Raw genomic sequence first — 62,589 nt, forward strand, 5'->3', positions numbered from 1 at the left:
CAAGACCTGCCTTTTGATGCTTTTAAAAATTGCTATTGCATGTAGCACGGGATGTTATATGTAAATAATGAATCTTGGGATACGACATTAAAAACTAATGATGTAATGTATAGTGACTGACATAACATAATAAAAAAGATAAAGAAAAAATTGCTAATTATAATATGGTCTTTAATGCTGTTTTTTAAATTTATTTTCAGCATAACAGTATTCAGTATTTTTGCACCACACCCACTGCTCCATGCAATCCATGCCCTCCCTAATACCCATCACCTGGTACCCCAACCTCCCACCCCCCGCCCCTTCAAAACCCTCAGACTGTTTTTCAGAGTCCATAGTCTCTCATGGTTCACCTCCCCCTCCAATTTCCCCCAACTCCCTTCTCCTCTCTAACTCCCCATGTCCTACATTTTTTAAAGATTTTATCTGTTTATTTGTCAAAGAGAGAGCACCAGCAGGGAGAGCAGCAGGTAGAGGGAGAAGCAGGCTCCCCCCACCCCGAGCAGGGAGCTCGATGCAGGACAGGATCCCAGGATCCTGGGATCACGACCTGAGCCAAAGGCAGACACTTAACCAACCAAGCCCCCCAGATATCCCAAAACACACTTTTATTAACCCAGTAAGAAGCACTTGCATAAAGGTGAACTTCATGTCTCATCAGAACAAGAATTAACAAGAGCACCAGCGTCCTAAACTTTAGAAAGCATATATGTATATATAATTGTATATATAAGAAGTGTGATATTTGTCATTATTTCTAGGAATCCAGACATAATGGCACTCTGCTCTTTTGCTTTGGAAACGAGCTTAGGATGAGTTCAACTAGTTCCCACTCTACCCGACCTGGGTTAGAACATAGTCACTGTCAAGGTTAACGTGTCCAAATCCCATCTCTGACACCCACAGGCTATGAGAATGTGAGCTATTTGTGTTGACTTCTGTAAGCCCCATTTCCTCATCTATAAAGTGGGGCCACAATCATCTACCCCAGATGGTTGCTTGCATGAGCCAATGAGAGTTAAAAAAAATGCTTAACATCACAGCTCCTGGCATCCTGTAAAAGCCCAACGCACAGTGGTGTTACTCGTAGTCGTCATTGTGATTGTTATTAGGGCATCATTATAATTATTTAACACCCTCCTCCAGTGGTAGCCAAGCCCTTAGAAGCCAGGGTTTGAGAATGCAGTCCTTATTGTAAATCTGAGTAAGGCTGGTCCTTTCTGTCTGCACCCCCCGAAAACTTTTGTGAAAATCTTCAGGTTTCAAGCAAACCTTTACTTCTTTGGGGTCAACACCATGGTTTTGACTGAGTTTCACTCTGATACTTGGGTTCAGCCAAAGGTAGAATTCAAAGTGAAATGTAAAGAGGAAAGGCTCTTTTATGCAAATGTAACTGAAAAAAAATTCTGCAAAATGGAAAGTGCTGAGGTTTACACAAACCTTGGGTCAGTTGGCTTTCCTACGCTAGACAATTCTGTTGTCTACACCGCAAGAGCCGTATGGCTAAGAGAGAGAACTAGCTGGGGGAAGAGAAGAGGCCCTCTTCCCTACCCAGGAGTTCTCTTGGTGAGGGGGTGACAGACAGATGCTGGTGAGAACCGTACAAACAAGATCCTGTCCGGTGACTCAGTGTTTGCTGATGTATCCAGGCACTTTTAGCTGGTTCTTGTTCACCGCTCTCAGTCAGAGGCAACTTTGATGAGGCCATAGTGGGTGGGCGTCAGAGCAAATGCCTCCTCTCCCACTTCTCAGATGGGAAGTAACTATGGAAACACAGCGGCGCTCTCGAAAGCACATGACACCTGCTCTGTGAAGTATGAAACACAAATCAACAGTGTTATTAATTTCAGGAAAACAAATCACTCTTGCAATAGACTGAGTGCGTATCCCCCAAATTTATATGTTGAAACCTGCCCCCCAAAAGGTGATGGTATTACGAAAGGAAGCCTTTGAGAGATGATGAGGTCATGAGGGGGCGTGTTCATGGATGGGGTCAGTTGGCTTCTGAAAGGGACCCTGGAGGGCTCCGTTGCCTCTCCCACCACGTGACCACCCAGCAATGCAACACCATCTATCAACCAGGAAAAGGGCTCTCACCAGACGCTGAATCTGCTGGAGCCTTGATTTTGGACTCGCCAGTCTCCAAAATCATGAGAAATACATTTCTGTGCTGCGGTGTAAGGTGTTCTGTTAATACAACTTGGATAAACTAAGATAGTTGCTGGGGAAGCCAAAGAAGTACAATTTTAAAACCCAATAATGTTCCGTTTAAAGCATCTGCACTCCCAACAGCCTTTGGGTCCTGTCATTCCCATGGCTAAGGCCATCCCTTCACCAGTGAAAACTCCTTTCTGGGCTGCCGGCTGGGTATAGCACTGTCGATGCACAGATCTGAAATGCCATACTGGACGGCATTCTGTCACGAATAGCCAAGAAATACTGTCCTGGGTGAAATGAAAGATCTGGGAGCGTAACCGAGCATTCTGGTTGGAGGATCCTGCAAGAATAAAATAGATTTGGAGAAATAAAATCTTTTTTTTTTTTTTTAGATTTTATTTATTGGGGCACCTGGGTGGCTCAGTTGTTAAGCGTCTGTCCTCAGCTCAAGTCATGATCCCAGAGTCCTGGAATAGAGCCCCGCATCAGGCTCCCTGCTCAGTGGGAAGCCTGCTTCTCCCTTTCCCACTCCCCCCGCTTGTGTTCCCTCCCTTGCTGTCTCTCTCTCTCTTTCTCTCTGTCAAATAAATAAATAAAATCTTTTATTTATCTTTTTTAAAAAGATTTATTTATTTATTTATCAGTGAGAGAGAGTGACACAGAGAGAGAGAGAACACAAGCAAAGGGAGCAGCAGGCAGAGGGAGAAGCAGGCTCCCTGTTAAGCAAGGAACCAGATTCAGAACTCTATCCCAGGACCCCTGGGGTCACGACGCCAAGGTCCTGGGATAGAACCCCTTCTCCCTCACCCTCTTTCCCTCCCCCCATTCGTGCTCTTGCTCTCTCTCTCTCTCTCTGTCAAATAAATAAATAAAATCTTAAAATAAATAAAATAGATCTGGAAGATTATTTTTCTACATTGTTTCTGAGTTTTAATTTTCCAGTTTTCATGCTGATTTTGGACTAGATGTGCCACCTTTATCCCAGCTAAAAGCAAACTCCTCTCCTAAGTGTCTCCAAATACCACTTTTTTTTTAAGTTGGAGTGCAGTCACCATGTAATATTATGTTGGTTTCAGGTGTTCACCATAATGATGCAACATGTATATACATTATGAAGTGATAAATGTCACTTCTTTAGGGAATCTTTCTCTCTTTTTTTTTTTAAAAAAGGATTTTATTTGTGTATTTGACAGAGAAAGACACAGAAAGAGAGAGAACACAGGCAGGGGGAGTAGCAGAGGGAGAGGGAGAAGCAGGCTTCCAGCTCAGCAGGGAACCCCATGAGGGGCTGATCCCAGGACCCTGGGACCATGACCTGAGCTGAAGGCAGATGCTTAACGACTGAGCCACCCAGGTGGCCCTAGGTGGCTTTTTTTGACCCTTCCTCCAGTCACACTATGTTAGGATCTTACAGGATCTCAATCTCTGGTTCCTTTCCCTCAGAGGGCACATCATGCTTACGGTTCCACTGCAAAGTGTGCAATGGTGGGTCTGGTGTGTGGTTTTTTGTTTTTTTTTTCTTCTAGACAATGCACTTTCTGAGGACAGGGGCTGGGTCCACTCCAGTCACTGCTTATCAGGGACTCCTGGCGCAGAACCCGGCACACAGTGGGTTTCTTTCCAAGAGTGTAACACGGCGGGGCGAGCATTTCACGTCCGGGTGCTTGGATAACTTGATCTGCCTCCTGTCAGCAGGGACGCAAATGGTTACACCACTCTTTGCCTCGCCTCCATTCGAGTTTCATTTTTAGGTTGCTAATCTGACCTTTAGTTGTTGTTTTTTTTTTTAAGGCCCCAAATGCAAAGAGAGAGTAGGTATTTTCCCCAAGTGTTATTATCAAAGTGAGACAACATCATTTCTTAGATTCTCTGTAGGTAAGGACAAGCTCCCAGTTCAAAGGGCCTGATCTGCACGAGTATGCCAGAATGTTCCTGGAGCCAGTTCTTCTGGGATAAATTAAGCCTTGGTGCTTATAAGAATGCATAGTATTGGGAAGACAATGGTGTGGTCTATGCATTGCCCATGATATGCAAACACCAGACCTCTGAATATAGAATTTAGTAATTACTCCCCCAAACAAGGGATTTGGTCCCATTTAGGTCAGAATCGAACAAATGTGCCCACTTTCTCCACTGCCACCGCCACCACGCCCATATTCATGCAGAAGTCGGAAGCCCTTGGTCAGGGCTGATTTAAAGCAAAGCCCCACATCGCGTGGGAGGATAATTATTACTCTTTTATGAAAAATATACTGGGTAACGTATTTTAATATGTAAGAAGACATTACTTTTCTACCTCTGTTTCCAAGAGAGATGGCCTCTCCTAATTATCTTTTGATCTCAGCTTACGTTACCATATCCTGGAGGTAGCTGGCTGGGCTCAGTCATAAGAGCATGTGCCTTTTTTTTTTCCGAAAATTTTATTTTTCAGTCATGTCTACACCCGATGTGGACCTCAAACTTACAACTCCAAGAACAGGAGTTACATGTTCTGCAGCGGGAGCCAGCCGGGTGCCCCAGATATGCAATCCCCGCCCCAGGGTTGTGAGCTGGAGCCTGAACTTGGGTGTAGAGAGTCCATAAATAAATAAATACATACATACATAAACAAGCTTTACAAAATAGTTCAGCAAGAATTAAAGAAATCATTAAAAAATATATCACGTCACCTCCTCCAGGAAGCCTTCCTTTCCCCCCACTAGGGGTGTCCTCCTCTGTGCTTCCAGAGCATCCAGCCTCCCCTACCCACAGTCCCCAGCAGGGCACCTGACCCTGCATTTCCTTACACCTGTTTCTTCATCAGTCTCTCTCACTGCACAGAGATGTCCCAAGGGCAAGGAACACATCATTTCTGCCCAGTCTTGCTTCTGGGCCTTGGCTCCTAAGGATCCTTCAGGGGCTTGCTTAAGCAATGGTTTCTCTCTGGAGCCTTAGGGGACACTTCCTCACACTCCCCCACAGCCTACACTGAAATCACATAGCTGTGGGGCCCGTCGGATTTACCGTAATCACCTAAGTGCTAGTCTGTCTCTGGTGCGGCTCTGGTGAATGTTTAATAACCAGTTTTCTGGAAGAAAAAAAGATCCTACATTCTAACAATGGCTGATTTCCACAATGTAAGTACTCCTGCCGTGGCCCATCTTAGGCGACCAATGTGAGGTCCCTCAACACTGAGCTGGGAAGAAATGTCAGCTGCACAACATTATAGGAGATCATATTTTTATATTCTATACCATATACATATTATTATATTCTATACTGCACATATTATTTGCACTATAGAGATCCAAGAGCCATAGATTACCTCAAGAGCATAGAGAATAATAAAAGCAGGGGGAAAAAAAGGTTAGGAAGTGATAAGCCTTGAGCCCTTGTTACCTTTGTTTTAATTCTATTTTATTTAATGGTAAGTTTATATAATTCAATTTATGACGCTGGTGTGTTTCACAGTTGGTCTGCAATATTCCCGAACACTTAACCCTCCTGAGCCAGTAGGGGCTGGCGGCAGCTTGTCACCGTCTGTGTCCCCACCTAGACCGTGAATCTCAGGAGGTCTTCAGCTGGGACCCTCCAGCCCTCGGCACCGAGGACACACACGACCATTCACTGCAGCCAGCCGGCGAATCCATTTTGTCATCCCTCTGAAAATGTTAAGAGAGAGCTCAGTGTACTGCGGAACCACAAAGGCCACTTGGCAAAGGCTCTAGAGGAAGCGAACCTGACCTCAGCTAAGAACAAGGTCAAAGCTCTGTTATATATAGCACTTCAAGACCGACTTCCTGCGCACAGCGCTAATATGCCACTCCCTGTTGACAGACAGCACAAGGCTTAGCCTTTCCTTAAGGGGTGCCCCCCAGCTTGTTTCCTTAACATCCAGTTATTTCAAGACCCGTTACAGTTTGCCGAATTCCAGCCCACTAAGAGAACTGAGACATTTCCCTGAGGGTTCTTGTCATGGTTTTGACTAGGCCAGCACACCAGGCCGGCCACCAGCAGGAGAGAACTTCGGGAACTGTCACCATGGGTCTGAGGCCAAGTCAGCCATTAGTGGCACCCTATGGAAATAAACATCTATTAATCAGAGCAATAGCTGACGTGCCATGGGGGCGTCCTACCTTGGTGCCAAGCCCCATAAGAGGATAGCCTCACAGACTCATTAATGAAGTGTCCGATGATGTCCTCCACCAGGCACATCCTCATGAAGACTGTCCCCCTCCTGGAGCTGTCGCCCATCCAGTAAGATCGGAGGGCGGTTAGGACCAACAGGCTCTGCTCTGTTATCTCAATGACTCTTTTCTTTTTGGCCAAAGATGCCATGGGGCTTCCTCAGTAAGTGCGTTTGAGTCACCTTGAAGCACTCCACTGAGAAGCATGACAGGAAGAGGTCCCACAGACTCACTTTTGCCCCTCGCTGACATCCGTTCAGAGTTGAAATCCGTTGGCTTTTCAGGGCACTGGATGACACTACCCACGGTCCCCTCCAGATCTCAATAGGTTGACATTTTACATCATTTGAATAAATCAAAGTGACAGGGGCGCACGAAGTTGCTGAGCTGGGGAGATGATCACAGAGAAGTGAAAAAGACATTTTCATGTTCTCGCTGATGAGCGAAATAAGTCAATTGTGAGAGGCGCCTTCTCGGGGACAGAGCAGCAATGCCACCTCTGTGTTGGCCGGTAATAAACAGGTGGGGAAACGCTTCAACTCCATCCATTGGGTGCCCCCCAAAAACCCACCATGTAGAATCCACACTCTCCCAGAAAAAAAGACAGCCCTGATTTGGTAGAGTCCTGCCCTTGGAATACAAACTCAGTGTCACTTGGAAAACAGAATCTCATTTCCCTCAACTGAAGCTTCAACTTTGGACGCCATGGCTCTTGATCTCGGTCTTTTCCTCCAAAAGGAAAAAGCAGTTTTTCTACCCTTGGTGGAAACGCGAACTTGAACTTGGGCGCTCTTCTGTATGTGCGCTGAAACGGGCTAACTGCTTTCAAGCTGCATTGTTCCGAATGTGCTTCAAGGATTTGGCAAGTGAAAAGAAAAAGCCAGCAAGCGAGCAAGCAAACAACAACCCTAAATTGTCTGGCAATTTGGGTCAGAAGTTGAAAAACCCAATTGTGAGGACTCATTCAGGAAGGAAGATCTTTTTCATGCTAATCAACTACTAATTATAAAATAGGTGATAGCTGCCGAGTGAGGAACTACAAAGGAGGGGGTGCGGCGGTGCTAGTTCATAATTTAGTCACCCTTGATTGGAAAGTGGGCGTTGTAAGATTTTTGGCACCAGACCCCAGCGAGTCACTCCGCAGTGTGGGTTTCTCTCACTTTGGGCTTTCAGTTTGGACACAGGAAAGAACCAGCCAAAAAGTAAAGCCAGAGGGAGGATTTTAAGAGGCGAAGCTGCAAAGAAGAGTGGCTTTGGGGGGCTTTTTTGCACATCGAGGTGGACTAATGGGAATAAACTCTTATTAAAGGCCCAAGGGGAAGGAAACCCATGGAGGTGGCCCCCTATTGGGTCCAAATAATGCCCTTGGAGTAGCCTCTACATAGATCCCGGGCTTAAGAGGAAGTCCTGGGCCAGGGGCCTAAAGCCATTCTAGGACCGAGTCAGAGTCACGACAGTGGCAACGTCAGCTAGCTGGAGCTTTCTGTGTGAGGCCCGGAGGAGGGGTAAGAGATACAGATGAAGAGGGGGTTAGGAGTCGGGGGTAAAGAATTTGGATGCTATCCTATGAGCAACAGGGAGCCACAAAGGAACGTTTCTCCTATTTGGCTACATATTGGAATCACTCAGAGAGCTTGATGCCTGGATTCCCAACCCCCGAGATTATGATTTCCTCAGCCTCGGGTGTAACTCGGGCGTCAGGATATTAGAAATCTGTCCAGGTGGGGCGCCTGGGTGGCTCAGTGGTTTAAGCATCTGCCTTCAGCTCAGGGTCCGGGGATCCACCCGAGTCAGGCTCCCGGCTTCTCCCTCCCCCTCTGCCTTTCCCCCTCCTTATGCTTTCTCTCTCTCTGTGTGTCAAATAAATAAAATCTTAAAAAAAGAAATATGTCCAGGTGACTCTGATACAGCTAGAGTTAAGAGGCACTGCAGGGTTTCAAGCACTTACTGGGTTTCAAGCACAAGTAGGGCAAGGATGCAGTCAAGTGCCTGTCTTTTCCTCTGTTTTTTTTTTTATTTTGTTTTATTTATTTATTTGACAGAGAGAGGGAGAGAGAGAAGCAGGCTCCCTGCTGAGCAGACAGCCCGATGCGGGACTCGATCCCAAGACTCTGGGATCATGACCTGAGCCAAGGCAGTCATTTAACCCACTGAGCCACCCAGGCACCCCAAAAGTGCCTGTTTTAAAGAGCCCATTGTGACAGCGAGTGGAGGACAGAAGGCAGAGTCAAGAACCAGTCTGGAGACAATTGCAATGGTCCAGGTGAGAGATAATCCGGGAAGCAGTAGTAGCAAGACCGGAGCAGAAGGCACGGTTTGGAGACATGTTGGATGTGTTCAACTGGCAGGACTTGGGTGATTAATTAGCTGCATGTGAACTCAGGGAGAGGGAAAAATCAAGATTGACTTTCCAAGAAATCTGACCCTTATACAAGGCTGGTGGGCGTACCACAGTGCATTCATTTTGGAAAATGATTTAGCAGTTTCTCAAAAACCTAAACATAGATTACCGCATGATCCAGAAATTCCATTTCTAGGCATGCACCCAAGAGAACTGAAAATATTGTTTTTGCAAAAATTTGTAGATGGATGTTCACAGTGGCCAAAGTTTGGAAACAGTCCAAAGGGCCCTCAGCTGATGAATGGATAAATAAACTGTGGTATATCCATACAATGGAATTGTGTTCATCCATCAACCAGAATGAAATTCTGATCCTTGCAAAAACATTACACTAAGTGAGGGAAGCCAGTCACAAAAGACCACACACTGTAGGATCCCATTTATATGAAAAACCCAGAATAGGCAAAATCCAAAGAGACAGAAAATAGTCTCATTGTTTTCAAGGGTAGGAGGAGCGGGAAATGGGTAAACACTGCTAGTGGTAAGTGGGATCTTTTGGGGGGGGTGTTGAAGAAATGTTCTAAAACTAGATTGTGGGGCCAGTTGCACAGCTGTGAATTTTCTAAAAAGTACTGAATTGAACCCTGTAAATGGGTGACTATGCAGATTACATCTCAGTTTTTTAAAGAGAATGACTTCCAAGTTCTTAACCTTGACTGGCTAGGTTAAGGATGGCTTCACTAAATGATGCAGAGAAAACAGGTGAGGGAACACATTTGGGAGGGGTTGGTATCTGTGGGACTTCTGGGTACCAGTGTCCAGAAGACAGGTGGGTGATGAGTCTGGAGCTCCCGGGAGAAGTCTTGGCAGGAGATAGGGATTCTGGAGCAATCTTCTCGGTCATCTATGGTCACTGATGTTATGGGAAATGATGCGCTTAGGAAGAGGGATTGTCATGGCTTCCAGACATGAGCTACTGTAGAATTAAGTCCTTGCCCACATTTCCAGGACCAACCCCTACTGACCTTGTTTTGCAGATATGGGTAAGATGCATTTTGTCCGATGATAAATTCTCTGTAGTTTAAAAAATTCTCTTGAGAATTTTCTCAAATTTTTTAAAATTCTTTTTTCCCTTCCCTTTAGCTACAAAATGCATTTACCTCCAGCCAGATAAAATCCTCCAACTGCGTATGTGTGGACGTATTATAAGGACCTTCTTTGACACATGGGCTGTTAATCAGAGCCAATTCTAATTATTAAAATTATACCAGGCATTTTTGTCTCTTAAAATAGAATTGAAGGAGACTGCTAACATGTAAGCCCTAAGTCTGGTCATTGACATAATGTCAGGCAGTTCTTCACCAATGAGTCTGGAGCGACAGGTTTCCCCATCCCGGGTTCAGATCTCTTATAAGTCCTGATCCCTCTGGCAGTTTCCCCCTGCCCCCGGAGTGGCCAAGGTCACCTCTCTAGGGCAGAATTAGTTCCTCCAGCCTCTGTAGCTCTGTAGCAGGAACTCTTGGAGACAAGAGGAAAAGGTGTGATCCCCCAAAGACTGAAAACTGAGCTGTTTTTCTTCGCATTGAAAAGACGGGGGGGGGGGGGGGGGAAGCGGCAAAGAGAAGTAGTTCCCCAGGCTACACAGCTAGAGAGCGGTAGGACTCCAGAGCACTTGGCCTTCACCGTTACCCCTTGGGAGCTGTCAGTAAGCAGCATAAAGCTGTGTGCTGCGGCGAAGGAGTGGGTTCGAAGTCACAGGCAAGGGCAAGCTCTGTAACCCGACAGCTGCCCGCGTTCCACCTGGCAACACGCGCCACCTGTCTGAGCCTCACTTGCCTAATCTATATAATGGGGCTACTCATATTTGCTCCGCAGCCCTCACTGCTTTGTCGTGATGCTCCAAGGAGATGTGTACTCAGAGGACGGCTACAACAGTAAAACGCCGTGCACGGACTCTCACTCGGAGGCTGACACAGAGCAGAGGATCAGTACCGCGGCTCGAAAGAGCACAGAGATCCTGTTCCACAAGAAACGCACTTGATTCTAATTCTCTGTTTGGGAAGCTGTCTTCCCCACGGGGCTGAGTCTGCCAAGGACAAAGACCAGAACTTGCCATCTCTGCCTCCACGGCACCTCGCGCCGTACCTGGCATCGAGAGAGCACCTGCAAACCCGCAGAGCTGGAGGGAGTGGGAGTGCTCGCGGCCCAGCCGGGGCCGCCCCAGCGGGAGCATCGGGCCCCAGTACCGGCCGCGGCGCCGACAGCACCCGCCTGCGGCCAGCAGAGAGCAGCAGAGACCCCCGAGTCCGGCCCCCTCCGCCCACAAGCCCCCGCACCCCCCACGCCGCGTGCATCCGGACCGGGCCTCCTTCCATCTCTAACCTTGCGCCGCACTTGGCCTCTCTCCAAAGGGGTGGAAATCGGGCCCGGTTTGACTAAAATGTTTCCCCGAACCTAAGCAGTTTGCAAATTTCGGCCTGAAACTAGGGCAACGGGAGCAGTTTTAGTCAGCAAGGCCATTCCCAGTGTTGAACTTAGACGCGGCATCCTTGAGGTCTGAAACTGCGGGGCAGGACAGCTTCCCACTTCAATGCATTTGACAAAAGGTCTTGCAGAATCTGGAAAGAACTCCCGGCTTTAGAAGATTGGAAACTGGAAAGTTCTGCTTTTTTGTTGTTGTTAAATAGCGCTTTCAAAGGTCCCTTCGAGAGGGCTGCCTATCTACATATAATTTGATGTTCTACAGTGAAGTAGAGAGCCAGATGAAAGCCGCCCAGGCCCAGGTTGGGAGTCATTAAAGTGGCTGAATGAACGGTAATTATTTTAGCTGGCGGTGGGAAGAAGGGCCCAGCACACTGCTAAAGTGCATTGCCCGCTTCTGCTAACTGATGAGTCGACCTTATTATCTTTCTCGTTTGACACCGAAAGGCCGCTGGAACTAATGGCCTTTCAAGGGAAAGCAAAAGCTTTCTATTTATTTACTTTATTCTCTGGCTTTTACAGGGTTCCATTTTAATGCTCCTTAATTATGCTACAGCAGTTGAGTGTAGGGGTTAAGAGTATGGGCTTTGGAGTCAGACAAAACCGGGACCCCCATCCCACCTCCGCAGCTTCCCAGCTGCGTGGGCCGGGTCCCTCGCTTGAGCACTCCGAGTTTCATTTTCTTTTATCTGCAAAAGAGTGACTCTAATTCATGACTCATAGGCTTATTGTGATGATTCAATGAGCTGATGCGTCTAAGGCACTTAGGCCGGAGCCCGTGCATGGTAAGTATGCAGGAAATCGGAGCCCTTACTACTCAAATAGTTGAACAATTGTGCACACATGCACACTCCCACACACTTGACGCATTCACCTGGAGAGTGGGCTGTGGCAGCGGTGATAAGATGTGCTGACAAAGAAACAAGGCTCCAAAGAATGAAGTCCGTGGCCAAAGCTGGTCATAAAGCCCTGGAGACGGACCTCAACCCCTGTGTGTGTGAAGCCGATGGCTAGAACGAAATCTCCCTCATCAACTTTGTTCTAGAATCTCTCAGAGCCCGGGTGTCAGGGAATGGCCTGTGCCCCCTCAGGGGGTCAGCTGCAGGTAGGGGCGCAGGTGGGGGTCCAAGAAGGATCTGTAAAGTTCATTTGTTGTCCTCATTGGCCAAGAGTAATAGCATTTTCATTCATTTACTTATTGGACAAAAATTTACTGAACGAGGTCCCTATGGCAGGCACCGTGCTAGGCATGCTAAAACAGAAATGACTCAGACATGAGGACTGCCCTTCTGAAAGCTGGTTCTTTTCTTTAGGAAGTAGGAGCAGTGATGCTTTTCAGTTTATTCAGAATGATCAAATCGATCATTCTGGTAACATAACATAAGAACTAAGACGGAAGTTGCCATGGTTGGGTTTCTGCCTGGCTTTAACATCCATTGATTATTTGTTCTTTCTACATCACAAAACACATTGGTTTGCAAGTAGGAAAGTGTACCTGAATTTCCAGAATCTGCCGGCATGGTTGTACCTTATGGTATTAGCTAATGAAGTCTTGAAGACCGACCTTCAGCTTTTGAGGTCAAGCCATGTTAACACCGAGGTTTGTCTTTTTGTTTGTTTGTTTCATTTTTCAATTCTAGACTTACGCCTTTTAGAACCTTGACATTTTACACCATAAGTTTGTTCTGCCTGGCTTTTTTAAAAAAAATATTTTATTTATTTATTTGACAGAGATCACAAGTAGGCAGAGAGGCAGGCAGAGGGAGAGGAGGAAGCAGGCTCCCTGCCGAGCAGAGAGCCCAATGCAGGGGCTCAATCCCCGAACCCTGAGATCATGACCTGAGCCGAAAGCAGAGGCTTAACCCACTGAGCCACCCAGGTGCCCCTGGCTTTTGTTTTTAAATTGTGTATAATTTCATAATTACAATAATTCTAGAAGCTCCTGGGGATAAGCCAGTCGAATGGACATCTCACCATCGCAATTAGGATTGGACACACAAAACCCCAGCCAAAGAGTTGGAAAATTTTGAAAATGGATCCCAACCACTTTCCCCCAAAGTGCTTTTTGTCATTAGCTAGAGGAAAGCAAGCTAACAGAGAATGGGTTTAGAGTACCTCCAACCACATACGCTGCTGTTGCCTTCACAACATGAGCAAATCATTACCAGAAATCTGGGTTTTTTGTACCATCTAGTGGTACATCCCAATACAACGGATACGTAAATGCTTTTTGAAGTTCACGGTTCTTTAAGAGAGTCACTCTCTGAGGGCTCGGGTCAGGAGGCTGTTTCATATAGAGGTTGTTGGGGGCCAGGAGACGGTCAGCTTCTTCTCCCCGCTGTTATTCTGACTTTGTGGCTGGATTCCTCACCTGTCGTGAGCAGGAGAGCTTCAGGTGTACAATGTAACAGATCCCAGGTATGCACTAACCACAAGAGTAAGGACAAGGGGCACACGTACGCGGTGAGAGCAAAGAACAAAACGCGTTCACCACCACCTCGCTTTTCTTCCCTGGACGTTGTTTAAGGGCTCCCAGAACTAAGGGGTTTTTAAAACAATTTTTTTAAAAATGTAGCCCAAAGCATATAACATAAAATTGACTGTCTTAGCCATTTCTCAGTGCACAGTTCAGTAGTATCAAGTACATGCACCAGTGCGGTGCAACAGACCTCTAGAACTATTCATCTCGCAAAATGGAAACTCTTTCTGGGGAACCACAGCTCCCGATTTCCCCTCCTCCCCAACCGCGTTTACCAATGGATCACTTGCAGGCAGATATTCCTCTAAGGGCCGGTGTTTTTGCCGTGCTTATTAAATTACAATACAGAAATATGTGAATAATGGATAATTGTCATGAAAAAACAGTCATTATCACAAAAACAAATGGCTCTCCCCGCCCCCCCCCAGGGGCCACTACCTCGGGAACAAAAGGATGATTTTGGCAGTCGTGATGCCTTATCTTTTGTTAACCAAATTTCTGAGCTGAGTTCCTGTTTGCCAAGTGCCCTTGCTCCCGACGCCTAGGAGCAGGAGTTTGTAGATCTTTAGACGCAGGTATCTGTGAAAAGAAAAAGTTAAAATTATTATTTTTTAATTGCAGGATTATATCAAAGGAATTCCAGGCTCACCAGGGAAAAGGTGATCCTGGGGGCTAATGGAGGGAAAGTTTCTCTCTGGGTACCTGCTATAGGCTGCGGGTTTTGTCCACCTCTCCCCTCCCCCACCCAGGTCCAGCCAACTTCTAGGTTTTAACCTAATCCCCGAGTATTTCGTGATGGTATTTGGAGGTGGGACCTTTGGGAGTTGGTTAGGTCCTGAAGGTGGAGGCTTCACGAATGGGAACTGTGCCCTTATGTAAGGGACCCAGAGCAACCTTGCCCCTCCCTCCTCCCCCCCAGTGAGGACACAGCAAAAAGGTGACCATCTATGAGAGAAGAAGAGGGCTCTCACAAGCCTGTGCAGACTTGGACTTGCAGCCTCCAGAACTGTGAGAAATAAATTTCTGTGGTTCATAAGCCACCCAGTCTGTGCTAATTCATTATGGCAACTCTAATGGAGAGACACAGGGGCCTTGAGGGAAATTATTGAACCGCTGACAGCCTCGATTTCCTCATCTGTTGGATGGGAATAACAACACCTACCTGTCATAAAGATAAAATGAAGTAAATTATATACTGTAACCAGCACATAGGAGGTGATCATTAAACACTCATTCCCTTCCTTCTCCCATTTATGGCAATATGTATACATACCTCCCAGAGCGTCAGTTTCCTTGTCTGTCAATTGCGTGAGTCACTGTGAGGTTCAAAATGCAGCAATGCATGTGAAAGTTACTTCGTAACAGACAATAGATTTTTTTTTTAACAAATTCATTTTTATGGGGGCGCCTGGGTGGCTCAGTGGGTTCAAGTCTCTGCCTTCAGCTCAGGTCATGATCCCAAGGTCCTGGGATCGAGCCCCGCATTGGGCTTTCTGCGCGGCGGGAAGCCTGCTTCCTCCTCTCTCTCTGCCTGCCTCTCTGCCTCCTTGTGATCTCTGTCTGTCAAATAAATAAATAAAATCTTTTTTAAAAAATTCATTTTTATGTCTATAGAGTTGTAACTTATCAAGAAAGAAAATAATCATTGAATACAGGTAATTAGTATTTCCCAAAGAAGGTTATTAATATTGTCCTAATAAGCAAAGATTTGTCTTGAATCACTTAGATAATGTATGTGTCTGAAGGCAGGGCCCTGGCCTGGCCTGGGTCATCTCTGGAGGAGTGTATCACTCTCTTCCAGTCTCACAAAAAGAACAGGACTCAAAAAGAGAATGGCTCTGGGTTATCAGGGAAGCTTTGGAAGAACAGAACAGATTTTGCTGCTTCACCCAATGATCACACCACTCAGGGAGAGCCACTGTTGATTTTCTAAGAATTTTCTGCATAAAACACGTATGAAAATTGTTTTCTCATGAAAATAACACATGCTTGTAAAAAGTGCCAGCGGGGGCGCCTGGGTGGCTCAGTTGTTAAGCTTCTGCCTCCGGCTCGGGTCATGATCCCGGGGTCCTGGGATCAAGCACCACATGGGGCTCGGTGCTCACAGGGGAGCCTGCTTCTCTCTTTCAGCTCTGCCATTCCCTCCACATGTGCTATCTGGCTCTGTCTATCTCTCTGTCAAATAAATAAAATCTTTTTAAAAAATCTGAATTCTTAAAAAAAAAAAGCCCCAACAGCACAAAAGGGTATAACGTGAAAAGTAAAATGTCCCTGACCAACACCACCACACACAAATACACACTACACACACATCAGCTCCCCAAACCCACTCCACAAAGGAATTCACTGGTGACAGATTCTCTGAGATTCTCCCAGTAAATACCCACGCATGTTCTTCCCATATACAAACACACATATACTGGCTACACATATACATACACACATACACATGCTTGCATATGTTTTTCAGAGTCTTAGTCATATAAAAGATCATGATAAGGGCACCTGGGTGGCTCAGTCGGTTAAGCGTCTGCCTTCCGACTTGGGTCATGATTCCAGAGTCCTGGGATGGAGCCCCACATGGGGCTCCTTGCTCAGGGGGAAGCCTGCTTCTCTCTCTGCCTGCAGATCCCCCAGCTTGTGTGCTCTCACTCTCCCTCAAATAAATAAAATCTTAAATCTCAAAAAAAAAAAAAAAAGATCATGATAAGGGGCATCTGGGCGGCTTGTCATTAAGCGTCTGCCTTCGGCTCAGGTCAAGATCCCAGCATCCTGGAATCAAACCCATCATCAAACCCATCATCGTTATCCGGCTCCCTGCTCAATGGGAAGCCTGCTTCTTTCTCTTCTACTCCCTCTGCTTGTATTCCTTCCCTCCTGCCTCTCTCACTGTGTCTCTGTCAAATAAATAAATAAAACCCTGTTTTAAAACAAAGAAGATCATGATAAATGTGAATGATACCCATGAAATTGTGTTAACACTGTGCAAAGCAACAACTTCCGCCTGCCCTGTACACACACACTAACATCTCCTTTCCCAAAAACACACAAAGGGATAACACCAAACTGCCATTTTGTAGCTTGCGTTTCTCAATTAATGATAATTGCTTTCCATTTCGGTGTAAAGAAATCCACCTCTCTGTACCTACTCCCCCGTGTTTGACTGTATAGATGTATTATTTATTTAGCTGATTTGTTTTTGTCAGAAACTGGGGCCACTTCCAGGTTTCTTGCTACTATTAATACTGTAATAAATAATTACACCACTTCGAATCATATACATACATTTTACAATGAGCCTTAAGCCCCTGTGTGTGTCCAGTGCATGTATGGACAGTTTGTGTACTTAATAATACGCATTTTCATGACTAAAGATCTGTAGCATCATTTTTTGGAAAGATTTTATTTATTTATTTGACAGAGAGAGAGAGATCACAAGTAGGTAGAGAGAGAGGGGGAAGCAGGCTCCCCACTGAGCAGAGAGCCCAATGCGGGGCTCGATCCCAGGACCCTGAGATCATGACCAGAGCCAAAGGCAGAGGCGTAACCCACTGAGCCACCCAGGCGCCCCAGCAGCGTCATTTTTTAAAGGTAGGTTGGTTGGGGTGCCTGGGGGCTCAGTGGGTTAAGCCTCTGCCTTTCACTCAGGTCATGATCTCAGGGTCCTGGGATGGAGCCCTGCATCCGGCTCTCAGGGAGCCTGCTTCCCCCCACCCCTGCCTGCCTCTCTGCCTACTTGTCATTTCTGTCTGTCAAATAAATAAATAAAATCTTTAAAAAAATAAAGGTAGGTTTGTTTATTTACTTATTTATGTCATCCCTTCACTCCATATGGGGCTCTAACTCACAACCCCGAGATGAAGGGTGTCATACTCCACTCACTGAGCCCGCCAGCCGTCCCTATAGCATCATTTTTAAAGGCTGTACATTATATGTATTGGATGGATGAAAAATAATCTCTTCAGCAAATGCCCTGCAGTTGGGGGTTTATGCTATGCCTGATTTTTGATGATTATGAACAATGCAGCGTTGAACACCTATATACTGCGATCTTGGTGCTTTCATCAAATTCTTTTCCTCGGATACATTCCTAGAGGTGAGGTTGTCAGGCCGAGGGGTATGCCTATGTGGAAGAGCCGTCACTTCATTTCAGGTGGTGGTCCCCGGGGCCTGGGATCGAGCCCCACTAGATTCGACTAGACTCGGGCTCCCTGCTCAGTGGGAAGTCTGCTTCTCCCTCTCCCACTCCCCCTGCTTGTGTTCCTGCTCTGCCAGTCTCTCCCTCTGTCAGATAAAGAAATAAAATCCAAGAAAGAAAGAAAAGGGAAAAAAGAAAGAAAGGAAGAAAACAAAAGAAAGGAAGAAAAAAGAAAGAAAGAAAGAAAGAAAAGGGAGAAAAAGAAGAAAAGAAAGAAAGGAAGAAAAAGAAACAAAGAAAAACGTCCAATTCTGTCCTGAGGATGTGCTACACAGAGTCCTCTCATAGGACAGCCTGGGCAGGGGCTTGGGGTTCTTAATATCAGATAGGTAGGCAGTTTCCAGCTCTCCTGTGGCTGGGAAGGTTAATAGCCCCAGGGAGTTCCAAGATCTAACCCCAGGACTCTGTGACTATCTTCAGCAACACGGCCAAGGGGAACTAAGGGTGCAGATGGCATTAAGGTTGCCAATCAGGCTCACTTAAAACAGGGGGATTATCCTGATTATCCCGGAGCCCAAGGGAATCACAAGGATCCCTGACAGTGGAAGAGGAAGCAGGCACTAGAGTTAGGGGTGCGAGCTTCTGGGGGGCTTCAACCTGTGAAAGGCATAAGCAGGAAGGAAGCAGAAAGGAACAGAGAGAGACTGGGGGACCAGGCACTCAGCGAACCGCGCTTCCCGCACCAGCATGGCACATCTGCCCCCTCCCCCCACCCCCACTCCTGTTCTTCCTTCGGCTCCTCCCTTGTTCCGACCCTGGCCTCTTCTTCGAGCCCGAGCCGGGGTATGGCAACTGTTGCTAAGCCTGGTTGTAAATACATTTGTTTCAAAACGTAGCCGTCAGCAACGGAAATGACTTTAGGGATCATCTCATTTTCCACATAGAGAAACAGAGACCTGGCAGGGTGGGGGCTTCAATCAAGAGGACAGCGAGCGAGCTGCAGAGTCCGGACTGGAACGCAGGGGTGGGGGTGGGGGGGCGCGGGAGGGGGTGGGTCCTCGCTGGGGTTTGCAGCAGCCTTAGGAGAAGGCTGCTTGCGGGGGCGGGGGGCTGAGTGGCTCAGAGCCTTACGGGTCTGACTCTTGGTTTCCACTAGGGTCAGGATCTCAGAATCTTCCCTCTTAGGAAACGGAAACCCTTGTTCCCTAGTCCGGCTCCTTGCTCAGCGGGGAGTCTGCTTTCCCTCTCCTTCAGCCCCTCCCCACGCCCCCCCACGCCCCCCCCCCGCGCGCACACACACACTCTCTCTCTCTCTCTCTCCCTAAAATAAATACATTTTTAAAAGATTTTATTTATTTGACAGAGAAAGACAGCGAAGAGAGGGAACACAAGCAGGGGGCCTGGGAGAGAGAAGCAGGCTCCCCGCTGAGCAGCGAGCCTTAAGTGGGGCTTGATCCCAGCACTCTGGGATCATGACCTGAGCAGAAGTCCGACGTTTAACGACTGAGACACCCAGGAACCCCAAAATATTAAAAAAAAAAAGAGGGGCCCCTGCGTGACTCAGTCGGTTTAAGTGTCTGACTTCAGCTCAGGTCATGATCTCAGGGTCCTGGAACTGGGCCCCATGTCAGACTCCCTGCTCAGCAGGGAGCCTGCTTCTCCCTCTCCCCCTGCACCTCCCCCACGAGTGCTCGCCCTCCCTCCCTCTCTCTCTAATAAATAAAATCTTAGCCCCCCCCCGCCCCCAAAAGTCTGCTCATTTGGAACGATTAGTGGTCGGTCACCGTTTTCACCAAAAAAGTAACCATCACTGCTATAAATAGACTCGACTTGCGTCAAAGCCTAATCATTAAAAGGGGAAAAAAACACAACAAAAAAACAAAACCAGACTGCTCTTTGAGGCTTAACTTAATCTTAATTAAATTTATTTAAAAATAACGATAAAACCGTAAGCCTTATAAAAATGCGAGAGCCCACTTCATTCCCACTAAAGTGTAAAAATTCACAGCGACATACAGTTTTAGTCTTACACAGTAAAGGCACTGAGATGGGCCACTGCATTATTAACTGCACATGTGGAAGATACAAATGGTTTACTAAATTGTTTTCAATTCATTATATCAAGCTAGGGAAACCATTATGGAAAGGGCAGAAATCGTGTTTGTAGGGAAGAGAGAATGATATTCTAGTTAGCATTTATTTGTGGAGATGACTTTATTTCCAGTACTACCCACGATGCTCATTTGTACACCACTCTCAACTGAATATGCAAACATTCTTACTTGGAACTCTTTTTTTTTTAAAGACTTTATTATTTTTTTTAAGTAATCTTTACACCCAACATGGGGCTCCAACTCACAACCTTGAGATGAAGAGTCACAGGCTTTCTGACTGAGCAGCCATGTACCTCTCTTACTTGGAATCCTTAAGATGGTCTTTGCTACTAGAAAAAGGAAGTTGTCACCTTTTTCTTGTTTGGGGCAGCAGCTGAAGAGTCAGTCAACCATGTCACTTGCCCATTCCCCAAAATTGTAGAGAAAGAACCCATCTGCTAATTCTACACCCCTCATCCCCAAACTAGCATCTCACAAGATTATCAACGAGGAGTGTAGATGAACCCCCCAGACAACACACAGGGCCAGCCACCCCAACTTTGCATGCTAATTTTTAATTCCAGGAGTAAAATGCCAAAAGTGAGTCAAAGAAATGCTTTGCGAGTCAACCTTTTGGAAGTGAGGTGGGAAAGGAAACAAAGGATGTGTAGACAAAGCCAGAAGTCTAAGTCCAGGCTTAAGCAGGAGTTGATCTGGGTGGGGAGTGACTGGTATATGCTGGCAGGGAAGGGGTCTCTTAGAGGCAGGAGACCTTGCTTCCCTCTTTATTACTGTGGGGAAATCAATTACAGCTTTCAGCTTCATCCAAGAGAGCTTCGGAATCTGCAAGGAAGTGTTATCAGATTTTACCAGGCTGCGGAAGATGCCAACCTTCTTGGAATCATTTCTTCTTTTTCCCCAAATAGCATATTAAGAGTTCAATCCTGATGGTACATATTATCTTTGAGCGCAGATGAATCTTTCCAGCGGCAGCCAAGAGAAGCGCACACTTGTATAATTACACATCACAAGCACTGGGCCCAGCCCCCACCCTGAATTTCTCCAACTATCACCTAAAAAAGAACATGGCTTTTGAAGGTAAATAACTCTGAAAGAAACTGTATTAGCCAACTATCTTTTCTCTCACTAAATCTAGGAAACATATGTACCACATCGGGAAAAAATGTAGTCTCGAGACAGTTACTGTATTACACTGCCAAGGTCACACATTCACTCATGCAAGATCTGTGGTCTTTATTTACACAGCAGATGGGAGGAAAAAGATCCAAGAGTCACATTGGCGTTAACCCTCAATAAGTAGTATGATAGGGAGACCTTGTCACTGACACTGAAAGAGCTAAGGGGAAGGTTTCATTGTTTGTGCAAGTCAGGTGGGCTGCTGGGGCTGGCTGGAAGAGGTCACCAGGGTCCAACTTAACACCTGCGGTGGGGGGGGGGCGATGCCAGAGTCCCCAGCCTCAAAGTGAGGGCAGAAAGAAACTCAGGGAACCGCAACTAAGAAATGCTCTTGGCACGGAACTTAGTCTAGGCCCAGTCTGGAACGGGACAGTCTGCTAACTAATTTCCAATACATTCATTCTCAGGTTTCTCAACAACTTCATTTGGAATTACTTTTTTTTTTTTTTTTAGAACGGAGGTATCAAAAATTCCAAGCAAAAGAACTTCATTCACCAGAGCCTTCCCGAACCTTCTCAGCTTCCTTCTAGACTCTCTGAGGATGTAGGCAATGCCCAGCCTCAACTTCCTCAATGGGTCTTGCCCACCCCGTTTTCATTCTGCCTTTGGCAGAGGCAGGAGTGCGGCTGGCCAGCGTCTGGATTAAGGCTAGAAAGCTGCCTGCTCCTGGTATCTCCTCTGTTCACTGGGCAAATTGGGACCACACCCCACAGGACACCCCAGGGTCAGCCTTGGTTTGAAAAACCCTGCTGGTAGAGGGTAAGGGGACTGATTTCTAAGTAGGAGGGGAGCAGGTACAGGGAAAGTGGGAGAGGCAGGCAGGGGGACCGCTACGGTTCTCATCCCTGAACCGCTCTTTTCACGGTTCCCTGTGTTGGTGAGTCACTAGGTGTGAAAACTCCCACCACAGGACGTAGGTGCCAAAGAAGAGAAGATCGGATTTTAAGGGGAACAGCAACGTTCTTGGCTCGATGCTCTTTAGTGATGGAAAGAAAAAAGGACGCTGCCATCTCTAGACTCTGGATTCACAGTAGAAAATCATGAGCAGGTTTGGGAAAAGGAGTTCTCTTCTCCGGACTGAGGTTCAATAGAAGAACACATTTCTTCGCTCTGGCGACTGGCTTTCTGGAAAACAGGATAAGCACGATGAGGAAGAAGCCATCCGAATCCCGACCCCACCGCTGCCTCGTTGTGTGACCTTAGGCGAGTTCCCTAGTCTCTCTGAGCCCCACATTCTCACCTGTTAAACAAGGCCGCTAATACACCTCCCAAGATTCTGGGAAGGCGCAAATGAATTAAACACACGGAAAGCCCTTCAAACAGGGCCTGGCACATATATGCTCAACCAATGTTAGCTACTATTTTATTAAAGAGGCAGGGTCTTCAGGGCGCCTAGGTGGCTCAGTCGGTTAAGCCTCCCACACTTGGTTTCGGCTCAGGTCCTGATTTTGGGGTTGGGAGAGGAAGCCCAGTGCTCATAGGGAGCCTGCTTGAGATTCTCTCTCTCCCTCTCCTGCTGCCCCTTCCCTCAACATGTACACGGGCTCTCTCTTTCTCTCTCTCAAATAAATAAAATCTTTATATAGACTTTAAAAAGAGGCACTGTCATTTTATGTAGTAGAGCAGAATTGGCATCGTAGGGAAGACCAAGGACTTGGAGGTCAGAGAAAGTGGACTCTGGTACTCACTGACCTTGACGTTGGGCTAACTATTTAACCTCCCTAAACCTCAATTTTCCTGTCTTGTGAATGAGGATAAAAATAGTACCTACCTCATAGGTAGCTACTGGTTCTTCTTTTGCTTCACTTCAGTGAATCTTACCGTTCTCATCTCGAATGACCTTTTACTTCCTTCTACCCCAGCCAGCCATTCCTACGGCAGGACGCTAGACTCTGTCATTGCCCAAACACGTGGCACCCTTGCCATTTCACTTTCAAACATCTACTCTCCACCTACCATCTCCCATGTCATTGGCATATATAGTCTTAGCGCTACCTGTTTCCATAACCTAATCCTCCAGTCCTACAACCTCCACTACCCCTTTGGCTCAGGTCACGATCCCAGGCTCCTGGGATCGAGCCCCACGTCAGGCTCCCTGCTTGGCGGGGAAGCGTGCTTCTCCCTTTCCTGTTTCCCTGCTGGTGTTCCGCGTCTCACGGTCTCTGCCTCTCTTTATTTATAAATAAATAAATAAAATCTTTAATTTAGAAAAGGGGGCTCTAATATTTGCCTTCTATCTGTATGATAATGGGAATGATCAAACAAAGATGAAGAGATCAAATGATGACGGGCGAGGATGAGGATAGCCTCGTGGGGAAGGTCACCGAGACCAGAGAAGGGCCACGTGGCGGCACAGACATTGTCTAGGAGGGAACACGGTAACATTGAATGGGTCTAAAAGGAGAATGAGGACACAGGTGCACGTCGATTGGCAGGTGTGTTTGTGGGGAGTCAGAAGAGTCCTAATCAGATGACCTCTGTTTTCTCCATCAACTCTGCGGCAAGAGCATCAGCTGAGGGTGCGAATCTGGGGTTGAAAAGTGGGCAAGTATGGCAGTCATCAGTTTCCTGAGGGCCCAGCTGAAGTCTGAGGTCAGGAGTCCAAGTGCGAACAGCTGGGTGGGGTGATCTTCCCAAGGGCTGTTTGGTTGACATGAAGCACAGAAGGGAGCCAGTGAGGTTCATGCGGGATGGAGGCTTTGGCAGGTGAAGGCAGTGGTTGCGGGGGGGGGGGGCGGGGGGGGGAGGCGTGGAGAAACGTTGCTGAGGGCGGTTTAGGGAGGTTAAGTAACTTGCCTCGGCTAGCAGGAGGGGACTGAGCCCATATCGAGGGGGACGAGGAGACTCGACCCTCCTTCCTTTGACCAATCTCTCAGATGACCTCTGGTGCCTCACACAGGAGATCTTTCAGAACTACTGATTCCTACTGAAAGTCATCCGGTTCACTCTGGATCCAGTTCACTGGTTATCCAGTTCACTGATAAAGACTCATAAAAAATATACAAAGAATCGAACGTCTAGAGGAAATGGAGCTCTGTGCCAAATCTACCAGAAGTGAGAACACGGAATCTGTGCCTTTCCCAAGCTCTCCCGTGGTGCTCACCATCAGCCAAGATCTGGGAACTTGAAGAGTAGGGGCTTTGCTGGGGTGCCCAGAAGTGGCCCCCTTCCCTGTGCCCTGCTGCCTCCCTCTGCCCAGAGCCACAGGGGCCAGACAGCTGACTTGGGACGGTTGGCATAACCAAGTACCCACTCCCCATCTCCCCTCAACTGCTCTCTGCTCTGGAAGTCCATCCCCTTGACCTTCGCCCAAGGTACTGTTGTTCATGTGCCCGCTTTCCCAGCATTCCCTCCCCTTATTCTAGGACAGTGTCCCAGCCACAGATAGTCAAGTGAAAACAGTCGCAGTGAAACAATCTTACCAGTTGCCAACTCTCACTGCGGTACACTTGACTGAACTTGGAATTGTTTTTCAGGATTTATGTGAAACATAAACACCCTAACCCTGCTGCTGTGTGATCTTAGGGCAAGTCCTGTCACCTGTTTGAAACTCTGTCTTCTCATCAACAAAATGAGAATATCCATTCAATCCTTATTCCCCGAAGACCTGTTGTGTAAGACACCAAAGATAGGCACATACACAATTCACCAGGGCACTGTGGGCACGGAGCAGGACGGCGGGTGTGGGGTCTGGCCCACAGGCCACACCCATACGTGTTGTTGCCGCTATTTTTGGCCTAGAAACAATTTTAGGCATCAAGTTTTCAGTAATTCTAAGGCTTAACATTTAAAAACGTACAACCTATTCACAAGCACTTAGAGGGGACTTTATAATCCTGACTTTCATTAATCTGAAGGCTAGCGGAACTCGCCCTCTCAGGAAGAGACTGGTGTGAAGCGTGACTCAGTCACTCTAAAGCTCTTGAACCAGCCGTACCTCCGACTCTTCTCTGGGCCATGGCCAATTAATCACCGACGGGGACTTATGGCTTGTCCGTTGGTCTGTCTTACACAAGGGCTTCAAACAAAAATATCTGTACCGTGTCAAAGATGTATTTCTACTCTTTCCTTCTTCAACGTTCTGTCGTTTCCAGAACTCTCTCACTCATCCCTTCAGCAAATACGTATTCCCCTCTGAGCCGGGCTCTGTGGCAGATGCTGGGATGTGGGTACACACCTCTCAGTGCCCTGGCTCTTAAGAAGCGAACATTCTAGTGAGATCTACTACTGCCCTCCCCCAACCTTCACACTAGAAGGTAAAGCATTTGAGATGGCAGCCAAGGCGCTGCTCTTGCCTTCCTCACGCCCATAGCCCAGAGCAGCCTGAGGCATACAAGATAGCCTCCTCCCCAATGTCACTTTTTTTTATTTGACAGACAGAGATCACAAGTAGGCAGAGAGGCAGGCAGAGAGAGAGGGAGGAAGCAGGATCCCTGCCGAGCAGAGAGCCCGATGCCGGGCTTGATCCCAGGACCCTGAGACCATGACCTGAGCCGAAGGCAGAGGCTTAACCCACTGAGCCACCCAGGCGCCCCTCCAATGTCACTTTTTGATGGCTTACTGCGTGCCAGTCTTACTCTGTGTTCTTGGTGGCTTACTTTTAATGGCACACTGTGGCTAATTAACACTGGAATATAGATCCTAAGCATTTACACGGGGGCACACTATCTTAATCCTCATTTTACAAATGAGCCAGCCAAGGAACGGAGAGGTTAAAGAAACGTGCCCAAGTTTCTGAGACTAGTACATCATGAACCCAGATTAGAACCACATTCCCATTTGGAAGTTCCTACTAACACCACTTTCAAATTGAATGTGGAGCCCAGAGTCCTGGCTTTTAGCCTCAAGATGGCATTTTCCTGGGCTGCAGAGTTCCGGGGTGGCCCTCTGTGCTGGGCTGAAAACTCAACATCTGGGGCAAGCAAACTAATCTGCATGAATTCGTTCATTTCGCTGAGTCATCTAGGTTAAATCCTGCCCAGGTAAAAACTCCATAGAGCTGCTCAGATCGCAAATGAGAAAATGGTAAAGAAAAAAAAAAAGGTCAAGACATTTTGCAAGGCACCAAGTACATGGGCTCTTTGAGACTAAGATGAAACAAACTGCAACTATGAAAATACTAAGTAATTGAAATCGGGGTCTTACCAGTTGAAGAGCCTGGTTTTCACACTATGAGCTTCTCCTCAAGTTGTGTTCCCAAGCTATAGGGACAAAGTATCAAAGGTAGAACCCCACACCCACTTGCACTTGCAAAGCTGGCATTGCCGGGTCCACCATCTGGGGGAAAATAGGTTTTCTTTTCTTTTTTTTTTTTCTTTTTTTTTTTTTTAAAGATTTTATTTATTTATTTGACAGAGAGAGATTACAAGTAGGCAGAGAGGCAGGCAGAGAGAGAGGAGGAAGCAGGCTCCCCGCTGAGCAGAGAGCCCGATGCGGGACTCGATCCCAGGACCCTGAGATCATGACCTGAGCCGAAGGCAGCGGCTTAACCCACTGAGCCACCCAGGCGCCCGTAGGTTTTCTTTTCTAGAAAGGAGGAACACGATTAGAAATCTCCAGGGACTCCAAATGCCTGACCTTCAATTTATTTCTAAAGATTATTTATTTCTTTATTTGAGAGAAAGAGAGAGCGTGAATATGAGCAGGGGCAGGGGTAGAGAGGGAGAAGCAGACTCCCCGCTGAGCAAGGAGGCCGATGCGGGACTCGATCTCAGGACCCTGGATTGACTGAGCCACCACCCAGGTGCCCCCCACCCCTCAGCTGATAGACACGGGGCATATTTCCTCTCATCAGATGTTATAAAAACAGAGAAGTTTCTGTTTTTAAGGTACCTTGGGGTCTCGTTCCCAGGCAGCATTCCTGACTTCCCCAACAGATCCTAGACCATCCAGCCCATGAATACAACTAACGTCAGTGTTAGTAGGAGAGCGTGAAGTTCTCGGTAGTCAGACTTGGTGATAAACATTTCAGAATGTGTCTAGAAGTTTCAGAAATAGGATCACGCCTGCTTCATAATTTTGCCATAATGTGCCTGGCATATAGTAGATGTTCACTAAATATTTGCCGCATCGGGTTTGAACTGTATAGTCATTATGTTTGGGAGGTGAGGATTTGAGCCATCTGTGTTCTAACCAACTGCTGAAACAGGGCTCTGCTGTGTGTATGCACAGACATATATGGAAACACGGCTGGCCTAAGTTTTCCTCTGAATCCAGTAGGAACAGATTTTTGAGAAAGAGTACAGGGGTGGGAATTGTCATGGGTTTCCCAAGCATGACATTTTTATGATTTACTCTTGAAGTCCATTCCGAATCAAACTCTGGAAATGACAAGAGTGGTATTTTAATGGGGAGTTTGTTTTTGACATTAGGCTGGAACACGGTGCCTGACTTTGGTAGGCTACGCTGAACAGGCCCTTTGTGTACTATATATTTAGTTCCGCATAAAGGCAACTTCTAGCAATTTCTTTCAGACAGGGAACACTACAACTACAGACACGTGTGAAAATTCGTCCACAGTTCGGAATGCCAGAGGATGAGGACTTGGCCCCGTGAAACCATCAAATATATATTATTACAAATATTTCATAGGAAAGGCAAATTTTGTAGATTGGGTTGTTTTGTTGGTGAAAGTGTACTTCAGGCCAGTTGTCCCCCAGCCTTCTACGAAGAAGGGAGTCTTGTTTTTTGGGTAGGCGTTTGGCATCTAGTAAGCAATGATTAAATATTGGTTGGGTAAGTGAGTGAATGAAGAAGTGAATGAGCCTTAAGGGGGTGGGGGTTAGTTCAGCAGGAGGGGTGGTGCCAGGGCGCCCGAGGGAGACCGAGCAGGAGGGGCCCAGGGCACAGGCATGAGCCACAGCCAGCCAGGCATGGTGGCGTCTCCAGGCACCCATGGGACCGCCTCTACGGTGGCTTTGAATTTTAATGCTTGGAGCAGATGGCTGGTATAGATTGCCCTTGTTTCTGCCCAGGAAACAGTCATCACGGCCAGTTGCCAACCTGTCTAGAGGATAGAGTTTGAGCCTGTAGGTATGTCAGAGAACTCTGTTTCCCAAGCAGATTATTTGGTGGCTGATGGCGAGGTGGAGGCAGGATCCTGGGATTTTAGGCAATAGCCTAAATCCTTTTTCTAGACTAAGTTCAAGTCCACAGACTGGGGTGACTATTCGGGGCCAACTAACCCTGAATCATTAGTCTACGGAACACTGCAGCAGAACATTCCATCCCTCCGAAGCCCCATGTCTGAAGAGGGAGCGATTAGCCTTGGCACCCCACCTCGTGGCCAACTCGCTCTTGACGACAGCCAATCGGAGGCGGTCCTCCGAGGATCTGGAGGCAATTTCCTTACCGTGGGCTGAGCTGGGAGGCAAGTCGCAGAGCGATCCGAGGCCTCCGGCTACCTGGGCAGAGCTGTAGTCCTCCCACACGGCGGATTCCTGAGGATGGGCGAGGTGTTGGTCTTGCTGGAGGAGACTTAGAAAGGGCTCATATTTCCCATCGGGCTGGGGTTCTAGAACCATGTGCTCACTGGAGTAGGCGTGAGAGTAGCCAGGCTCTGAGCAGCTGGGGCTGCCCAGGAAGGGGTACTGCCACGGCTCGTCAGACGGATCAGAGGGGCTCCCCGCCAGGGGCACTGGGTACTGATCCGGCATCGGGACACTGGGCCCATTCAAGCTGCAGTTGGTGGCACCATAAGCAAAAGATGCTTCTGACTCTGGCTTTGTCCACTGGGAAGAGAAACGCCACTGATTTGGAGGCATGTCACTATCTGGGAAGGAAAGATTTAGAAGACATGTTAGGGGCTTATTGTTTTCAAAATGGAAATAGCAGCATTTTTTCTGGTTACTACAGACTCTTTTTTAATGTGAAGAAAATGTAGAAAAAGTAAAAAAAAGAGAGAGAGAGAGAGAGAGAGAAAGACCCCCCTCAAAACAAAAAAGAAAACAAGCCCCTCTCTTGACTGCAATACCCAGAGACCACCATTGTCTCCCTTTAGGCATACTTCTCTCTGGGATTTGCTTCTATTTAGGTCCACATGGTTTTCACATCACATAGGATTTTTAAGGCTGCTTTGGCGTCATTAAAATATCACAAATATCCGCCCACGGCAACAAGTAGAGCCCGCAGCAGCACAGTGTTTAGTTAAATTAACAACACTGTGATGAACATCTTTGCACCCATGTCCAACAAGCCCCTCAAGGAAACTTCTAGAAGTAAAATCGCTTGATTAAAAAGGTGATTTGGGGGACGCCTGGGTGGCTCAGTTGGTTGGGCAGCTGCTTTCGGCTCAGGTCATGATCCCAGCGTTCTGGGATCGAGTCCCGCATTGGGCTCCTTGCTCGGCAGGGAGCCTGCTTCTCCCTCTGCTTCTGCCTCTGCCTGCCTCTCTGTCTGCCTGTGCTCGCGCTCTCTCTCCCTCTCTCTCTCTGATAAATAAATAAAAAATCTTTAAAAAAATGTGATTTGGAAAGGAAGGAAGGAAGGAAGGGAGGGAAAGAAAAGGAAAGGTATTTGTGTTTGGTTGTTGCTGGTTGGTTTGATTTTATAGCTCGTGGTTTGAATACACCAACTAGAACTTTATAAAGGGTTTAACACTTGCCCATGTATAACTCACTCATACAAGTCTAGGGGTCAAAACCCCATTTTCTAGAGGGACCAGGAGCACGGACCAAATTAGCAAAGCAGATTAGTCAGGGTAAGGAAGTGAGTGCTTGGACCTCTTCCTGCAAAAGCAAAATGCTCGAGGTCAAAGTAGTGACTCAGTTTCTTCTTGCAAGGTTCTTGCGCACTAGCAAGGGGGCATGGAGTCTCTTCTGGTCTCAGAGATACTATTCTCATTGTGCCTAGGGTAGCAGCTGAAACCGAGTCTTCAAAAAGTCCAGGGCAGCTCGTGACATGGATGGATGTTTTCCCCATTCGCAACACCCACTCAGGCAAGAAGGGAGGAGGGAGGGAGCTCTGGCAGATGGTGCTTAAAGCCTAGAGCCTCTCATCTATGGAAGATAATGAAGGGGGGCGTGGGTGTGGAGACAAAGGAAGACTGGAGGGCTGGAGAGACTGTCTGGTTCCCTTCCCCCCACCCTCCACCCCACGTGTGCCTCTCCCAGCTCCCCGAGTGTTCCACTTCCCTTGATTTCATACAAGATAAACGCATCTTGAGTGATCTGCAGGGACACTGAAGCACCTCCCCCACACACACACCTGCCCTCCCATCATAGCTTTCCGCGTAATCCAGATGAGAGCAAAAGAAGTCCTAACCTACGTGACATGGACATTCTACCCAGAGTTTCACATCACTCGCAATGAGTAAGGAGCGGCCTCTCATCAAGGCCTCTCTTGATGAAACCAAGGGCAAAGAAACATCTTAAGATTTGTTCTTTGGTGATGAATGCTACTTTTGAAAATTGGCATCTGCAGAGCGGTAGCCATGCAGGCCACTGTGCAGCACAAAATGAGCGGTTAAGCTGACTTAGTATAATCACTAGGCATGCTTCACGTTGAGTAAGAGTACTCTGCTTGTTCTGAGCACAAGTTAGAAACAATGTGTAGCCCCCCAAGCGGGCAGTTGCCATCCAAACTGGCCTTACAGATCTCAGATATACGACCTAGAGGCCGAATGCTTGAAATGGACAAGGCAGGGTGCCAGTGGCTTTTGAATATTTAACTGCTTCCTTTCCAGAATTTTCTTTTTTATTTTCTTTTTTTTAAGCCTTCCAGAATTTTCCGATCAAAACGTTCAGGGGAGTGGGTGGTGTGCCACTGTCCAAGGTTCCACAGGTCACTGCGTGCACCAGAGCACAGCTGGGATGGGGACATGAAGGAGGCAGCGTCTCACATCCCAAATTCACAGCAACCCCATGGTGGGCCTTGGATGACTTGAGGAAAGTCATTTTTCCAGAGGAGACTTGGATGTTGGTGCCTCATGGAGTGGAGACCCTGAATTTTGAGGGGGGGCACTCTTCTCGGCAGCCGTGCTCCCCTACCCTGTGAAGCGTGAAAGCATTCTAAGCCACAGCCCTGACTGGCTCAAGATGGCTGCAGCCGCTGCTAGAAGTGACCTTGGAGACACTTTCTTACCCAAGGTCCCCCACTCTTAGTTACCTCCAGAGAAAAGAGGGAGGGAGCCCCAGGGAAGACGGCTGCTTTATCAAACCCCAAACTACATGAATGAATGGAGACCAGTCCAGGAACATTTTAGTTCTGGGACTCTCAGAGCAGCCTGGATTTTCCTTTCACGTGGAATAAAAAAGGCTTCCATCCCAAACGCTCCCAGCTCTGAGCATCTAGACCATGACTCCCAGTCCAATCCTAGCCTCGAGTGAGTGCTGGGGAGGGGCGCCGGGGTGGCTCAGTGGGTTCAAGCCTCTGCTTTCGGCTCAGGTCACGATCTCAGGGTCTTGGGAGAGGGAGCCTCCTTCCCCCTCTCTCTCTGCTGGCCTCTCTGTCTACTTGTGATCTCTCTCACTGTCAAACAAATAAAATCTTAAAAAGAGAGAGAGAGAGAGAGCTGGGGAAGGGGAGAGTCCAGGGCTGTGCGCAAGAGCCCACAGTCACAGCAGCCCTTGAAGGCTGATAATGGAGGGTAGATGGCATGGAAGAGAATTTTCAGAAGCCACTGCTCCGTGCGTGTCCATTTCCAGGAAATGATACACCAGAGGTGGGTAAGAGCGATTGCAAATCCACAAGAGTTTTGTTTACTGGGCACTTATCTTGGGCCAGGCGCCTGGCTTAGTGCTCTGCCCACCTGAGCTCACGTGATCCTCACAGCGACCCAGCTGACAAAATAAAGACTTGGAGTGGCTAAGGTGACTTGCCCAAGGCCACGCAACGTAGCCAGCAAATGCTCTGGCTGCCTGATTCCAAAACTCATGCCCTTCGCAGCTCTGTCTCCCCAGTAGCGCAAAGAAGTGCTCTCACACACTCGTGCGTCTGGACTGTTTCTGGAGGCAACTGGTATGCACCCTTTGATCCAATCATTTCCCTTACAACGATTTAGGGATGTAATCAAGGATGTGTGCAAAAATGTAGCTATGAGGATATTCAAAAGGATATTTGTAATATAGTGAAAAAGTGGTAATAATCTGATGTCCAAAAATTATAATAGATTTAGTACATCTATAAAAAGGATACACTGGAGCCATTAAAATGATGTTGTAGAGGTGCCTGGGGGGACTCAGTCAGTCCAGCAGCTGCCTTCGGCTCAGATCATGATCTCCGTGTCCTGGGATATTTACATGTATATATACAAGTGTGTATATGTATATATATATACACACACACACACACACACACACACGACTTATGTACAAAATGATGTCATGGTATAAAACTTAGCATGTATGCATAAGCACCCGTGCTTCTGTCCTGAATGCTTATCTTTGTTTTCTAATTTTCAAAAAAATAACAGTACTTTTGTGATTAAAACATTTTTTTAAATAAAAACTGAGGAAGCCCCTGGACTCATTAGATCAGAGTCACGGTTGTAAAAGACCAATCCGTAACGGCCAGCTTTCATTCCACCCATCCTTCCTTCTCGTCCTCCTCCCCTTCCTCTTTCTCTGCCTTTAATACAAATCCTGCTTTATGATGAAGGGAAAACCTAGCACCCTGAGAACACTCACTTCTTGCACCATGACAGTCCAACCTTCGGCTCGTCTGATCTGTACGCACTGACTCTCCCTTCTCTGCCTTCTTGGCTAGTGGCACCGGCCTCTTATTCATTCACCCCAGAAACAAAGAGGATATTGTTTGTATTAGCTGAGGTTGAAACAACACCAGGGACAGAAGGACAGCTTACAGGACACGGTCCTGTGCCGGGGTGCTAGGGCGCCCTGCTGGGTCCCATTCCCTCCTTTATATCGCCTTCCCGGGGTACCCAGTCGTTTGCTGATTATCCAGAGCCTTTTCCTGGGTGGATATGAAGATGAAACACAGAACACGGGCAGTTTTTGAGAGTGGCTGAGTGCTCAGGATCGGAGTCAAACTGGCTAGCCTCAGTTTTCTTCCCAAGATAATGGACACAATGGAAGTTAAGCAATAGCTGGTGTGAGGATTCAATGAGCGCATCCATGTGGGAGCCCCCAGCAAAGCGCCCCGCCCACAAGACGTGCTCCATAATTGTTACTCTTAGTGAAAGTCCTTCTAGCTGCTTAGGAACACACTCACCCACCTTCTCACAGCAGCCCTTTCCTGAGGCCGGAAGACCCTATCCTCCGCCTTCCGAAGCTTCTCTGGTTACCTACTCTGAAATCCTCCATGTCCTTTGCAAAGGCAGATAATTCAAAAATGCCTTCAGCCTGTGTTTTCCAAAGTCCAGCCAGTGTGAAATATACATAAGTAAATAAAAAAATAATTTGGATTTGGGGAAAACAGCCAGGAAATTCGATGGCATTTCCTAGCCACATGGGCCTCTGTATTTGGGCTCCACATATTTGGCTTGACAGAGCGCCCTTAGAAAGTGGCCGAGTCGTAACGGGAGCCTGTGAATGGGGGCCTGTTCTGTTGGGCACACGGTTCAGCCAGGGCTTGGCGGCCTGGGGCTGGCCCGCAGGGACTGAGAGGCTGCTAACGGTCAGTAATGAAAGGCCACTTCATGGATTTCCCACCATTTCCGAAGCTGTGGGGCTCTCACAGAACCCGTCTTGTGGGAACCGCTGGGGGACGGGCCTTCTTTCACGGGGCCTCCCGTGAGGCAACAGAACTTAGGAGAGATGGACTCTTAACCGTGCTGAGAGGCCTCGAGGAAGACAGGCCTTCCTCTACCCAGTCAGCTGGACCAAACTTTGCCCCACCTGCCCCGCACTCCGTGAGCAGGACATCTTCACAGTCAAGGGAGCCGGGAGACTTTCACAGGGTGAATGCAACCCGGAGAGTAAGTGGAGAAGATGGCTGCTTGTCTGTTCGGCCTGGGAAGGTTGGCTTGGGCAAGAAGCACGGCCACGTCCAAGTTCCCTTCACGCACGGGAACGTCACAGAAGAGAATGAAATCAGAAGGCATAGGAAACCATATGGCCGCCACATGGCAGAAGCCCCTAGAAAATGCGTAGGTGTCCAGGAGGGGCCTGTTGCTCTGCGATCTTAGTGCTTTGAATGCAGGCCCCCCCTATCGCTCTGGCCACTCAAAAACACATCAAGATTTCCTACGACCGCACAACCAGAACGAACACCTACATAGCACTATGTGCCAGTGGACATGCACGATCTCACGGACTCCTCCTATAGTTAAATAATACTCCGCTGTAGAGAGCAGGCAGTGGAGGTATGGACAGAGGAAGGGGTGTGCCCTGAGATCACGTCGTTAATTAATGGTGGAGCTGGTTCTAAAGCCACACGCCCCACTCTCCTCAGTGACTCCATCTACAGCAGACATCTGAATCACGATCTCATTCATTCAGACGATATTTACCGCGCACCTTCCATGTGTCTTGGGAAGTAGCAATTAACGCAGAGGCCCTGCAGGTGATTCAGAGTTTAGACGATGGGAGGAGACAAGAAAGAAAACACGTAAATGTATAATATACTGAAATAAAATAAAAATAGCGTAAGAAGACAGAGGGTGACGGGGGGAGGGTGCTTCTATTTTTTGAACAGATTGTGCAGAGAGGGCCTGGCTGGAGAGGGGACATTCTGATGGAGAGCTGAATGGAGAAAAGGGGAAAGTCATGCAGTTATCTGGGGAAAGAGCATTTCAGGGAAAGGGATGGGGAGCTCCAAAGGTCCTGCGGCAGGACTGTACTTGGCATGTTCTACAAATAGTAGGACGCTAGATTGGATGAAATGAGGAGGGGGTGGCCGGATATGAAAACAGGGCCCCATGCAAGACTTTGGATTTGATTCCTGGTGAGGCAGGAAGCTACTGGAAGGTTCTGAACAGAAGAGATACAGGATGAGACTTTCCTTTTAGTGATACCATTCTGACTATCTTGAGAACAGACAGAAGGGGAGGAAAGATGCAAGCAAGGAGACCCGTCAGGAAGCTACTATAAAAATCCAGGGGTGAGGGCGCCTGGGTGGCTCAGAGGGTTAAAGCTGCTGCCTTCGGCTCAGGTCATGATCCCAGGGTCCTGGGATCGAGCCCCGAGTTGGGAATCTCTGCTCAGCAGGGAGGCTGCTTCCCCCTCTTTCTCTCTGCCTGCCTCTCTGCCTACTTGTGATCTCTGTCTGTCAAATAAATTAATAAAATCTTTTAAAAATATCCAGGGGTGAGATGGCAGCTTCCTGGACCAACATGATAGCAGCAGAGGGGGCAGGCATGGTCAGAGCATGGGTATATTTTGAAGGTAAAACTGACAGAATTTTTCAAAGGACTGAGCATGGCGTAGGGGACGAAGAGAGGAGTTAACCATGACTCCCAGTTAACCGGAAGGATGCAGCTGCCGTGTATTGAGATGGGGAGACAGTGGACAGAACAGGTCAAGGAGTATAAGAGCTCAATCTGAGCCTCACTGTTGGTGATTCCTAGAAGACGTGTGAAGGGATCAAATACGCAGCTGGATAGACAGGACTGAAATGCAGTCTGGGCTGAAGGTAATGCATTTGGAATGGATACAGATGGTACTTAAGACCAAGAGAGAGAAGAGATCCCTTAGGGAGTGAGTGTGGATAGAGAAATTGTCTGCGACCCGAACACTGGGGTCTCCAAACATTTAGAAGCTGAAGAGAAGAGGGCATCCAGTAAAGAAGACTTAAGAGTAGTAACCTGGAGGGAAGGAGGAAAACCAAGAGAATGTGATGTTACGGGATCCAAGTGAAGGAAGCATTTCTTTTTTTTTTTTCTTTTAAGATTTTATTTATTTATTTGAGAGACAAAGCAAGAGAGAGCATGAGACAGTAGAAGGTCAGAGGGAGAAGCTGACTCCCTACAGAGCTGGGAGCCCGATGCAGGACTCGATCCCAGGACTCCGGGATCATGATCCGAGCTGAAGGCAGCCGCTTAACCCACTGAGCCATGCAGGTGCCCAAGGGAGGCATTTCTAAGAGGGAGGAGCCACTCACTGCAGCCAATGTTGCTGACGATCAAAAAACAAGATGGAGACAGGGAAAGACCATTGATTTGGCAACTGGAGGTCACTGGCTAACCTCAATGATAGTGGTTAAAAAGAGTCATAAGGACGAAAGCCTGAGTGGAGTGAGTTCCAAAGACCAAGAGAGGAAGAGGACACAGTGCGCGTGGGTGCCATTTTTGAGTCTCACTACCAAATGGGGCAAGAGGTCAAGAGTTGGTTTTATTTTGGGCTGGGGTTTATCAGGCAAGCGGGACAGAGGACGTGAGGGACTATAGGTAGATTGCACTTACAAGGGAGCGATCATAATGAATCCAAGCCAGTGTGCTCAGAACTCAGTGAAAGCCACATAACCAAAGTCCATGCCTGTGAAGAGCTTGGGATTCTGAATCTTCCAAGGAGCGGATTAGATCCTCTGAAACCCACTTATCCCGTTTATCAGCTGTTACTACACGTTAATTCCCCCAAATGACTCAGTCAGTCGTTGATGCTCCTGCTCTGAAGTACTCACTACCCTCTTGGACATCACCTCCCCCCCTCCAGCCACCCCCATTGTGCCCGTTGCAACTGCAAACTCTACATCATTTCCTTTAGTGGCCGCTGCTACCACGCCACCTTCCACGTGTTTGCTCAACTCACAAGAGTCTCAGAAAATGTCACCTAACGGGAAAAATACTTTCTAGGATAAAAGTAAATTCTGCAAAGGCGAATATATCGGATATACACACCAACTCCCCATTCAGGCCCAAAGAGCGAAGCTGGAGTGATGGCTCCTGAAAAGAGGTAAGATCATCCCCCACAGGCAGATGCCCCCCACTTGGCATCTTTGCATAAAGCGAACAACCATTTGGAGGCATGTACATACTCCGGTGGCAGCCGGGCATTCAACACGGGTGCTGGGCAACTACAACTGAGAGTTCCTGAAATCAACCAGACCCTGGTCTATTGCACATTTCAAAATGGTGGATGGACTCCCATCCGTCTCGCAGGGTGACTTCTCCATGAGGCACAGCAGGTTCAGTACCTAGGGCCCATTATACTTTTAGGAGCCCATTAAATGTTTTAACATCTTTTAAAATTAGAAGAAAAATGAATATAACAAAACAATGAATACATAAAAAGAATCCAGCCTGAATTCAAGTTGTTTTTATACCACTGCAGTCACAATGTGTCTTTTTTCATAATTGTACTGAGGAAGAGGCCCAGAAGGGTCTAGGGTCTATGAAAGTCTACTACAGCCCTGCCAGCTTAATTTTATAGTTTTCTGCAACCCTGGGTATTGTGATGAGCACTCCTGGACTCATCTTTCTTGAAATAATTGTTTGGAGAAGGAAGAATGCTTATTTATTCATTTATTTTAGAGAGAGAAAGTGTGCGCGAGTGGAGCAGGGCAGAGGGAGAGCGAGAGAGTCTTAAGCCGACTCCCCGCAGGGCACAGAGCCTGACTTGGGGCTCGTTCTCATGACCCCGAGATCATAATCTGAGCCAAAACGAGGAGTGGGATGCTTAACCAACTGAACTACCTAGGTGCCCCGAGAAAGCTTATTTTTTATTTTTAAATTACCAAACAGTGTGTGCAGTTGACGTCCTAATGCTATTAAGGGCAGGGAGAGAGGTGCTCCCCGAGACTCTTCATGGACCCCTCTGGAGCCCCGCCCTCACTCACCAGGTCATCTGCTCTTAGTTGAAGGGAGGCTGGGGTGCACCTACGGGGACATGTGGTAGCAATCATGTCCAGTTGTAGCATTCAAGCCAGTTGTAGCAATCATATTAATACATAACAAAGGCTGGGACACCTGGGTGGCTCAGTCAGTTAAGGGTCTTCAACTCAGGTCATGATCCCAGGGTCCTGGGCTGCAGGACCTGCATCGGGCTCGTGCAGGTGGGGAGCCTGCTTTGCCCCCTGCCTGCCGCTCCCCCTGCTCATGCTTGCATACTCTCTCTCTCAATCTCTGGCAAATAAATACATAAAATAAAGATCTTTTAAATAAATAAATAAATGATGAAGGCTGATAATAACAAACAGTGATGGCTCTCTTATTATGTACTAAGCAGTGAACCCAGCATTGAACGCAATTAAGGAAATCACGAGACAGGTGACCTAGTTGGATTATGGTGTTGATTTTCACACTAAACCTCCAAGAAATGGGTGCAGTTTCTCACTCACAGTGTGACTTGCCTTCCCAAATACACACACTTCTCAGCGCATCAAAGGCAGGGGAGAATTGGTCTTTCTGTGGTAGCCTTGACCGAGAATTCCAGCCTCCTCCCTCCCAACATGCTCACCATTCCTCAGCATCACGTCTGGGCTCTGGGTTGAGGGGCTCAAGCCCTCGGGGCTCCTGACATTGCGCAGAGCTCTGGAGAAGTGCTCATCCACCACACTGCTGATGTCCCCTTGGAAATAGGTGAAGAGGACACACCGGGGATTCCACTCTGTCTTTATAGGTCTCTGCAGCTGGATACCAGTCTTCTCCATCTCTTCCATGGTGAGCAACACAGGTAGGCGGGGGACAGCTGTGGATCAAACACAAAACGTCACTGGCACAATTTTTTCCAAGGGGCTTGGCTGTGGTTGGGATGAGAGGCACTTTGGGGGCACTGCCGTGCCATGCGGCACTGACCTGGGGACCAGGTGCGGAGCCTTGTCTGACCCGCATTCCAGGAACAGGACAGAGCTCTACAAAGCGCCGAAGGGACCCTCAAGAGCCACACGGGAGAAGTACGTGGCCACTCAGGTAGAAGAACAGTGGGAAGATTAAAAAAAAAAAAAAAAAAAGGCCATTGAGGACAAAAGAGCAACTTGCCTTTTGGGGAAATGCCTTCCTCCTCCAAAACCAAATGAGCCAAGATTGACCCAGAACTGCATGTAGATGCCCCTGGACAAAGGCCTGCAACCCACCACCCCCGCGCCCCCCCCCCCACTCTGAGAACTTGACTAAGCAATCCAGTGGGTACTTCACTTTTCATAATAAACACTGCTCTCCATGCCATCCTGACCTTTTGCGGGCGAGAGAATAAAACCCATCAAATTCTCGCACTCGTTTGTTGGCTGTGTCCGAGGGTGTCCCCACCCACCACCCCGCCCCATGCTAAAAACGGGCAATGGCCAACGACACCAGTCCTCAGGCCTCCAGACAGATTCTGAACCAAAATCAGATCTCAAAGACATTCTCTGTGCTAATATATAGGGCGATATTGGTGAAAAGTTCCTGAACGATTGTCAGATCGCCAGCCCCGCTGACTGCCACAGCCTCCTCATCTAGAGCAGTGCCTGAGACAGAGTGGATCATGACAGCTGTTTGCCCAGTTGCCTTAAACTTGGCTTCCAACACAGAACCCTAACCGCTGGCTCCTTTAGAGCAGAGTGGGCATTCAAGACAAGTAGCCTGTCCAGAGGTTTCTTTACCTTTGGCCATCCGACCAGACTTGGCAGTGTGCTCTGGCTTAAGGCACTCTAATTCATTCTTGGGAATCTAATGCAACTGTTTAGAGGTTCACAGTCTCTGTTCCTCTCTAGGTCTTGAGGGTGGGGGCCATTTCTTATTCATTTCTCTACCCCTAGCACCTAGCATAAGTCGGTCAGTAAACAACGGCTGAATGCCTGAGTTCCGTGTCCTGCAGAGAAAGCACAATGCAAGGTTTTCCCCAGCTGTGTGATTCTGGGGGAAACACGCAGCCTCTCTGGGATTCAGATTCCTCTTGGGTAAAATTAGGAGGTTGGAGAGAGATGAATTCTGCAGCCCAGTCTTTCATGGTCCTGCTAGAAACGGCGGGAAGGAATCTGGCAGCGAGCAGGGGACCCTTCAGAAAAGGTCTCCTTTCAGACTCATTCTGGCCCCAGCCACAGCTGGGTTCTGCTGCTGTTCAGAGAAGCTTCTGCTGAGCCCATCACCCTCTTTCCCCCAGTTGACAGCCATGCTAAGCATAACCAGGCACTACCTGAAAAATGAATCCACTGTATCCTTATTCCAAAAAGCATGCAAACAACAACTCTGTTGGGCAAGTTCTTATCAAGTGAAACACATGCTTATTATACAGTCCAGAAATCCTGCTTTTAGGCATATACAACCAAGAGAAACAAAAACATATGTCCGCACAAAGCCTCATTACATGGGGTTCACAGCAGCTATTTAAAATAGCCAAAAAAGTGGAAACAAGCCAAATGCCCATCATCTAGAAGATGAATACACTAGCTATGACATTGTCATATAATAGACTGTCAGTCAGCAATAAAAAGGAACAAACTACCAATCTACACAACAGCAGGGAGAAATCACAAAGACATTATGTTGGATCGCGGGGTGGGGGAAGCCACACACAAAAGACCACATATTACAGGATTCCACTTATGTGGGAGAGGCACAAATAACCTGTGGGGACAGAGATCAGAACAGTGGCTGGCTGTGAGGTGGAGATGGGGAAGGGGCGTGAGGAACTCCCCGCGGTGTTGGAAAGGCCCTACACCTTGAGGAAGGTGAAGGTTATACATGAATGAACACCTCTGTCCAAACTCATCAAGTTGTACGCTCAAGATCTGTGCATTTCACAGAAGGTAAGTGATTCCTCGATGTGAAAAAAACAACACACACACATTATATATTCTGATTTTTGGAGCTGTAGAAATAAAAGCAAAGGTGTTATCCTTGAACACAGTCAAAAATCTGCATAACTACGTATACCCTACTGTTGACCGACAACATAGTCATTTGACAGATATTTTGTCTGTCTATGTTTTATACGTTGTATTCTTACAACAACACAAGCTAGAGAAAAGAAACGCAAAGAAAATTCTAAGGTAGAAAACATACATTTACAGCACGACATTGTAAAAAAATTCACATAAGTGGACCCATGTAGTTCAAACGTCTGGTCGACCGTACTTTATAATGTCACTTATGAGCGGACTTTACTGTAGCACAGTTCTCCAACTTGCAAAAAGACTAGGACTAAATTATTCCAGCTTCTAAAAAGAAAGGGTAATTATGCGAGGTGATGGGGTGCTAATTATCACCATAATGGCAACCATGTTACAATATATAAATTTATCAAATTAGCATGTAACACCTTAAAATTTACACAGTCGAATGTCAAATCTATTTCCCAAACACAGTCAAAACAGAAAAAAGAAAGTGGGGGTGTTACAAATTATAAAGTCATGATAAATGTTGGAGCCAGCCTTTCTCCTACGGCTATGGTTTATAAAATCCCGCCTGTGTGCCAGAAGCTCTATGCATATTTTCTCCAATCTTTACAACTGTCAACACAGGTACTATTATCCCCATTTTAGAGAGGAGCAAATCGGGGACCAGAAAGTTAAATGAACTGCCCATGCCTCACAGCTAGGGCTCTCTGGCTTCGATGTCTGTCCCTTCCCTGCCATTGCTGTCTACCCAGTGGGATTCCAAGAAGCCCTCTATGACCTTCAGTGTCCCCATGTATCAAATGTGAAGGCTTGACTTCTGATCTCTAGGGAACCCTGAACCAGCCCATAAGCCAGCCATCAGGCTTATGGTTGGTTTTCTTCAGGGAAAGCAGACAGAACACCCGTCCAGTCCCTCCAGGTTTAGCACCTAAACCTAGTTTTACTCCTAGAGATGCCAGTGGCCAGTGCTCCAGGCTCAGGCTTGACACGGCTTGCAAATCTATCTTGGTGGAGTCTCCCTGAAGCTACAAGGAAAGCAGCCGGCCGGACCCTTGGGACATCAGGGCCGTGGAGCATGCCCTAGCCTCCTTGGGTAAGGACAACAGAGACCAGGCCACTGGCCACAGCCAGGAAAGGTTAGAGGGGGTGAAAGTCAGAGGCAATGTCTTATCCCCATCCCCTTCAGGGATCAGACCTTAGGCAACCGGGATCCTGATTAGGGTACAAGTGCTCCCTCTCCCCAAACACAAAGACACACCTCCCAAAGGAGAACCGGGGCTTACTTCTCTGGATCTTGCTCACAAGCAATTCTCCAGGCTGCACTGAGACCTCAGCGGAGAGGATATGTCTCTCGGGGATCCTGAGATTCTGAGAACCGTTATTGGCTACAGCCTTTGCAGAACTGCGTCTCCCCGCACCTCTGCAGAAACGTGGACAGTTCCATCCCCAAGTGAGCCTTCTGTGAGGGGCCTCGCAATGCAGGTGTGAACTGGCTGGGGTCTGGCTTAGGAGAAGGGGTACTGCAAAGCTGGAACGGGGGTGGGGTGGGGTAGAGGGTGGGGAGACAGCCGCGAGGCGGAGCAGGGGTGGGAGGGAGACTTTCCGGGAGAAAGTGATCCTGTCCCAGTCCCTGGCTGATAGGAAAAGCCTCTTGGCACACGAAACCCTCAGGTCAAGGTTTGTCAGTTGCCAGCTGTGCAGTTCCACGACTGCCCCGCCGCTCGCAACCTTTCCCCCCACGCGCAAACATTAAGGACACCTAGCACTCCAATTCAACCTCAAAATGATGCCCCAACTTCTGCACAAATATTCTAACATGGAATCCGGTGTCAGCAGTCTGGCCTCAACTCTACCACAGTCTGCCTGCAAGGACACGGTGACCGCCTCGGGCGTGGGGTGGGGTGTGGGAGAGGTGGCCACAGCGATCACTTGGAACGAAAGCCCCAAGGGGACCAGATTGTATCTCGGTGAGCAAAGCATCCCCTTGCCCTGATTCCTGCCCAGCTGACTCCCAATCCCTCCTCGGCCCCCCAGAAATAGCCAGTTTCTCCTACCTTAATTCCCGACCATCGATGGAGACAGCAAGATGCGACAGCTGAGCAAAAGTGAGTAGTAGTAATCGGAGTTGCCTGGACCCCCTAAGAGCAGCTCAATGCTTGCGGAACTAGGGCTGGGGATTTTGTACCCTCCCCTCGCTACTTTCTACCCTTCCAGCCTGGGCTATAGGAGGCATTTCCTGCTGGCTATCTATTAAGAATGCAGAAAATGCGCTCCAACAAGCCATTCGGGTTGGGCACCTGGAGGAATGAGGAAAATAGGTAGCTCTTTTTTATTTCTTTCTTTTTGCATTAAAAAAAAAAAGCACTTAGTGATATTGTCTCTTAAAGTAGGCAGTCAGTTGTTTGCCAGGAACCACACACAGAGTCAATAACGTCTGAAACATCGGTTATGGGACCAGCCTCAGATTGATGACACCTTTACTCTCTCGGGAACCGGGCCAGTCTGTTTGGCTAATCACAACTTTCTCCCTCTCTCCCCAGGGAAAAAGAAGGGGATCCCGGACTCCTACAATTCTGGACGTGTCGCGGGCTTCCGTGGGCGCCAGAGGGAGAGTGTGCATCTCTGAATCTGGGACAGAACGAAGCAGTTCAGGGATCACAGCTGGGAGGCTTGGAGCAGGAGCTCCTGACGCTCACCTTGAAAAATCTTCCAGATGACCTCAGGCCGTCCGAGACCCTGGAGCCATTCTTTGCTTCATTTGTCTCTCCGTTTCAACAACAGTTCCCGAACTTTTAGGAAACATCTACTGTGGGCCCGGCACTGTTCTGGGAGTTCTGTTCTATAGTGAGTGAAACAGACCAAGCCTCTGCCTTCGCGGAAGAAACGTGCACACCGCTTATATGCCTGGGCGGTCGGGGTATGTACGGGTCAGATGGTAGGTACAACAAAGAGAAATTGACCGGGAAAATGAGGCAGGGAAGGGCAACATACAGGACCATCGAGAAAGGCCTTTCTGACAACGTGACATTTGAGCAAACCTTGTTGATATCTGCTTTCCTGGTAGCCAAAGGAACACCAAAAGCAGGTGGGGGCGCGCGCTCGGTCTGTTCTCAGAAGGGCGAGGAGGCCAACACGGCCAAAGAGGAGGGAGGGAGGGACAGGTCTCACGGGCCCTGCTGAGACTTTTTAATTTTAAGATTTTATTTGACAGAGAGAGTTCACAAGTAGACCGAGAGGCAGGCAGAGAGAGACGGGGAAGCAGGCTCCCCGCTGAACAGAGAGCCCGATGCGGGGCTCGATCCTAGGACCCCGGGATCATGACCGGAGCCGAAAGCAGAGGCTTTAAGCCACTGAGCCACCCAGGCGCCCCTCTGCTGAGACTTCTGACTTTTGCTCGAGGTGAAAAGGAAACCCACCGGAGGGTCTGAAGAAACCCATCAACAAATCCCAGAAGTGCTACCTTCAAAATGCATTCCAGCCTGTGCTTTCTCGCCACCTCCCCCAGGCTCACCTGAGTCTGGGCGCCTAACAGGGCTCCCTGCTTCAGTCCATTCACCTCAAGACAGCGCCAGGGATCGTTTTAGAAGACGCAGAGAATCCAGTCATTCCCAACAACTTCTCTTCCCACGTCTGGGCTACAAGGCCCCAAGGGAATGACCTGGCCCCCACTCCATCCGGACTGCACCAGCCTCCCCTTCACTCCTCCACTCCAGCCCCACAGGGCTCCTGGCCGTTCCTTGAATAGGGTCAACAACCTCCTGTCTTCCCCCTCCCATTTCCTCTCCCTGCGATGCCCATCCCCCACACGCCCTCTCGTCGCATTTACATCTCCGCTGAGCCGGCTCGTCCCAGAGGCCTTCTCCAACTGTCCCACCCATGTCAGCAGACTCCCGTAGTCCCTGCCCTATTACCCCACTTCCCGATTCTTCGCAGCACTTTTCACTGCTTGACGTCATCTTGTGTGTTTATTTCTTTCCAGTGTGTCTCCCCTTCTAAAATAATGCCTGGTATACAGTAGAGGGCTCAGTAAACACTTGTTGAATGAAAGAATGAATGAGTGGCCGGGGAGAGAAATTATTCAATCACGCAATTAAACGTACACCGGCAAGGCTACTAAGTCAGTGTCTGGTACTAGAAGAGACTCTGATAAGAAGCCCTGACTTCATCAGGGAAGACTGGCTTCCCTGTGGGAATAATGCTGGGCCTGAGGCCTGAGAGGCGGAGAAAGGGTTAACCACACAAAGAGGGGAAATAGCTAGTGCAAAGGCCCTGTGGTGGGAGGGGCCTGGCAAATAGAGTGCTGGGGGAAAGGAAGCGGTGCTGGCGTTGGAGACAGCAGAGGGAGCACTATGGGCGAAATGAGCTAGAAGTGAGCAGGGGCCAGAGCCAGCCAGGCTTTGCAGGCCATATCCAGGAATTTTGTCTTTCTCCTAGGAATAAAAAGAACCCACTAAAGGGCTTGCTGGAGGTCTGCATGGAGGGGGCGTGGGAAAAGGAAGGGGGAGGCAAGTGACCTAAGCAGATGTGTGCTGACGTCATAAGTCTGGTTGTGGTATAGAGAAAGGATTGGGGGATCAAGGGCACAGCCGCATGCACCGTAGTCTAGGGGAGAGCTGAAGGGAGCAGCATTGGGCGTTGGGGAAGGAAGGGGGTGGGCGGAGAGAGAAGTTTCGGTGCTGAATCCGATCTAGGGGATGAGGGGTACCAAGGTTAATGCTGGTTTGAGGGTTGCATAACTTGATCGATTAGTGCGTCTTTCACTGAGCTATGAAACATTGTGAGAGAGTTCCTTCTTCAGGAGAGAGTGTTGATTTCGAGGCATCCTTGAGCCATCTAAGAAGACATGACAGCAGTCAGTGAGTGGAGAGAGAGGTCTGAGTTGGAGATCTAAAGGATGCATCCTTTGCTGCTGAGAATTGGGAGAACCTGGTGCCTGAAAATGTTCTGTTGGACTGAGTGGCATGGGGGTCACACGTGATCTTAATGAGGGACGTGTGCTGGAGCAATGAGGCTGGAAGCAGATGCAGGTGGGGTGGAGGGGGGGGAGGAAAGCACATGGGGAGGGTACTTTGCAGGACTTTGGAGGCAAAAAGGAGTAGAAAGATGGAGCAGAGTCTGGGGGTAGAGGAAGGAGCCCAATAGGTTTGTTGCTCTTTTTCCTTTTCTTAAAACATGTTTTTGAAGTAATCTCTGCACCCCGTGGTGTGGGGCTTGAACTTACAACCCAAGATCAAGAGATGAAGAGTCGCATGCTCCGCACCAGCCGGGCGCCCCTGTTGTTCCTATTTCTTAAAGGGATAGATTCCGATATGTTTAAAGGAACTAGTTAAACGCAAGAGTTGAATATGCTACAAATAAGGTGTTACTAATAACAGAAAACACCGAAGAAAGCAGGAGAAGTTGGGGGTGGCAGTCCTGGGGAAAGGATTGGCTTTAGATAGAAGGAGGGACTGTTCTGTTGTAAGGGGAGGAAAGGGCACAAGATGGGCACGGACATATGGAGTTTATCACCTTGGCACTTCTGGTAGATACTCATTTACTTATTTTTAGTGGTAGGGACATTGTACTGGGAAGCAAGGATCTGTCCCTCGGAATAGATCTGCAGCCTTGGGGAAGGTATTTCTCATTTCTTTGCTCCTTTAAAGAGAGAGCACTCTATTAGGTGGTCTCTAAGGTGTAAGTAAACCAAGAATGTGAAACTCAAAATGGTAGAAAATTCACCACCTGGAGTGCTTATTTTTGCAGTTTTCAAAGGCAAGTGCTCAGGTCCAGTTCAAGGTGATGGAGAGAGTTAATGTATTTCATCTCATCTTCCTTCCAAATTGCCACTAAAATGCCAGAAGAAGTATAAAAGGAACAAATTCAGAGCAGTGCCAGGACACCAGAAAAGGTGTCACTAGCAGACCAGAGAAATGTAAGGCTGATAGTTATTCAGTGTTTCCAATGGGCCCCCCACAGCACTCAGCAATTTACATGTATTAAGCCATTTAAATAAGTCTACAAAATAGATAGTATTATTATCCAAATTGAAAGATGAGTAAACAGAGGGGGGTGGGCGAAAAGGGGAAGGGGATTAAAAGATACAAACTTTCAGTAATAAAATAAGTAAGTCGCCCAGGCAATATAGTTAATGATATTGAAACGACACTGTGTGGTGACAGACCGTAGCTAGATTTATCACAGTGATCACAGCATAAGGTATATAAATGTTGCGTCACTATGTCGTACACCTGAAACTAATATATTTTTATGTCAATTACACTTCGACCAAAAAAAAGAAAAGAAAGAAAAAAAATGTTTGCTGATGCCAGGGTTAGCCCAATGAGGCAATATCAACAAAATATTAAATTTAACACCGTAAAAACAATTAGTAAACAGAGCCACGGAGAAGCTGAGTGTTGTTGTCCAAGTGCTGTTAACATGGCCTTTCGAAAACAATAAGAAATTTATGGAAATCCTAATGCAGGACCCACACCCTGCTAGTGCAAGAATAAGAGAAGGATATGGGAGAAATGATTATGAATCTTCCAAATAGAGCCCCAGAAAAAAGCTCTGAGTTAGTAGGGGCTAGAGTGAGTCATGGAGCAGAAAAGCAGAGACGTTAGTTAAAGGTCTGCCAAGGCAAATGGGCCTTTCTCCAACTCGGTGCACAGTGTCTTGCTGTAGTTTTCACCCCTGGCTACCGCCAGTGAGAACAGCTTTCTAAATAAAGCACTTCTTGTGCCCAGAGAGGGGACCCAGCATGGACTCTGTGATTGGAAAGAGGAGGGAGTGCCCAGGTAACTGGGGGGCGGGCCGGAAGAATGTCGAGACAAAAGGCATCTTGGCAGAACAGTGAAATCCCCTGAAGCTCTTACGTGTCTGGTAAGACCCTGCAACCTGTTCCCTACCCGTGCTTCATAAACGGGAAGCCTCGGGTGGGCATGACCCCAACCACTGTCCTGCGTAGCTCTGCCCCATTCCAGAAATAAAAACTGCCAGGTGAACAGTGACCTTCACAGCTGCAGAGGACCCCGAACCAACCAACAGCGTGGCAGAGAAAAACTAAGACAAAGGAGCAAAACCATTGAATTTTCAGGGAAAAGTTAATGTGGAAAGCATTTTAAAAATTCAAATCAGTGTCTTCAGAGAGGTCCAAGAGAATATTGCATTCATAGAACAAAGTCAGTGGGCTATGAAAAAGAAGTAACCGAGAGAGTGAGACGGAGTTTTAAAAATTGGTAACATAATTGCTGAAATACGATTAGCAATGGACATAACCTACAGTCTGTCTTAGTAACTTGGACGCCCAAGTCCTGGAGATCGGTGAAACAATCTGTACTATAAAGTACACGGGGGTGGGGGAGTGGAGGTGCTCCTGGGTGGCTCAGTGGGTTAAGCCTCTGCCTTCGGCTCAGGTCATGATCTCAGGGTCCTAAAATCAAGCCCCGAATCGGGCTCTCTGCTCAGCGGGGAACCTGCTTCCCTTCCTCTCTCTGCCTGCCTCTCTGCCGACTTGTGATTGCTTTCTCTCTCTGTGTCAAATAAATAAATACATTTAAAAAAAAATACAATGTTTATAGCAGCAATGGCCACGGTCGCCAAACTATGGAAAGAACCAAGATGCCCTTCAACGGATGAATGGATAAGGAAGATGTGGTCCATATACACTATGGAGTATTATGCCTCCATCAGAAAGGATGAATACCCAACTTTTGTAGCAACATGGACGGGACTGGAAGAGATTATGCTGAGTGAAATAAGTCAAGCAGAGAGAGTCAATTATCATATGGTTTCACTTATTTGTGGAGCATAACAAATAGCATGGAGGACAAGGGGCGTTAGAGAGGAGTAGGGAATTTGGGTAAATTGGAAGGGGAGGTGAACCATGAGAGACTATGGACTCTGAAAAACAATCTGAGGGGTTTGAAGTGGCGGGGGGGTGGGAGGTTGGGGTACCAGGTGGTGGGTATTATAGAGGGCACGGCTTGCATGGAGCACTGGGTGTGGTGAAAAAATAATGAATACTGTTTTTCTGAAAATAAATAAATTGGAAAAAAAAAGTACAGAGGGGAAAGGTTCTTTATTATTTATTTATTTATATTTCTTTTTTAGAGAGAGAGGGAGCAGGGTAGAAGGGACAGAGGGAGAAGGAGAGAGAGAATCTCAACCAGGCTCCATGCCCAGCACAGACCCCAACTCCAGGCTTGATCTCACAACCCTGAGGTCACCACCCGAGTCAAAACCAAAAGAGTCAGGTGCTTAACCAACCACCCAGGCACCCTGGAAAGTTCATATTTTTAAGATTTCAAATCAGTAGAGAACAGATTGATTCATCAATCGATAGCACTGAGACAATTGCCAATTCACTTGGAGATGAATGAAGTTAGAGGCTTATCCTAAACCTCCATTATCCCCTTTCTCTTCTGCTTCTACTTCTCCATCTCTACTCTTTCCGTCATCCTTCAAATATGCCCACATATCTCTCCATTCCTCTGTTCCCCTTCAGCAACACTTCCTGAACTTGTTGTCCGTGGCCGGTCACTATCTCTGCTTCCCCTACTCCTCCTTTCACTCCTAAAACCTCTTTTTAAGGGAGACTGAACATATTTGCACACTCGCTCTGAGTGGTGGTGTGAGTTCTACGCCTTCTGGAGGGCAATTTGGCAGTATCAGTCAAAATGTAAAATACACTAGATTTATGATGCAGGAAAGCTACTTTATGAAGCCTATTTTAAGGAAATACTATAAAAATGCAAAAATAAACTTGCATTTAACAAAGACATATTTTTAATTTTAATGTTTCATTTTTTTTAAAACAAGGCTCCCTATCTAATATGAGGCTTGAACTCACGACCGTGAGACGGAGTCGCGCGCTCTACCGACTGAGCCAGCCAGGCATCCCAAAGACAGATTTCAGATTTATAACAAGACAATCCCAAGGCAACTGCAAGGTTTCTCCGTGATGAACGCTGTTCATCTGCACGAACCTCCAGAGAGACTGATAACACTGTTGTTCTTTGCTTAATTTAAAAACAAGACCAAAAAAATAAAAATAAAAACAAGACAAAAAAAAACAAACCAAAATAAGACAAAATTAGAGGCGTCTGGGTGGTTCAGTGGGTTAAGCATCTCCCTTTTTGGCTCAGGTTGTGATCCCGGGGTCCTAGGATCCAGCGGGAGCCTGCTTCTCCCTCTCCCTGCCACTTCCCCTGCTTGTGCTCTCTCTCTGTGCATCAAATAAATAAATAGAATTCTTAAACACACACACACACACACACACACACACAAGATAAAATTAAACCAAACTAAAGAATGTCCATTGATAGGGAGCTACAGCAAAACTCTCTTCATCTGATGGGCAGGGCCTATGGCTATTAAGGAAAGGTTTTCTGGAGGACGTGAAGTGGATATTTATCTAAAGTATTTATTAAAATTTTATGGTAAGAAATGAAACATGCTCATCATGTTCCTCTCCTTTTCCCCTTTTATAAACGAGTTAGGGAGAAGCATGAGGCTCTTGATTCCACGATCGTTAAGTTCAAGCTCCGTGTTGGGTGCAGAGATTACTTAAAAAAAATATTCTTTGGGGCTCCTGGGTGGCTCAGTCCATTAAGTGCTTGGCTTGGGTATGATCCCAGGGTCCTGGGATAGAGTCCAACATTGGGCTCGCTGTTCAGTGGGGAGTCTGCTTCTCCCTCTCCCTTGGTCCCCGAATCATGTTTGCTCTCTCTTAAATAAATAAATAAAATCTTTTAAAATAAAAATAATTTTAAAATAAAGCAAAAAAATACACTTAAAAATAAGTGTTACAAATGAATTAGGATTCCCATAATCTAAATTCACAATTCAGAAATAACCAAATCTTCACTCACCATATTTACTTACTACAACTAACACATCCATTAAGATTGCCAAAAAAAAAAAAAAAAAAAAAAAAGGTTACATTACCTGAAATCAGTATTTCCTTGGAATAGTGGCCAGCACCATGGATGCTTTCATTACATTTATGTTAATAGCCAGTGTCAGTTGCCACATGACCAACTTAGTTTTAGCTGCCAAGACCACTGAAAGAAAGAAACGTCCTTCAACTGCTCCTGGGTTTGGCATGCCCCAAACTTACACAGTTGCGGTTCACATACCTCTCCAGGGAAGCTTTTCCTGACCTCCTCCCCAGAGAAGGGGTCTGCGCTTCTTTAGGTCACACCGGTCTCAGCTCAGACTCCTAGCAAGACCAGCAGCAGGAGTGGCACCTGGGAGCTTGTCAGAAATGCGGAATCTCAGACTCTGCCCCAGACCAACTGAATCAGTCTCTGGGGAGCGAGTCCACTGTTCCCTAGTCCTTTGGGTTTTACATGCTAATGCTTAAGAAGCACCGACCTGAGAGCACTTCACCAGAGCCTCGACAGTCTCTGAGCACAAATGAGGTCATGTTGACATTAGTGCTCAAAGAATCTGAGCTCCCTCTATTTGCAGGACTCCCAGGTCCTTTCCGGGTCTGCTTCTTCCCCCACCCCCAGTGTCTCTGGGAGTCCCGAGGGTGTGCTCCTCCATGCACCAGAAGCGATGAGAGGCTGCTTCTCGCCTCTGTAGGGCCAGATCTCCACGGCTATTCAGTGCACGACTTTTAAGCAGACAGTTCTGCACAATCCACTTAAAAGCTAGTCCGGTCCCCAAAGTGAGCGAATGTACAAAATGTGTTTTGGCCTGGTAGGCTGAGATGACAGAACTGCTGGACATGAGACCGGGCTCTATGTGATGTTGGCCACCGGACAGCCCGCATCGATCCACGGAAGTGGCCAGCCAAAGGCTGCTTGATTGCATCCCTCCCACTGAAATAGCCTACCCTAGGGCTTCAGCTCCGCGATTATTCTCTCTTCTCCCGCACCTTCCTTCCTCCCTTCTGCAGCATCCCAGCAGCATACAATGTGATTTAATATAACCCACTTAAAAAAAAAAAAAGATTTCCCGTGCTGGTCTGGCAAGTAAAAAGCTTGGAGCCACCACTCTGTCCTAACAGCAAGCAAAGAGCTGAACCAACTGAAAAATGAACAACTCTTCTTAGAGATTCACTAGAGAAGGGAGGTCACAGAGCACACTGCTGCTCTGAGAACTAGAGAGATGGGCAGACAAATACAGAGAGTCACAACTTACTGGAGCAGATAGCTCCAAGGGAAGCAGCGCCGGGCAGGAAACCCTGCCGTGTAATTGACACATGGCATAATTGACACATGGCTGGACGCTGGAGGTGAGGGAGACCAAAAACTCCAGGGGAACCCAGTCATCGGCGGAACCCCACAATTCTGTGAGGTGTAGCTCTTGGAGCTTGATCAGGTTCTCACACTGCATATCCGAGAAAAATCCCACCTCCTGCCTCTGGCAGGGGGAAGGGGGGGACTAACCACTTTGAACACATCAGAGCGTCCTGGGTTCTTTGTTTGCTTTCTGTTTTTTCTTAACAAGGTCTGCCCTCCAGAGAAGCAAGTTATTAGTGTTTTCATCGGAGCCTAACCGACCTGGGGGAAGGGAAAGTTGACTCTTGAACAACGTGGGTTGGAACCACACAGGTCCACTTACACACGGATTTTTTTTTTTTTTCACGAAATACTACATTACTGGAACTGTGTTTTCGCTTCCTTATGACTTTCTTTTTTTTCTTATGATTTTCTTAGCAACATTTCCCCCTCTCTAGCTGTACTTTATTGTAAGAATACAGTTTATAATACACATTTTATAATTTTAATATTTTAACATTTTAAAAAAAGATTTTATTTATTTATTTATTTGACAGAGAGAGATCACAAGCAGGCAGAGAGGCAGGCAGAGAGAGTGAAAGGAGGAAGCAGGATCCCTGCCGAGCAGAGAGCCCGATGCGGGACTCGATCCCAGGACCCTGAGATCATGACCTGAGCCGAAGGCAGTGGCCCAACCCAATGAGCCACCCAGGCGCCCCTATCTTAACATTTTAATACACAGTTTATAATACACCATACAAAATGTGTGTTAATTGACTTCATTTTGTTGGTAAGGCTTTCAGTCAACAGGAGGCTACTAGTAGTTAAGTTTTGGGGGAATGAGGGGTGCATGGCCGGCTCAGTCAGTGGAGCACGTGACTCTTGATCTCGGGGCTGTGGGTTTGAGCCCCACGTTGGGTGTGGAGATGACTTAAAAGAACATGAAATCTTTTTAAAAAGAAAAGACAAGAAGAAATTACAAGACATATTAAAAGGCACAAAACAGTTGGAGAGACAGGGCGAACAGACCCAGAGTCAGATATGGAAGGAATGTTGCAAGGCTGAAGACTCCTTACCCAGGCGCCTGGCTTTAAATATCATCTCTATGCTGAAGTCACCAAATTGAAATCTCCAGCTCTGACTTCAACCCGGAGCTTTAAGGCGTATCAGATTGCCTGTTTGGCATCTCCTACCGATGTCATATAGACATCTCAAACCATGTGGCTGGGTTCTCGCCATCTCTACTGCTAGCTATCTCGTCTGAACCACCATCACTGGTCACCCGGACTCCTGTCCTCTCCTCCATTGTTCTCCCTCTTTCCATTCGCAGTGACTTCATTTTATTTTATTTATTTATTTTTTTAAGTAATGTCTACACCCAATGTGGGGCTTGAGCTCATGAGCCCAAGATCCAGAGATGCACGCCCTACCAACTGAGCCGGCCAGGTGCTCTACAATGATCTTTCTGAAGTATAAACCAGATCACGTCGCTCATCTGCCTAAAAGCACAAAACCCTTTCTCTTGTACAGTCTGTTTGCTATGGTGTGTGCTTCTTTGGTGGGAATTATGGAATAAGCAAATAAGAGATAGGGGACGGATGTTGTTGGAACACAGAAACTGTGTTGGTTCACATGCTGTTTTTCTAGCGTGGCAACATTCGAGGCAATCTGTGGCAAATTTCCTCACCATATTTATTTATTTATTTATTTGACAGGCAGAGAGGCAGGCAGAGAGAGAGGAGGAAGCAGGCTCCCTGCCGAGCAGAGAGCTCTATGCAGGGTTTGATCCCAGGACTCTGGGATCATAACCCGAGCCGAAGGCAGAGGCTTAACCCACTGAGCCACCCAGGTGCCCCAAATTTCCTCACCATTAAAAAGAAGGCCTTAGCAATAGAGGAAGACCCCCAAGCAGAAAGCAGGAAATCTACACAGACCTTCCTTTAGCACTAGTGTGGCTGGCTAACTTACTGGTGTCAATAATGGTTATGGTCCCTTCCATGGGAAGCTAGCTCTCAAAGCTGTAAGGGTATAAAGGTAGAGATGTAAAGGGTATAAAGGCACATCTCCCATATTAAAGTGATGAAAAATAACAAAGCCTATGTCCTGGGTTGTTTATTTAATTTCAGTGAAAATGGTCTCTATTAGGAGGGAAAGCCCTCCAGGATTCCACCGTGGAAGAGGAAGCTGACCCAAGGTTGAAGGGTTCCAGGGATTAACTGGCTGGGATCCAGGGCACAAGGACCATCAGAGGTAAAATACCTCTATCAGAGATATTATTATTATCGGAAGTGGCCTTGCTCTTCTTAATGCTTTGGTTACCCTGTTCTATGGGTTTTTTTTTTTTTTTAAGATTTTATCTATTTATTTGACAGAGATCACAAGTAGGCAGAGAGACAGGCAGAGAGATAGGAGGAAGAAGGTTCTCCGCTGTGCAGAAAGCCCGATGTGGGGCTTGATCCCAGGACCCTGAGATCATGACCTGAGTTGAAGGCAGAGGCTTAACCCACTGAGCCACCCAGGCACCCCCTGTTCTATGGGTTTTGAAGTGGTTTACCTTAACCTTATGTTTTCCCTAAACCCTATTATTTTTAGCAAACACTTGAGCAGCATGCCAACTTTTTCAGAATCATCATTATAAGAGAAACACCTGTACTTACAAAACCCAAGCTGCTTAACGTCCTCATTCCCCACACTGTCGCTACCTCCAGAATGTGTCCTGAACCCAGTAATTTCTTACCACTTCCGCAGCTATGACCCTAGTCCAAACCGCCATCTCCACTTGCCTCGACTACCAAAAGAGCCTCCTGTCTACTCTTTCTTCCAGTTCATTCTCTACACAGCAGGTAAAAAGACCCCATTGAAACAGAAATCCACTCTGTTTACAAATCAGCTCCTGGGGCGCCTCGGTGGCTCAGTCGGTTAAACATCTGACTGTTGATTTCAGCTCAGGTCTTGTTCACAGTGTGGTGAGATGGAACCCAGCATCAGGCTCCATGCCCACCCAGAATGGGGCCTGATTAAGGTTCTCTCCCTTCTTTTCCCTCTGTCCCTTCCCCTTAAATGAATGAATGAATGAATGAATGAACGAATGAATGAATGAATGAACGAATGAATGAATATATAAAAATTCACTCTGTAATGGCATCCCATGCCATTCCTAACAAACCCAGGCTCTTTCCACGGCTCTCAAGCCATGCCTCAGAGTCTTTTTGTTTGTTATTCTCTCTGTCCAGAACCAACTTCCCCAGCTCTTCACCTGGCAGCTTGTTTTTCATCATTTAAGTACATGTTTCTCATGCATTTAAATGTCATCACCTCAGCAATCATCCCTTCTTAGCACTCTGAGGAATGTTCTCTCGACCAAATCATCAGTAGCAAATCACCCTGATTTGATTTGTTTCCAGTACTATCTGAATATACCTTTAAAAAAAAAAAGATTTTTTAACGTATTTGAGAGAGAGAGAGAGCAGGAGCAGGGGGAGGGGCAGAGGGAGAGGGAGAAGCAGGCTCCCCACCGAGCAGGGAGCCGGATGCGGGGCTCCATCCCAGGATCCTGGGATCATGACCCGAGCCAAAGTCAGACGCTTAACCAACTGAGGCACCCAGGCGCCCTCTGAATTTATTTTTTAAAAATACATGGGTAAGGGGCACCTGGGTGGCTCAGTGGGTTAAAACCTCTGCTTTCGGCTCAGGTCATGATCCCAGAGTCCTGGGATGGAGCCCCACATCGGGCTCTCTGCTCAGCCATGAGCCTGCTTCCTCCTCTCTCTCTCTGCCTGCCTCTCTGCCTACTTGTGATCGCTGTCTGTCAAATAAATAAATAAAATCTTTAAAAAAGAAAAATCTTCGCATCAGGCTCTCTGCTCGGCAGGGAGACTGCTACCCCATCTCTCTCTGCCTGCCTCTCTGCCTACTTTTGATCTGTCAAGTAAATAAATACAAATCTTTAAAAAAAAAATACATGGGTAGGGGCACCTGGGTGGCTCCGTGGGTTAGTTTGGCTCAGGTCATGATCTCAGGGTCCTGGGATGGAGCCCCACATTGGGTTCTCTGCTCAGCGGGGAGCCTGCTTCCCCTCCTCTCTCTCTGCCTGCCTCTCTGCCTACTTGTGATCTCTGTCAAATAAATAAATTTTTAAAAAATTTTAAAAATAATAAAAATCACCTGTTCTTTAAAAAAAAAATACATGAGTATTTTCTATTTCTCTCCCAATTCCTTCTTGTTAAACCCTGTATTCCCAGACCTAAAACAATGTCTGGCTCATAGTTTGGATTCACTGCATGAATGAGCAGATGAACTAATACTTCAAAAAGTGTTTCGTTTTTTTTAAGATTTTATTTATTTATTTGGCAGACAGATCACAAGTAGACAGAGAGGCAGGCACAGGGAGAAGGGGAAGCAGGCTCCTTACTGAGCGGAGAGCCCTATGCGGGGCTGTATTCCAGGACCCTGAGATCATAACCTGAGCCGAAGGCAGAGGCTTAACCCACTGAGCCACACAGGCGCCCCTGGTTTTTTTTTTTTTTTTTTTCCTTTAAGATTTTTTTTCAAGTCATCTCTACATCCAGTGTGGAGCTGGAATTCAGTCCCATTATCTCTGTCATCATTCTGAGTGATTTCAACATCTAAGTGAAACTGGAGATGAAGTTCACTGCTTTGGTATTAAGACAGTGAATTTGTGGGGTGCCTGGGTGGCTCAGTGGGTTAAAGCCTCTCTGCCTTCGGCTTGGGTCATGATCCCGGGGTCCTGGGATGGAGCCCCATATCGGGCTCTCTGCTCAGCAGGGAGCCTGCTTCCTCCTCTTTCTCTGCCTGCCTCTCTGCCTACTTGTGATCTCTGTCTGTCAAATAAATAAATAAAATCTTTTAAAAAAAGACAGTGAATTTGAAACAGAAATATCAGTAAATATATAAATGAAATACAGTCTTCTTGCCAACTGGTCCAAATCTCTATGGTAGCGTTGGCATCTGCATTTAAAACTCTGGCTCTCATTTCTTCATTGTCATCAAAGATGAAGGTAGTTCCAGTGGCTAATGATAATGTGTCTAGTCAGACTGGATAGGACCCCAGTGAGTCTGTAAAGTCACGGAATTTTGGTAAAATTTTCCTGTTTGCAGAGCAGGTAGAGGGAAAAAATGGCAGGGAAGAAGACAGTAGGGAAGTCAGCGAATCAAGTAATTTTATTTTATTTTTAAAGATTTTATTTATTTATTTGACAGACAGAGATCAAAAGCAGGCAGAGAGGCAGGCAGAGAAAGAGGAGGAAGCAGGCTCCCTGCTGAGCAAACAGTCTGATGTGGGGCTTGAGCCCAGGACCCTGAGATCATGACGTGAGCCAAAGGCAGAAGCTTTAACCCACTGAGCCACCCAGGCGCCCAGTCATTTTATTTTTTCCTTACAGATTCCTTCTATTCATTTGAGAGAGAACACATGCAGGGGAGACCGGAAGCGGGAGAAGCAGGTTCCCCGCTGAGCAGGGAGCCCCACACAGTGCTCCATCCGAGGACCCTGGAATCATGACCTGAGCTGAAGGCAGTTGCTCAACTGACGGAGCCACCCAGGTGTCCCCGAATCAAGTCGTTTTAGGAATCAAATCAAGGTATTTTCCAAAGTAAATTGTACGTAATTCATTTAAGAAAGACATTTTATATCCGGTAAGATTTCCAGAAATGTGGATTCCATAAGCTCCTCTCTGAGAGGTCCTAGTGATTGTTAGAAAGCTTCACATGTCTTACCAAGACCTTTTGCTATAATACAAACCCAGCTTCCCACGAAGATAACTAAGAAGAATATAATAAAACTGTACTAATATAATCTTCATGTCCCCAAATAGTGATTAACTCTACCAGTGAGCCTTGTATTTTCCAAATCTTATCTCATTGGTTTAATATTATAGATAATTGTTATTACTCCCCTTGCCTTGCCCTACTTAAACTTCTGCACATTTCTGGAAAATTGTGGGGCTCCTCATGGAATACAACACAGACAGGATGATTATTCCCAAATCTGGAAAGGTATTTGTTGTCTGTTACATGTCAGTCACTGCCGTAGGCACTGGAGAGACAGCAGAGGCCAGGAGAAAGCCTGACTGCCATGGAGCTTGCATACTCCTAGGGCGAGGGGAGGAGGGGACAATAAACATATAAGCCAGATAGTGTTAGAGTGTATAATTGCTCTGAAGAGGCTTCCACCGTGGAGACATGGAGAGGGAGCTGGGTGGAGAAAAGGGGCGGGGTACCATAGATAGGATGGTCAGGATGTCTAAGTAGGTGAGACTTAAAGCAATCTGAAGGATGACAAAGACGCAGCTTGGCTGGGGCAAAGGCATCCCAGGCTGAGGCACGTGCAAAGGTCCTGAGATCAGGATGAGAAACAGCTAATCATGCCACTGAAGGGTGGTGTGCTAGGGAGAGTCCCACTTCAATGAGTCTGGAGGGGTAGGCCAGCAAGGGCTCTCTGAGCTGCATGGGCAGGCCACAGTAAGGAGTTTGGATTGTTTTCCAAGAGCTACTGGAACACAGTAATGGAATGCTATCGGGGCATTATAGGCAGTGACTGGAAATTAAGGAAATTCATCGAAGGGGACAAGAGTGCAAATGGGGAGCCCAGCTCAGAAGTTCTCTGATGGCTGATGGTGCTTCCTGCCACTGTGGTAGAAGGGGGACGTGGAGGAAGTGTTCAGAGTCTGGCTGTTTTGGGATTTAGAAGCCCCAGCAGGGCTTGGGTGTGGGGGATGAAGGAGACCGAGAAATCAAAGACGATTCCTAGATTTTTGGTTTGCACAGCTGGGCTGCTGAGGCGGGAAGACTGGGGAGAACAGGATTGTTTACTTCAACACTGAAACCACCAGGAATGGTAACAAGGTAGTGATGAAGCCAATGAACTTCTTCGCTGATGATGAGTGAGAGTATGCAAGTATGTCCATAGCATAAAGGAATTCATTCAACAACTATTGAATGAACCTCTATTATGTGGCAGGCACTGTTCTAGGCTCTGGAAATGATATTGCTGGACAAATGCCACATTTCTGGGGGGTTGCCTTGTCCATGCCTAATCCTGCCTTTATCCCCGCCGCCCTACCTCCTCTAGTATGTTAACAGGCATGCAGTAGCCTAATCTCTACTTGCTAATTGATTGAACCAAATTATATTAAACAGATGCTTACAGTAAGTGTAAATACACTGAACCAATAGTCTAACACTACTTGTATCTCAGTATGTGATATCAAGTACAGCAGAAAGGGAAGAGTGATATCAAAAGCATTGAAGTAATATATACATTTTTTAAGATCCTAATCTATAATTTCTTAAGAATCCCCAATAAACCAAAGCTTATGGGTGGTCTGGCTGGTTCAGCTGGTAGAGCATGCAGCTCTTGACCTTGGGGTCCTAAGTTAGAGCCCCATGTGTGTGTGGGGGGTGTAGATTAAAGAAAACAAAACAAAACAAACAAAAAACACCCCAAAGTTTACATTGCTTAAAAGCAGTATAAAATACTTTGAGAAAATAAGAGGTCAAGTTGTCACATTTTCAACTTTAGACTTATAGCTGAGTCTAGAAATTTGACATTGATGCCGCAGGTTTATCATCACTATTATTTAAATCTAATTTCTACGCAAAAGTTGGAAGTAGCGGATCAAAAAAATGCTTGTTTATTTTTAAGCAGATTAAAAAAAATTTTTTAGTAACCTCTGTACTCAGTGTGGAGCTTGAAATTATGGCCCCCCAGATCAAGTCACAGGCCTCCCCCCTCAAGTGAGCCAGTCAGGCATCCCCAGGTTTTATTTTTTTCATTCCAGTATAGTTAACATACAGTGTAATATGAGTTTCAGGCGTACAATACAGGGATTCAACACTTCCACACATCACCCCGTGCTCATCACCAGTGCCCTCCTTCATCCCCCTCCCCCTCCCTCTGGTAACCATCAGTTCTCTACAGTTAAGAGTCTGTTTCTTGCTTTGTCTCTCTCTCTCTTTTTTTTTTTGCTCATTTTTGTTTCATTTTTAAGATTCTATTTATTTATTTGACAGAGATCACAAGTAGGCAGAGAGGCAGGCAGAGAGAGAAAGGGAAGCAGGCTCCCTGCAGAGCAGAGAGCCCGATGCGGGGCTCGATCCCAGGACCCTGAGATCATGACCTGAGCCGAAGGCAGAGGCTTAACCCACTGAGCCGCCCAGGCGCCCCTCATTTTTGTTTCTTAAACATCAGTGGAATCATATGGTATTTGTCTTTCTCTAATTTTGATTATTCTCCAGCTCCATTCATGTCATTGCTAATGGCAAAATTTCATTCTTTAAAAAAAAGAGAGAGATTTTATTTATTTATTTATTTCATACACACAGAGAGAGAGACAGCAAGAGAGGGAACACAAGCAGGGAGAGTGGGAGAGGGAGAAGCAGCCGAGCAGGGAGCCCGATGCGGAGGGCCTCGATCCGGGACCATGGGATCATGACCTGAGCCACCTAGGGGCCCCAGATTTTATTCTTTTTTAAGGCTGAAGAATATTCCATTGTATTTATATGTTACACACACACACACACACACGCACCCGGCTCTTCTCTATCCATTCCTCAGTCGACGGACACTTGGCCCGCTTCCATATCTTGGCTACTGTAGATAATGCTGCTGTAAGCATAGGGGTGCATGTATCCCTTTGAATTAGTGTTTTTGTATTCTTTGGGTAAATGCCCAGTAGTGCAATTGCTGGGTCATAGGGGAGCTCTATTTCCAACTTTTTGAGGACCCCCCGTCCTGTTTTCCAGAGTGGCTGCACCAGCTTGCATTCCCACCAACAGTGGAGGAGGGGTCCCCTTTCTCTGCCTCCTCGCCAACACCTGCTGTCTCCCGTGTTGTTTTTAGCCATTCTGACAGGTGTGAAGACATGCTTTCTGCCTAGAGCTTTACTCTTCTCATATCACCACTGCTATTTCAGCAGAAGCATGAAGAAGCGGTGGAAATGCTGGCAGTGGCCAAGCCCCCTCGGTGCGGCAGCCCCTCAAACTTTCCTTGCCCAGCCGGGGACCAGCAGCACACCTTACTGTCATGGTCTGGAAGTTTCCGCAGAGAATGGGACTACGAACACGCGCTGCCCTGCTTTTGGTCCCTGTGTGCGTGTAATACATCAGACATCCCACGACAGCGGAATCCTCTCGGTTCCGAATGAAAAGACACATCCGTGGGACTCGGTTTCTAAGTTTACCTCAAAGTAAACTTCAAACCACTAAGTATTATTCTCAAACAGCTGTTTCTCAAACAGCTGTGATAACTGGTGTCCAGGATTTCGGGCTGTCTGCAGTTCTGGGCTTGTGATTTTTATGAAGGGCTCATTGTAATTTTGTTTTCTTACATCGGGCTAGTATTTTACTTAGAGATCAACAAGGCGGTCATGTAAATGAGGTGTGGTTAAGAGGCAAAATCATCCGAGTGGTCTATATTAAATGAAGTTACTGTTTAAACAGCAACAAAATGGCACGCAGCTTGTGAGACTCCATTAAGGAAAAGCTAGTATCTAAGAATACTGGCTAATACTCACAAGGGGCACATTTAAAAGTCTCTTCCTACTCCCCAAGCCCTGGCTTTGCTCAAATGAATTAAGAGCACTTCTGGGCATTCCTTTGAAATGTTGGGTTTACTTAAAGATTCACATTATTTGAGAAAGGCATATTCAGAAAATCTGCTAACTCCTACCAGGTCTCCAAGCCTCAGAATACCCAAATAATTGATACCAGAAAAATAATTTCTCTTAAAAGAGGCAGTGGCTTCCAAATGGACCAGATTTGGCCCCCTGGGGCTTCAGAAAGAGCCCAGGGTTATTATCACGGAAGGAGGAAACAGAGAACTTTGCAAGAAATTACTCCAAATTTGCCCTGTCCGGTTTCTTTTGTAGAAAGCAGGAATAACTTCAAATATCTTGTGAATATTGCAAGGCCGGTAAGATCTTGCTCTCCTAACGTGGAGTTTTTTGTTTACTCCTACACAAGACACTCAAGACAGCAGGGCACTCGTGCCCTGTGAAGGCATCCGTCCCTCCTGGTTCATGCCTTCCGATGGGATACATCATTGGATATTTACAGAAGCAACATAGTCTTAAGGAACATCAAGGTTAGACTGTAATTGTTGGGCTTTGCTGTGCTTAAAGCCCACCCCTTGGATTGTTGTTCTTTTGCTACCAGGACATGTTGCCTCACAAAAACCTCCATCATTGGGACAAGTAAGATCCAGCTACTTAGGAAATGGGTGACTGTGTGTGTGGATGACTCTTAAAAAGTCTGTCAATATCACCTCCGAGATGATTTACCATTTGACAGCTATTTGTGAACTTTGCTTTCAGGGTGTTTATATAAGAAGCGCATGAGTATTTCCTATCAATCAAATTAATGAGGAGAGCAAATTTAGAAAGGAAACAGCTTCCTTCCAACGGTCTTGGGAGTTCACCTGTGTTGTAATGTGTTCCCACCATTGCGTATGGAAGGGAAGCCGCAGCCCACCCCTCAAGAAACCAATCCTCCAATAAAGGGAATGTGTAAATGCTTCTGGCTTATACCTTTAAAGGGAACAGGAGTTTGGTCTGCCACTTTTCTGTATTTACCTTTCTTTAGCTCTTATGGATTTGTCCTTGGTGAAAATGTCGAGATATTTTTAAAAGATTTTATTTATTTGACAGAGAGAGAGAG

General features: G+C 47.1%; 1 protein-coding gene across 2 annotated transcripts; it reads right to left on the reverse strand.

Moving 5' to 3' along the window:
* Positions 1 to 21,089: 21,089 nt before the first annotated feature.
* Positions 21,090 to 44,495, reverse strand: VGLL1 (vestigial like family member 1). 2 transcript variants are annotated; one of them, XM_044234377.1, is made up of 4 exons: positions 44,214 to 44,495; positions 38,344 to 38,574; positions 28,404 to 28,823; positions 21,090 to 22,177 (listed from the first exon to the last, which is right to left on the reverse strand). In XM_044234377.1, the coding sequence occupies exons 2-4, from the start codon at positions 38,543 to 38,545 to the stop codon at positions 22,137 to 22,139; spliced, it is 663 nt and encodes a 220-aa protein (XP_044090312.1). In that variant the 5' UTR covers positions 38,546 to 38,574; positions 44,214 to 44,495; the 3' UTR covers positions 21,090 to 22,136. The 2 variants fall into 2 exon arrangements, with proteins under 2 accessions (XP_044090312.1, XP_044090313.1); XM_044234378.1 differs by lacking the exon at positions 44,214 to 44,495 and adding an exon at positions 42,757 to 42,795.
* Between the last annotated feature and the right edge of the window lie 18,094 nt (positions 44,496 to 62,589).

This window comes from Neovison vison, chromosome X, assembly GCF_020171115.1.
Source record: "Neovison vison isolate M4711 chromosome X, ASM_NN_V1, whole genome shotgun sequence".
NCBI lineage: Eukaryota > Metazoa > Chordata > Mammalia > Carnivora > Mustelidae > Neogale > Neogale vison.

What these genes read in the sequence shown, in the direction of transcription:
- VGLL1 (XM_044234377.1), bottom strand. Translation starts at nt 38,545, where the DNA reads ATGGAAGAGATGGAGAAGACTGGTATCCAGCTGCAGAGACCTATAAAG. An exon ending in AGACGTGATGCTGAGGAATG is followed by an intron (nt 28,824 to 38,343) that starts GTGAGCATGTTG and finishes TTTCCTTCCCAG; the next exon opens with ATAGTGACATGCCTCCAAAT. An exon ending in GCCTCCCAGCTCAGCCCACG is followed by an intron (nt 22,178 to 28,403) that starts GTAAGGAAATTG and finishes CCTGTTTTCCAG; the next exon opens with AAAGCCAGTCGCCAGAGCGA.